At 48.8% G+C, this 70,116-nt stretch overlaps 5 protein-coding genes, 1 non-coding gene and 1 pseudogene across 9 annotated transcripts; 5 read left to right on the plus strand and 2 right to left on the minus strand.

Annotated features, from left to right (window-relative positions):
* Positions 1–19,800: 19,800 nt before the first annotated feature.
* On the plus strand, positions 19,801–24,049 carry LOC112880730 (cysteine desulfurase, mitochondrial-like). Of its 2 annotated transcripts, XM_025945479.1 has the most exons (3): positions 19,801–21,378; positions 21,924–21,958; positions 23,637–24,049. In XM_025945479.1, the coding sequence occupies exon 1, from the start codon at positions 19,954–19,956 to the stop codon at positions 21,313–21,315; it is 1,362 nt and encodes a 453-aa protein (XP_025801264.1). In that variant the 5' UTR covers positions 19,801–19,953; the 3' UTR covers positions 21,316–21,378; positions 21,924–21,958; positions 23,637–24,049. The 2 variants fall into 2 exon arrangements, with proteins under 2 accessions (XP_025801264.1, XP_025801262.1); XM_025945477.1 differs by lacking the exon at positions 21,924–21,958.
* A 1,885-nt stretch (positions 24,050–25,934) lies between these two features.
* On the plus strand, positions 25,935–26,662 carry LOC112881026 (probable kinase CHARK). Its single transcript, XM_025945739.1, has 2 exons — positions 25,935–26,161; positions 26,263–26,662. Exons 1-2 carry the CDS (start codon positions 25,935–25,937, stop codon positions 26,660–26,662), a joined length of 627 nt encoding a protein of 208 aa, XP_025801524.1.
* A 367-nt stretch (positions 26,663–27,029) lies between these two features.
* Positions 27,030–30,162, plus strand: LOC112882470 (L-type lectin-domain containing receptor kinase IX.1-like). The gene is made up of 2 exons (XM_025947539.1): positions 27,030–28,473; positions 29,157–30,162. Exons 1-2 carry the CDS (start codon positions 27,089–27,091, stop codon positions 29,917–29,919), a joined length of 2,148 nt encoding a protein of 715 aa, XP_025803324.1. The 5' UTR covers positions 27,030–27,088; the 3' UTR covers positions 29,920–30,162.
* A 5,287-nt stretch (positions 30,163–35,449) lies between these two features.
* Positions 35,450–35,521, plus strand: TRNAD-GUC. Its single transcript has one exon. It is a non-coding gene; the product is annotated as a tRNA-Asp (tRNA).
* A 643-nt stretch (positions 35,522–36,164) lies between these two features.
* LOC112881027 lies at positions 36,165–39,205 on the plus strand (annotated as a pseudogene).
* An 81-nt stretch (positions 39,206–39,286) lies between these two features.
* Positions 39,287–42,564, minus strand: LOC112881446 (L-type lectin-domain containing receptor kinase IX.1-like). 3 transcript variants are annotated; one of them, XM_025946130.1, is made up of 3 exons: positions 42,183–42,564; positions 40,259–41,612; positions 39,287–40,123 (listed from the first exon to the last, which is right to left on the minus strand). In XM_025946130.1, the coding sequence occupies exons 1-3, from the start codon at positions 42,289–42,291 to the stop codon at positions 39,442–39,444; spliced, it is 2,145 nt and encodes a 714-aa protein (XP_025801915.1). In that variant the 5' UTR covers positions 42,292–42,564; the 3' UTR covers positions 39,287–39,441. The 3 variants fall into 3 exon arrangements, with proteins under 3 accessions (XP_025801915.1, XP_025801916.1, XP_025801914.1); XM_025946131.1 differs by having other exon boundaries at positions 40,259–41,626; positions 42,183–42,562; XM_025946129.1 differs by lacking the exon at positions 42,183–42,564 and having other exon boundaries at positions 40,259–42,135.
* Positions 42,565–61,660: 19,096 nt separating this feature from the next.
* LOC112881447 (L-type lectin-domain containing receptor kinase S.4-like) lies at positions 61,661–63,956 on the minus strand. The gene is made up of 2 exons (XM_025946132.1): positions 62,507–63,956; positions 61,661–62,410 (listed from the first exon to the last, which is right to left on the minus strand). Exons 1-2 carry the CDS (start codon positions 63,850–63,852, stop codon positions 61,720–61,722), a joined length of 2,037 nt encoding a protein of 678 aa, XP_025801917.1. The 5' UTR covers positions 63,853–63,956; the 3' UTR covers positions 61,661–61,719.
* Between the last annotated feature and the right edge of the window lie 6,160 nt (positions 63,957–70,116).

Here is a 70,116-nt window from a genome sequence, read left to right on the forward strand (position 1 = left end):
TGGTTTATGAAAATTTATGGAATTAAGTTAGAGTGTTACTTTTGAGTAGTGTAATATGTTCACAAAATTGCAGCACCAGATCTACGGTAGAACTTCTGGTATAAATAGATCTTAATATCACAATGTTGTTTTTATTTATTCTATAGCATAATGGCTATAAGGATAAAAATCATGATAAAATCACAATAGCTTAGATTCAGATCAACCTTTTTCCAGTAAAATTTCTATCCTTAGGTTTGCAGTAGATCAAACTAGAAAAATAGTGCATGATCTAAATATTATTTAATTAAGTTAATTATTCTGATTACTATGCTGCATAAAATGTTCTAAAAGCTTTATGGTAAGCTTATTTCAATTAAACCTATTTATACTAATTTTTATAGTATTAGTAATCACTCCTAACTTAAAGTTTTATTATTTGACCAAGAATTAAGTTAGAGTGTTACTTTTTGTTGCTTTTCAGCTGAAACTATACCCAGAACCATTACAAGCCTTCATAGTCTAGCTACATGGCTAAGTATACCATGAAACGGGTAAGCCTTGCTGAGTATTATAATACTCAGCCTTGCAATGTGACTTTTGTTTTAGGTAATCCCCCTGAGGACTCTGCTCTGCCTGTACCCTGGCCCTATGCTTTTTCTGATGGTTAGACCGTGGAGTGGGATCCGTCCCCGGTCAACACAGTTCACTCCGAGTGATGTTGAGCTTGGGCTTAGCTCAAATCCGTTCCGCGACGTCTGGTAGAATCGTGTTCTATTTTCCGCTGCTGCTACTCTAACTTTGAACAGATCTGTATAAATTTGTACTAGCTAGGTCTTGCTACCATAGAAGTTTGAATACTAATATAATATTATGTCTGTGATGTAAAATTGTCGGTGTTTGTATCTCTGGACTCGTCTTCGTGCGAGGTAACTTGTTTTGATCCTGAATTAGGTGGTCTTATCAGGACTTTACCCAACAGACCACGGGGTTACACCGTTTGAAGTGTCGTTGAGTCCTTACGGCCTTCCGAGAAAGGATCAGCGTACTTGAGTCGGTGTAATTCAGGTTGGTTCTGCCACAGCTGGTATCAGAGCTAATATATGTACACCGGAGATATGAATTGCCTATAAAATTGGACCAACAACGTATTTTATAAAACTACGTTAGTATCGTTAAGGATTGTGCTTAGTACGTAAAGCCCTAGGGTGATGTTTAATAAGGGAGTTAGAGGTGGCTACAGTATATAACTCTAACTTCCAGCATTACTTTTTCGTTAAGACTTAAATTTATGCACAATCAATTTTACATTTTGCAACGACACATTCGATGATGAGGTAAGAAGGTACGGATCCTCAGCTAACTGGGGAGTTAGCCTTCCCATCGGTGATGCGAACCGAACGTTGTTTCTCAAGCAGTGGCCTACTTGAGATGCTGCCAATATATCAACTTAGGTTGATTATATTGGGAGTATATGGTTAGGCGCAGGGTATGGCGATCGCTGTTCATACCCTCGCATTTTGCGGTACCCCCGTGAATACGTTGTTTCGATAACGTATGTTAACGTTGTCTGTACGGCGGTAACTGTACAGATACTGTTTAAACAGTGAACAGTAATATTTGGGAATGCTTTCATGACATGCTGGCATGAAAGGTTCATTGGATATATATTTTGGTTCTCTGCAGGTACGCTAACCACGAATCGATAGGGTTGAATGGGTAGGATTTATCGACTAGATACTATAGGAAGAGACGTATCTATATTATGCCACCGTAATTAACCACGTAAGGTCTAGATTACTGGGCAGTTATTTTTGGTTGTGAGGACGTTAGTGCATGCATGCATCCTTGAATTGTTTGTAAATTAGAATTTGTGCTTATATTGTTATGGGGATACCTAGAGTATGGTTATCTATAAGTGCAGCTTAGAAAATGGTCACACAAATAGCCATAGGGTTTAGTATCTCGGTATCTTTGTTTCATCCACCAAATCTATCGTAACTATCTGATCTCCATTCCTTGCTGTGACCAGAATCAAATATCTTGTTCCATTTACTTTGTGAGTTCTTAGTTGGATGTATATCTTGGTGCATTCCAACATTTTCTTGAGTTTAACCCACATTTTCCCGCAGTCTTCCTAAAACCCTAAGGAAATTATATCCAATCTAACATTTGAATCTTTTTGATTCAGATGGCAGATGTTCAGAGGATCTATTGGGATATTGAGGGATATGCTCACACCGCTTGCTTACATTGGGAAGGGTTTCCGAAAATCTTGTGGGACACGCTTCGTATATTTCACTACCGGTACCCACCCCAGTATAAGGGTCGTGAGTTTACTGAGGTCGGAGTCCCTCGATGCCATGCTATTGTCACTGTTCCCCAACATCCTATCCTTGAGTGGCAATCTATTGAGATTGAGGTTGCCGGATATCGTCTCGTGGACACTTTTGAAGCAGCAGCCCTCAAGGCTATCACTACTTTTTGTGAACAGCATTCGATGGAGGTAGCGGCTTATCCCATTGGACTGTTTCCGGCAGTTTTTGCATATGATGCTAAGTGGATCTACAGAACAAACCATCTTGGACATTTAGTTGGAAATCTCGCTGAAGAGACCCTCAGGGCAGTGATCAGGTATATGAACGCTTAGTACCGTTTCCAGTCACTTAAGCAAAGATGTATGGATGATATGGTGAATCTGGCCCAGGATTTTCATAGGGATCTTACCCTGAAAGATGACCAGATTCATTCACTTGGTCAAGGAATTGCCGGGAGGGATACTACCATTGGACATTTTGAGGTGCAGATCTTGGAAGATGATGCTCAAATTCTCCAGCGCAACACCGTAATTGACTTCTTGCAGGAGCAAGTCCATGACTTAAATCAAGAATTAGGTGATGCCCTTGGACATATTGAGATGCTTGAAGAACAGCAAATGCCTCCTCTTGTGCTGAATGAACTAGAAGACGAAGAGGAAAATTCAGAAGAAGAACCTGAGGAAATTGAAGGTGTGTCTGAGATAGATTCGGAACATGGAGATCTAGAACCTAAACCTCAGCCTGATCAATCTTCTTCCAGCAGCCAGTCTTCTGTGGGCAACCTCGATGATTTCTAATCCATCCTTGTCATCGATATCTTAGATGTATTTAGTGTAGTATGGTGTGACATAGGGAGTGAGTAATCTAGTTGGACCTAAGGGCCACTTGTTGCATTATATGTGGTAGGAGTAGGTATGGGTGAATGGTAATTGATAAATTACCAAGATGTAATATACAGACCACCAGTTATGATCTATAACTCGAGTTCTTGTTCAGTTATCTATCGAACGGTCAATCTGTTGCACTATCTTTATATGTTTTCTTCTGTGTGGTATATTCTGAAAATGGAAGCAAGGATAACCTGGTGTAATGGACATCTTCCATGTTTTTCAGATGGTTGGTGCTACGCGTGGAACTCCTGAAGGGTTCAGGCCAGACCAGGCTAGCGGTTCCCAACCACCGCCACCGTCACCCCCAAACCTAGCAGAGGTTATAGCACGACAGACTGAGCTTCTCAATCTGCTCGTGCGGGCACAACAGAACGAGTATCGCCAGCAATCACGAGGAGGTCGTGATGACCTCAACCCCAAGTGGCAAGCTATCAGGATTTTCTCAGTACTCAGCCCCCATTTTTTAGTAAAGCTGAAGAACATCTTGATGCCGATGCCTCGCTCCATACTATTGAATCGAAGTTTGCCCTTCTTACTATATCTTGTGTGGACTCAAGTAAAGCTCACTTTGCCGCCCAGCAACTTCGTAGTGCCGCCCGCATTTAGTGGGATAATTTTTGCGCCATGCAGCCCGCTGGACATGTTATCTCCTGGGAGGAATTTCGGACTGCCTTCAGGGCACGTTATATTCCTGAAGGACTGATGGAGCGGAAGTTAAATGAATTCCTGGCACTCACCCAAAGCACTCACACGGTACTACAGTATGCATAGACTTTCAATCATCTGTGCCAATATGCAGGCTATCACGCTGACAATGATGCCAAGAAACAGCATCGTTTCCGTTGTGGCCTCAGTACCAAGCTCAAAGAATGCCTGAACCTTGTTAAAGCTAATACTTTCAGTGAGCCGGATAATATGGCCCTAATCCAGGAGGATTGTATCATGGCACATCATGCTGAAAAGAAACGGAAGACCCCCACTGGACCCTCGAGTGTTCAGTCACCGAGGTATCGAGTTGTTCCGAATACGCAATTCAGAGTGCCGCAACGGAATGCCCCACCTAGCAGATTGGTTTTCCGCCAACCTTAGCAACAAGGAGTGTATCGACCTCCAGTGCCTCCGCAACAGCCGCAACACTTTGGCCCAAGGCCAAATAATCAACAGTTTCAGCAGAACAACAGCACTAATCGCTATTTCAACTATGGGAGTGCGGATCACTTCATCAAAGATTGTCCTCGGCCCAGGAAGCCTCTTCAAGGACAGAGTTCTAATCAGAACAATCAGGGCAAGGGCAAGAAACGAGTAATGCAAGTCCGGCAAGGGCGAGTCAACTTTACCACCCTTGCAGAACTTCCATAAGGAGCCCCCATAATGACGGGTACATTTTCTATCGACTATAAACCCGTTATTATCTTATTTGATTCCGGTGCAACTCATAGCTTCATTAGTGACAAGTGTGGTGCCCGAGTGGGACTTGATTCATGTCAAGCCAAGGGGTCATACATGATCTCAACCCCTGGGGGAAAGATTGGTTCCAATCAACTAATTAGATATGTGCCAATACAGTTGGGTAGTAAGGTAATAAAAACTGATTTGGTTTTACTCCCTTTAGAGGGTATGGATATCATACTTGGGATGGATTGGATGACAAAACATAAGGTGTTGTTAGATATCTCTTCTCGAGTTATTGAGATTGACTCACCATATAACAAAGCCATTACCCTCTATCTACCCCAACAAGAGTACTTCCACTCTTGTGTGTATGCAAGTACAGACATCAAATTAGAAGACATTCCTATAGTCTGTGAATATCCTGATGTCTTTCCAGACGATCTACCCGAAATGCCACTAGACCGGGATATCGAGTTCATTATTGAGCTCCAACCTGGCACAGCTCCTATTTCCAAGAGGAAATATCGAATGCCGCCTAATGAATTGACCGAGCTAAAAATCCAACTTCAAGATCTTCTTGACAAGGGTTTCATACGCCCAAATGCTTCACCTTGGGGATGCCCCGCCCTCTTTGTAAAGAAAAAGGACAATACCTTAAGGCTATGTGTTGATTATCGTCCACTTAATGCGGTCACTATCAAAAATAAGTACCCTCTTCCCTGCATTGACATCTTGTTTGACCAATTAGCTAGAGCCAAAGTCTTCTCTAAGATTAACTTACGCTCTGGTTACCATCAGATCAAAACCAAGCCTAGTGATATTCCAAGAACGGCTTTCTCGACCAGATATGGACTTTATGAATGTCTAGTTATGTCTTTTGGACTTACGAATGCACTGGCATATTTCATGTATCTTATGAATTCAGTTTTTATGCTAGAACTTGATAAATTCATCGTAGTTTTTATCGAGGATATTTTGATATACTCTAAGACTGAAGAAGATCATGCTAATCATTTACGTTTTGTTCTTCAACGACTACGTAATCACCGCCTTTACGCCAAATTCTCTAAATGCGAGTTCTGGCTTGATAGTGTGAAATTTCTGGGACATACTATCTCCAGTAAAGGCATATCGGTTGATCCAACCAAAGTTCAGTAAGTTATGGATTGGAAGCCTCCAACTTCAGTTCATCAAATCCGTAGTTTCCTTGGGTTGGTAGGATATTATCGACGATTCATTCCAGACTTCTCCAAGATAGCCAAGCCTATGACTAAGCTACTCAAGAAAGAGATTAAATTCCATTGGGATAATAAGTGCGAAGAAGCATTTCATACATTGAGAAAGCTTCTAACCACTGCTCCCGTATTAGCTCAGCCAGATAGTACCAAGCTTTTTGATGTCTATTGCGATGCTTCCGGAACTGGAGTTGGTTGTGTGCTTATGCAAAACAACCGTGTTATTGCTTATGCTTCCCGAGCACTCCAGAATCACGAACAAAATTATCCAACTCATGATCTGGAGTTAGCAGCTGTTATTCACGCACTCAAGATCTGGAGACATCATCTTATGGGCGCCAAGTGTAATATTTACACTGACCATAAGAGCCTCAAATATATCTTCACTCAAGCCGACCTAAATATGAGGCAAAGGTGTTGGTTAGAACTGATCAAGGACTACGATCTTGAAGTACACTACCATCCCGGCAAGGCCAATGTGGTTGCGGATGCACTAAGCCGCAAGGCATATTGTCATTGCTTATCCATAGGAATCTTCAGTGAAACTCTCTGCTATCAGATGAGAAAACTCAATTTGGAGATTATTCCTCAACGTAGCCTGAATTTCATATCTATTGAATCTCCTCTTAAGATAAAATCATCATGTCGCAAATGCATGATGAAGGTATCAATATTATCAAACAGAAACTATCTCAGGGAGAGGCAAAATATAGGTGCTTCCATACTGATCATCAAGGAGTTCTATGGTTCAACAATCGTATTGTTGTACCTAAGAATCATCAGCTTTGTAAACAAATCCTTAATGAAGCACATCTGTCCAAGTTTTCTATTCATCCTGGTAGTACTAAAATGTATCAAGACCTTAGGCGAAACTTTTGGTGGACCAGGATGAAAAGAGAAATTGCTAAATACGTATCTGAATGTGATACCTGTTAGAGAGTCAAAGCCAGTCATCTGAAGGTATCAGGTACACTCCAACCACTGTCTATTCCATCTTGGAAATGGGAAGACATCAGTATGGATTTCATTGTTGGTCTTCCCCAAACATCTCAGAAGCATGATTCCATTTGGGTAATCATTGATAGACTCACCAAAACTGCTCATTTTCTTCCGGTGCATACAACTTATACTGCCAAGAAGTATGCCGAAGTTTATCTTGAGCAAATTATTCAACTGCATGGTGTTCCTAAGACGATCATTTCTGATCGAGGGGCACAGTTTATTGCACGCTTCTGGGAGCAATTGCAATCTTCTCTCGGAACCAAGCTAGTTCGAAGCTCTGCATACCATCCGCAAACTGATGGACAAACTGAACGAGTTAATCAGATCCTTGAAGACATGCTCCGAGCTTGTATCATTCACTATGGTACGAACTGGGATAAATGTCTAGCCTTGGCCGAGTTTTCTTATAACAACAGTTATCAGTCTAGTCTTCAAATGGCTCCATTTGAAGCGTTATACAGTCGAAGATGTTGAACTCCTTTGAGTTGGTCTGAGACCGGCGAACGGAAAATCATCGGACCAGACTTAGTCACCGAAGCTGAAAATAAAGTCAAGCTTATCCAAGCCAACCTTAAGGTAGCCCAATCTAGATAGAAAAGTTATGCAGACCAAAGGAGAAAACCATTATAATTCCAAGTAGGAGATTATGTCTATCTTCGAGTATCTCCTACTAAGGGTGTTCAACGTTTCGGCATAAAAGGAAAATTAGCACCTCGATATATTGGACCTTTCGAAATCACTGAAACCTGTGGCCCAGTAGCTTACAGACTTCGTCTTCCAACTCAGATAGCCGCCTTTCATGATGTTTTCCATATATCACAACTTAAGAAGTGCATCAAAGTGCCTACTGAGGTTCTTGAATCCCAAGCCATCGAGATCGAGCCTGATCTATCCTATGTCGAACAACCCCTTCAAATTCTAGATACCAAGGAGAGAGCCACTAGAAGAAAGAAGCTTAAGATATATAAGATCTTATGGGACCACCATACCATTGATGGAGCCACCTGGGAGACTAAAAATTATCTTCGGAAAAATTTCCCCAATTTTCTTAAAACTCCTTAGGTATCCATCTTCCAAGTAATATCATTCCTGGAATCTCGGGATGAGATTCTTTTTAGGGGGAAGGTTGTGACACCCTAGGTGTCAAAATTGTAACATACTAGGAGAGAATGTGTAATGTATGTATTGAATTGTGTGAAATTGAGTGAATGTGTGGAAATAAGGACCTATATGTAATCTTTCAAAACTAAGAGTCCTTTTATGCAAAATATTTGAATTACAAATGTAATCTTCAAGTATTACTAAGGGTTAAAGTGTAAGAGTGTTAGTCATCATTACATTACATAAAATTTGCAATTCAGTCCAAAAGTATCTGGAATTTACCTTAATAAGGACAAAAACTTTAAAAGGTTTGAATTAAGTCCCAGCTTTAAAAATAAAGCTCTATCCATTGAGTTTTTGAATTTGATCCCTTAATGAAAGTTGTAGGGTTTCAAATGTTCTAAAACTTCTATTTTGACCATTTTCTCATTTAAGCTTTAGAATAGTGGGAAATTCTATATTACAATAAGGTCCCTGGAGTTTTTGAAGTTCGCAACTCAGCCCCCGCCCCCCCCCCCTTCTTCCTCCTCTGCTCCCCCTCTGCCGCACGGCAGCACCGCCGCTGGCTGCCGTCCCGCGCCGCCCGAGGCCCCTGCCTCTCCTGGCCTCCACGCATTGCCCCCGAGCTCGCCCACCGCCTCACCTCCTTCCTGCTGGCCTTCCCCGAGCGCGCCACGCCGCTGCCCGAGCCGCCAGCAGCTACTTGCGGTCGCAGGCCGCCGCCGCCCACCACCGCTGCAGCCCTGCCGACGCCACCTCCTGCTCTGGTAGCTCCCACGCGTCGCTTCCAAGCCGGCCGCCGGCCTAGTTCTTCTCCTCTGGCCTTCTCCCGCGCGCTCCACGTTGCCCCCTCTGCCCGAGCTCTGCTCGGCCGCCGCCACGCACGCCGTCGGTCGCCAGCAGCTGCTATTGCTCGTCGTGCCTCTTCTTAGTCCCACAACATGACCAGGAGCCCTATTCGACTACTTCTATCCGCTCGCACGGCCGCAATTCGCTTTCTCGACTTCTTCTCCACTTGACCACCACCGCGCTCGCCGTCTGCCGTCGACCACCGTGCCGTGGACAGCTCGCTCCACCCCTTCTCAAGCCACACCATCACCTACAGCAGCTTCGCCGTGATCCTGTGAAGCTCGCCAGCCCCTCCATCGCCGCCCTTGAGCACCGCATCCACCTCGCCGACGAGCCTCCCCTTCGCCGCCGTTCCGGGCCGCCATGGGGACCTGCTCTTTCTGCCGTCCTAGTTCCCGCCAAGTAGCTCGGAAGAACCTCCTTGACCCCCTGGAGCTTCTCCCCAACCTCTGGACCACCACCGGTGAACCCCCTCGCCAGAACACCGCCGCCATAGTCAAGCCCCATCGCTGCCGCCTCGGGTCGTCGTCGTTCCACCCCCTCCGGTCGACCCCGACCATCACATCACCCCCAGCAAGGACCGCCCTAGTCCCCTGATCCTCCCTGGCCAGTTCCCCCTCGCCGCCGGCGACCACCGTCACCGGAATTTGGCTGGCAAGTCTCGGCTCTTTTCCCCGATGAGCCAAGGACTCAATTGCTTTGATTTAAATCTTTCTGAGGGTCTGACTGCAAAATTTCAGTCCCTCCCCTCAATTCGATCTTTAGAAATTTGTAAGAATTTGTAGGAAATTTAGAAAAATGTCAAACCAGTTTTGTTTGAATCCATGAAGTAAACTCTAAAACTTTTTTGTTATAACATTGAGCTGAATAAGTGAATATTTTGAATTAGAATAAATACTAGGAAGTGGGTGTGCTAATTAGATCTCTTGATCCCTAGCTATGCTGTTGCTGAAAATTGAAACATAGGATGTGTGTCTCATGTATAGCTTTACATAAAATTTGTAGACTAAGAACTGTTTCCTAGCTATGGTGTTCAAGTGTCTTGTTTTATATTGATGAAAGATTTAGGATTTATTCAGGGATAAATCTATTAGTGTTTATAGCTGAAAATTTTACCCTAACCTTCTTTCAGCATGTGTAATCCATGATAAAATTTTGAACATCAATAGCATAAAGTAGCTTAAGTTATGAATTTAAGCTTGGGTTCAAAGATAATCCATGAATAATAGTTCTCATTCTTGAAAATTTATGGAATTAAGTTAAAGTGTTACTTTTGAGTAGTGTAATATGTTCACAAAATTGTAGCACCAGATCTATGGTAGAACTTCTGGTATAAATAGATCTTAATATCACAATGCTGTTTTTGTTTATTTTATAGCATAATGGCTATAAGGATAAAAATCGTGATAAAATCACAATAGCTTAGATTCAGATAAACCTTTTTCTAGTAAAATTTCTATCCTTAGATTTGCAGTAGATCAAACTAGAAAAATAGTGCATGATCTAAATATTATTTAATTAAGTTAATTATTCTGATTACTATGCTGCATAAAATGTTCTTAAAGCTTTATGGTAAGCTTATTTCAATTAAACCTATTTATACTAATTTTTATAGTATTAGTAATCACTCCTAACTTAAAGTTTTATTATTTGACCAAGAATTAAAATAATAATAAACCCTTCTTCTTAAAAAGACCATTAGTCAAATTAATGAAGTAAACTAGTAATGGTTAAGGGAAATTGTTAGATAAATTAGGATCTCTTCTAATGTTACTTAATGTAATTAGCTTAGTTGCTTAGAGTAACTCAATATGTCATTTAATGCAATTAGGTAATTGTGTTCATACTCGATAAATGATTGCCCAGTATAAGAATAGATGATATGTCTGCTAAATAGAATGTTTGTTTGTTAGATTGCAACTTTATTGTGAAGTAAATTTCTTAAATCAACAACTATTGTTTCAAATCACTGCATATTATGTAGATTCGACTACACTCGTCGACAGAACCTACGAATTGATTCTGGAACCCGAGCAGGGCATTTCGGAAGACCAAGTCAACGTCACCAAAGAATTAACTGAAGCCCCGAACCAACGTTCGGAAGTTATTGACATCCCTGACCCCAGCCCCACCCAAGAAGGCAAGCCCCGGACATAAACCGCTATTTTTACTACACTGCAAGTTATATATTCATGTATATCTACTTGTGCATTTAAGTTTCCAGGAATTATATTGAAACCTTAGTTGCATATTCATAGGAACCTATGTATTGAATACTAGAACCTGAATCCGACTAGCTGCTAAGCTAATAGGACCGGTAGAAGTCGAGTGATTCCCTATCACTCGTGAGCTTATAGGAATTGCAATGTTTACATTCCTGCAACCACTATAAGGATGACGGACGGGGTTGTGATTATGAATCATGATCTTGGCAAAAACCCCGTCTGTGTTGATGAAAATTTGTTAAGGTCGCAGTGTGTGATAGTGGTGGTTAAGCGTTTGAAAGTACTAGCCACATGCCGCGAAATGTGGTAAGCGGTAAGCCTAATAACCAATTAGCCCGAGGAGTGGACATACCCCCCACCACTCGTAATTTGGTTTTTCGTACACGCACTGACGTGCGGAAATACGTTCCGCGCAGCGGACAGGACTATGGTCATGTAGTCGCGCTACAGACGTACGTCCTGCACATTGGATGTGCGTATGGTCCTATAGTCGCTTGTGGTGGCACTGATCCACGAGTCGAAATAAAAGGCAAACTGTTGCTTCGGAACAATCATTGGGTGTTCCAAGCGTGTGAGTTAGGTTTACCCTTGCAAGGTTTTGAAATCCGATTCAGAATCGTCCGTTTCTCGCGGAGATTGAGACTGCTTGATCCCTTTGCCACATAGAGTAATAAAGCAACCTGATGTTGATCAAAGATGATATTTGTTTAGAAAATTTCCACATTGTTTGAGTAGCTATAGTTGCTTACTTAGAAAGGATAACCAACTAGAAACTGAAAGCTAAAAGTTGAAATTAAGGATCTACTTTTTGTTACTTTTCAGCTGAAACTATACCCAGAACCATTACAAGCCTTCATAGTCTAGCTACATGGCTAAGTATACCATGAAACGGGTAAGTATACCATGAAACGGGTAAGCCTTCATAGTCTAGCTACATAGTCTAGCAATGTGACTTTTGTTTCAGGTAATCCCCCTGAGGACTCTGCTCTACCTGTGCCCTGGCCCTATGCTTTTTCTGATGGTTCGACCGTGAGTGGGATCCGTCCCCGGCCAACACAGGTCCCTCCGAGTGATGTTGAGCTTGGGCTTAGCTCAAATCCGTTCCGCGACATCTGGTAGAATCGTGTTCTATTTTCCGCTACTGCTACTCTAACTTTGAACAGATCTGTATAAATTCGTACTAGTTAGGTCTTGCTACCATATAAGTTTGAATACTAATGTAATATTATGTCTATGATGTAAAATTATCGGTGTTTGTATCTCTGGACTCGTCTTCATGCAACGTACCTTGTTTTGATCCTAAATTAGGTGGTTTTATCGGGACTTTACCCGACAGACCACGGGGTTACACCGTTTGAAGTGTCGTTGAGTCCTTACGGCCTTCCGAGAAAGGATCGGCGTACTTGAGCCGGTGTAATTCAGGTTGGTTCTGCCACATACTCTTCGTCGGAATCCGTGTAGATGTCAAAAACGGGGGCTTCCTGGCTAGCGGTGGCGCCCACGTCCTTGATCTTGAGGAGCAGATCCAAATCCTCCTCCAAGTCGGAAAGGGAATTGGATCGTGAGGTGTTGTCAGATTGGTTTGGATCCAATCCGAGTAGACCTGGTGCATCACGAGTGGAAGTTGAGTTGAAAAAGGACATCTTTTCGATCTGCTGCTGGGCCAGATTGGGAAGCAGCATGTCGTTGAAGTTGTCGATGAAGTCGTCTAGATCGCTGCTTGAAGTTGATGGAGAAGCCTCCAGCTCCTTGGAGTTGGCTAGGTGGCTGTTGAAGCCACCGAGACCGTCGGGCGATGCAAATCCAGGAGCCGAAGATGAAGATCGTGCCCTCGTCGAGCACAGCACTGGTGAAGTTGAACGATGCCATCAAGTTCTCCGGTAGATCTTCGATGAGCACCCCTACCTGGCGCGCCAGCTGTCAGTGTTTTACCGTCACGCCCACTGAGGGATACCCCCGAGGTGGTGAGTTTGTAGGTAGGGTGTCGCCGAGATCAGGAACTCGAAGGTGCAAAGGAACATAAGGTTTTAGATAAGTTCAGGCCGCCGAGAGCGTGATACCCTATGTTCTGTGTGGTTTGTATTGCCTTTGATGATGATTGTCCCCGAGGGGGTTCCTGTCCACTCTTATATAGTCTGGGGTGATAGGTTTATATGGAAGTCCTAGCCGGGTACAAGCCTAGGAGTCCTACCCGAGTACTTCTCGGGTAGTTTCCTACCGTGTCCGACTAGTTTCACTACTATACGAGTAATCTTACTGCATTACGAATAGTTACAACAGATGTAGGACGTGGGCTATGTCCCATCCCGTATCCTAGGAGAAGTGTGCCACATGTGCAGTCACGTGCACCCGGGTCTGACACGCCCCCCAACCGACAGAACACGACGCATAGGGATAGAACAGGACAGCCACTCCGCGACACAGGACGTGCGCGATGGCTACCCAAGGACTCCGACTGACAGAGTTGGCAGTCCTGACTGATAGAGCTGATGACCCCGACCAGTGGGGAAAGGAAACCGCCCCCCCCCCCCTCTCTATCTTTCCCTCTTTCTACCAGCCCCCTGTAAGGAGGGGCCCCCTTGGACTATAAAAGGGAGGGTCATCCGCTTAGGAAAGGGGCATCGCTCCAGAAGTAGACTCATCGTCTATTCTCACTCGAAAGCTTGTAACTCTCCAAACTCTCACAAGCACCTCTGCTCAAGCAATACATCCGACCGACCCCCAACTGGACGTAAGACACGATTGCTTGAACCAGTATAAATCTTGAGTCATTGTGTGTTAGGTCACCTCCGATCACAATGCGCAACACACTTCGAGTAGATTTAGCTGCCGGCCATTTTCAGAACTGACAGTTTGGTGCCGTTAGTGAGGAGGACGTCGTGCGTTCACCATCCCGAAGATCGGATGGCCTTCGTCTACGATACCTCTAGCTTTGCGAGCCTAGATGATATGATTCGCTTCAGCTCGTTGGAGTTTCCTAAGGCCCCGCGCGCTGGGCTGTGGGCACCTCCCATCTTCATGCCCTTTAGGCCTTCTGTTTTGGAATCTTGGACTTTGTTGCCGATCATCTCGGCACGCATCACCTCCGCGAGGAGACCACTCCACTGATGTCGCTCGAGGGAGACACTCCCTCGACTGAGCCGCTGGTTGACCTTGACACTGAAGCGCTCGCACGTCACATCAAGCTCATGCTCGGTGCCAACCCCTCAACGAGTGACGTGGACTTGCTCCTGTTCTCGCTATGCAACGTCTTCCACCAGCTCTCTAGAGGGACCCTGCTGCCCCCACCGTGTTCACCGCGCGGCCAGTTCCCGTTTGGCCTCACAACACCGCGAGCGTTTGCGCTAGGGAGCTCCGGATGACCATACCACTGCCCCCGCTCGCGACCGAGTTCATGGGCATGACGGCGTATGGTTCTGCCTCATTCCACGATCTCTTCTCCGACGACGACCTCCTGAGCGAAGGGTCCATCATCGGTGACCCGTCGCCCCTTGGCTGTCCCGCACTGTGGGAATGCGCCATGGCGGATGTGCGGGGCAACTGCTGGTCCCGGTGGAGTCCGAGGATACGTACACCCCGCCAGATCCGCGCACGTAGGCCCTGGCTAACGCCCAGGCGCACGGCGAGAACTTACGCCAGTGGCGGCAGCACCAGCCGCGACATGCGTCGGTGCACCCCCACGCAACTCCGAGCCGAATGCCCTAAGATACATGTGTATCTATTGACAATATATGAAAGGTAGAAGCTTAAGCTGCATGTCACCTTATATCAGCATCCACCACCACCATCCTTTCTCTCTGCCCTCTAATCGGTCACATGGCCTTTATTTCACAGCTTTATGTCATACCAAATAGTGCAACATCTAACATATTGCAAGAAAAAAAAATCGTGATACTTGGATACGCTCACGAGGGACAAAATCAACATGGAAATAAAGCTAGACGACGGCCAGGATAGACGTGTAAATTTTATGTTTTGGCACACCATGATTATAGAGGCAGAAGAAGCATATAGAAATATAATATTGGTAGGAACAATATTAACGAGAATAGACGTCATAAAGCCAACTGCGAGAAATTTTATGTGACATGACTCACACTGCAGCCATATCCACATTGTGCACGCACATGAAAATGCAATGAACATTCTAGAAAAGACAATATGTTCCTATGAACGAATAGGAAGGTTGGACACATTGTTGCACTATCGCAACATGATATGAACTTACCATGTTTATTTTGATCATGGGCTATGGGCGAAATAGTCTGTGGCTATCTAATTAACTATCTTCTATATATGCGACCCACAATATCTCACTTTCTTGTTGTGCCACCCAGTGTGGCCGCTTGCTCAGGGGACTGGTTCGCTCCTTGCGTCGTCCCTCCCTCTAAGCTCGGAATCGACTAAATGACGAATCCCACATAGGTAATCCTCGGCCACTAAAATCATATTGAAAAATTTAAAATGAGAGAGCTCTCATTTTAGCCTAACCTGAGAGCCCTCTCGATCCGGAAAGGACCCATGGCTTCGAAAAAATTACTAAAAATGAAGAAAAGAAGAATAAGAGGAACAGGGCCGTCTTCGAGAATGCGAGGCCCTGCTGCGAAACAAAAAATTAGGCCCTATCTTAAAAGAAAAAATCACTATAAATTGCACAATTTCAATACAAAGATATGTTCTTAATACGTACTAATGTTACCTTATCTTCCGCTGAACAATATCCATCTTCTGGTATTTCTAGAAATGAAATATTCAATTATATCTTCATATTTAATCTTCTCAATGACATCATTTTCTAGTACAATTGTTGCCAATCCATTGAGTCTTTCTTGTGTCATAGTACTACGCATGTATGACTTAAGCAACTTCAATTTTGAAAAGCTTCGTTCTGCAGATGCAACGGTCACTGGAATAGTCAACCAAATTCTGTATGCAATATAGGCATTAGGAAAACAACCCATCCGCTTCACAAACTTCATAATATCATGAGGGCCCATGTCCTTGTTAGAGATCAACTCTTGGAGAAACTTTAACTCAACAAGCAATTCACTGCCGTCAATATCAGAATTTTGACCACTCTTAAGTGCCGTCTCAAGTTGAGTGCAAGAAGACAGCAAACTCTGGTCATCTAAAGAGCACAATTTGTGTGAAATAAACAAAAAACCAAATATTTTCTCATACCCCTTGTATTGCTCAAACCTTGTAGTCAATGAAGTAATCGCTTGATCAACAACGGGTAAAAAGTAATTAATTCTAATGGAGTCCTCGACAGATTGTGAAGCAATAGATGGATCATCAGGTGTCTCATCAAATTGTCTTTTCCTTTTGATTTTACGCTAGGTACGAAATGCTGGCTCAATATCCATGTCACGTGCAATTCCTTTTGCAGACTCTAATGCATTTAGGAAATCGGTTTCTCTATAAGTAGTGAAGAAGGAAATTAACCCCTGCACCTTCTCAATTGCAGTATCAATAAGCATATCCTTCGATTGTAACTATTTGCTAACCAAATTGATGGTAGATAGTACTTCGTACCAAATAATTATTGACACCATAAATTCAAAGTCACCAAGCTCATTGTTCGCCAAGGAATGAGCCTCACTACTTATTGTTTCATCATTATCAATGTCGGATACTTCAAGTAGAGCTTCTCTTATTTCCTGCATTTGCAATCTTATAGCCTTAACACTATCAACTCGACTCTCCCAGCGAGTAGTTTAAAGTGGCTTTAGAATCAGACCTGTCAAATTATCCTTCAAAATTTTCCATCTCTTAGTAGACTTAGCAAAAATAGTATAGATACGTTGTATGATTCCGAAGAAATTTTTTGCTTTTCCACAACTCTTGGACATATCACAAAGTGTTAAATTAAGACTATGACAAGAACAGGCAGAATAAAAGGCCCTAGAATTGATATCCAATAGTTTCTTTTGTACTCCTTGATTTTTTCCTTTCATATTTGATCCATTATCATATCCTTGTCCTCTCACATTGTCTATATCAAGGTCAAGACTCTTCAATTCATTCTGCAAGACATCAAACAATCCTTGCCCTGTAGTATCATTTATATCCAGAATGATTCCTCTATACAATCCGAAGAAGTATCAACATATCTTATGATCAAAGACATTTGCTCTTGATGGCTGATATCAGGGGTACAATCAAGAATAACTGAGAAGTATTTTGATTCCTTTATTTTTTTTAATAATCTCATATCTGATTGCAGCAGCAAGTAAATTTATTAACTCATTTTGGATGCTAGGACCAAGGTAATGAACATGAGTTTCATCATTTGTGATCCGTTGAACATGCTCTTGGATGACCAGATCAAACTCAGCCAACATTTCCACCAGTCCTAAAAAGTTTCCATTGCTATCTTGGTACAACTTGCAATTATTGCCACGAAATGCTAAGTTGTGTTTTGCAAGAAATTTTACAATCATAATGATTCTGAACAAAACCTTCCTCCAGTGCTCCTTCTCTTTTTCAAGTTCTCTTTGAGCAACCTTATCTATTGTTTGATTCTTATCAAACCTAAGACGCAGGTCATACCAAGTGGCCATGTTTGTAATATGATCTGCACTAGTTTCATGATCTTTAAGTCTAATGTTAACATGAGACCAATCATTGAACCCCTCATTTGCTAGCTGACTTTTCAAATGACCCTTTCTTAATAATTTGCAACAGAAACAAAACACTTTGTCAAGCTCTTTTGAATATACTAGCCATTCTCTATCACATGTTTCTCCATTAGATAAAACTCTAGTGAATAATGCTGCAGAAAATCTTCTATTCAGTTTATCTCTAGGGCCTTTTTGAATTGACAAGTCCCTTTTGGGACCTTTTTGAACCAAAATATCAACCAATTTTCTATCAAGCCCATCCCAATATTTGGGATCAAAAATATCCAGCTGAAAATCATCCCTCTCCCTCAAATCAATATCAATTTCAGTACTATTGGATCCCTCAATGGTAGCAACAACACCATCAACATTGTTCGTATTTTCATCAATCTCTGAAGTGTGAGCCTCAACATTGCTAGCATTGTTAGTGTTATCTCTAATATTTTCATCTATTCCCATCTATAGAGTTTGATCCTCTGCACTACTCTGATTTTCTTTGATAACATATCTATCAAGAGCACCTTTTTGTGACTGCGCTAACGCCTTAAGCCTTTTTTTCTTCTTGCGTTTTTCATAACCAGAATCAAATTTTCTAATTCTTGAACTAGAGGACATGATGAGTTGATGACTATTTGATATTTGATATTTGATCAGCTCTACCGAATCAACAATCTACAAGTACGGCAATCTACAAGCAGGAACAACAAACTAAAAGATGTGGCTAACGCTAACGGAACGGCAAGCAGGGCAGAAAATGAGAAAACTAACCTGTTGTCGCGTGCGATCAGCCGATCAAGATCAGGCGTGCTTGCGTACTGTACTACTGTGGAGTTGCGTGATTGCAGCCTGCGTGATTGCGTCCGCCAGTCCGCCCTCTGCAATTCTGCTGTCGCGGCCTCCGTTCTTGCGGGCTTGCGGCAATGCGGCGTTGCGTTAGGTCTAGCGCAGGCGGCGGCGACGTTCTACTGGAGAGTAGAGAGAATTTGGATCGTGCGAGACGTGGGTCCTGGAAGGTCGATCGTCGGGCGCAAGGCATCGAAGACCCAACCCAAGGAAGTCACGTAGACACACGTAGACAGGTGGGCTGCTGATCGCTGATCCGTTTTGGACCTTAGGCAGGCCTGCAAATTTGTTATTAACCTTTTTATTAATAGTTAATGTACTAAAATTTGGAGGCCCCAACCAAAACGAGGCCCTGTGCCATCGCTCCAAATGCGCTGGTCCAGCGACGGGCCTGCAGAGGAAGTAACATCATCAATTGAAGAAAGTAAAAATCAGTTGGTGGCGGCGCTCCGATACCGGAGTTCGGGGTTTAGGGTTGGAGTTACCTGTGTCGACGTCCTTAGAAGGAGCTCCGGGATGGTTGTCGATCTGGTGGTGGTGGCAGGTGAAGGGCGGTGAGGCAGGGCGAGGTGGCCGTGGCCCCGACGACCAGGACAGCGGAGGACAACCGGTGGGAGGTGTTGGGGTAGGAATGTTCGCCGGAGATGAATAAGAAGACGAAGAAGAACGACATCGTGATTTCTATAGCTTTCGATGGAGGGGGAGGAGGAGAGAGAGGGAACAGGAGGGAAGGGATGGGAGGAGGGCGATCCTCACCGGCATTGGAGGTGACATCAGCGAGGGGGAGGCCAGCGGCAAGGGCAAGGGCGGGACGGGCCAGCTGAGGCATGATAGCTTGGAGGAGGGGAAGGGGAGGAGAAGGACGCCCTTGCCAGTGTCGAAGGCGACAACAACGAGGAGGAGGTTGGCAATGTGGTGGGATTTGGTTGGGTGGGGTGGGGTTGGAGGGGGGACAAGCGGAGGAAGATAAGAGCATAGAGAAAAATAAGCGGATAGAAAAATATAAGACATGTAAGAAGTTTAATATTATCGAAAGATCTATCTTCTTAGTTACCTTCAAATTATGTACACGGAGGAGCAGAGAACCAAGCATCGCTCCGTATCGGAAATAACCCCTCCTCGTTCCCGGAAAGTGAACTGGAGTACACTTGGAGGAGTGATGCACGTAGCAAAGAGCTGTAGTACTGCTGCACACCACCACCTTTCCTTCTCGACTGGGCCGAATTGCCGCTCTCTCAAACAACCGTACGTAGCCCCTAGGCTCGGCCCAAATGCGATTTGCCGTTGCGTGGCCCACTTCCCTTCCGTTATCCAATTCCATTTCCACCGCTGCGCCAGCGCCGCGTCGTGAGGTGCCTATCCTCCTCGCTCCTCCCGCCGCAAACCACACCTCCGCCTCCGTCTCCCCAGCAATTCCCAAATCGCCCCTCCGCCGAAACGGGAGCCCCGCGGCGGCGCCCCCGAACTCCAACCCTCCCCTGAACGCTCCCCACGCCATGGCCCTCTCCCGCCGCCTCCTCCCGCTCTTCCTCCGCCGCGGAGCCGGCGCCAGCGCGCACCTCTCCACGGCCGCCGCGGCCGCGCCGGCGGCGTCCGCCTCGGAGGAGGAGGACGAGCAGTCCGTCATCGTCAAGGGTGTCCGCATCTCGGGCCGCCCGCTCTACATGGACATGCAGGCCACGACCCCCGTGGACCCGCGCGTCCTCGACGCCATGCTCCCCTTCTACCTCTCCCGCTACGGGAACCCGCACTCCCGCACCCACCTCTACGGCTGGGAGTCCGACGCCGCCGTCGAGGCCGCGCGCGCCCGCGTCGCCGCTCTCGTCGGCGCCGACCCGCGCGAGATCTTCTTCACCTCCGGCGCCACCGAGTGCAACAACATCGCCGTCAAGGGCGTCATGCGCTTCTACCGCGACCGCCGTCGCCACGTCGTCACCACGCAGACCGAGCACAAGTGCGTCCTCGACTCCTGCCGCTACCTGCAGCAGGAAGGATTCGAGGTCACCTACCTCCCCGTGCGCGGCGACGGCCTCGTCGACCTCGCGCAGCTCGAGGACGCCATCCGCCCAGACACCGGGCTCGTCTCCGTCATGGCCGTCAACAACGAGATCGGCGTCGTGCAGCCGCTCGAGGAGATTGGGCGCATCTGCAAGGAGAAAGGCGTGCCGTTCCACACCGATGCTGCGCAGGCGCTGGGAAAGATCCCGATTGATGTGAACAGGATGGGGATTGGCCTCATGTCCCTCTCCGGGCACAAGATTTATGGCCCCAAGGGCGTCGGGGCGCTCTACCTTCGCCGCCGTCCGCGTATCAGGGTGGAACCGCAGATGAGTGGTGGTGGGCAGGAGCGTGGCATTCGCAGTGGCACAGTGCCTACGCCGCTAGTTGTTGGATTTGGTGCTGCCTGTGAGATTGCGGCTCAAGAGATGGATTATGACCATAGGCGAGTCAGTGCCCTGCAGCAGAGGCTGCTCGATGGCATCCGTGCGCAGGTCGATGAGGTTGTCATCAATGGAAGCATGGAGCACCGTTACCCAGGCAACCTCAACTTGTCATTTGCATATGTGGAGGGGGAGAGCTTGCTGATGGGGTTGAAGGAGGTGGCTGTTTCGAGTGGTAGTGCATGCACTAGTGCCAGCTTGGAGCCCTCATATGTGCTGCGGGCGCTCGGGGTGGAGGAGGACATGGCGCACACCTCTATTCGCTTTGGTATGGGCCGCTTTACCACCGAGGAAGAGGTTGACAGAGCAATTGAGCTCACTGTGCATCAGGTGAAGAAGCTCCGTGACATGAGCCCACTTTACGAGATGGCCAAGGCTGGTATTGACCTCAAGAGTATTGAGTGGTCGCAGCACTGAGGTGGCTTTCATGACAATCAGTCATTTGAAAGTGCCTTTGATGTACACGGATCGCTTAATTAGGTATATGGCTCTTAGCTGCTTACTCTTTAATATATCCTTTCTTTCAAAAGGGAAGATGTCGTGTGATAAAGTAATCTTACACATGTTCAGTATATCCTTGATAAAATTTTGACCGCGTGACAACATGTGCAGTATTTTCCTGGTGATTTATTCGAAGCATACATTTCCCCCTGTAACCTGTAATATCTTCTCTGGTGCTGAACTAACCTATTAAAATGATATTTTTTTTCTACTAATGCAATATTTAGAACAAGAGGAAGTGCATCTTAACATGTTTGCTCAATCTAAGATCAACATTTTTATTATTATTAAATGTGACTTTGCAAGTGTCTGTGCACATCAAGAAAATAGACAAGGCACTGTCTTGCTTTCAGGATATAACACTAAAGACAATAGACACGGCACTGTCAAGAGATCTGGCCTTTGTTTGCTTCTCACTGAAATTGCAGTGTTTAAGTAGTTCTAGTTGATATCTGATCTAATTGCTTACCACTGGGTTACTTAAACATTTCATATGTTACATTTTGTTATTGGTTTCATGACAGGTTAAGAGTGAGGAACTACATTACCCCGTTGCGATGTAATTGGTTGTCTCTGGTTAATCTGTTGTCATCTAAATAACACTGAATTGCATGCCTTTACCCGCATATACGGATCTACCATATTAGCTGAACCCAATGCCCTAATCCAGTTTATATTTCCAGTGACCTTTTTGAGCATATGGTAATATTTACAATATTCAATTAGTTATCTGATCTGAGCATATGTTAATGTAATATTTTCTCTGATGAAATTGCTACTAATGATCAATTTAGAGACCATCTAGAGAACTGAACCTAATTGAGTATTGTTCCATTAAGTGTCAACAAAAATTCAGAGCAAGATGAAATCGGATATGGTAGACCATGTTTGCTCAGTCTAAGATCTTTGCTACTGGCTGCCTTAGAATTCCTTTAGTGGGATTCAGATAGTGTTTTGTGCGAACTAGCTGGACTCTGCTAAACAAGAGGACAGGTTAAACATGCAGCCCAGGTATGGATTCATGGATTAAAATTGCAATGTCTAGCCATGTGGCCAGATCTGGCCTCTGTCTGCTTCTCTGAAGTTGTAGTGTTGAACATAGAGCCTACCAGATATTGGACCCAACTGTTAACCGGTGGGCTAAACTTAAAATTTCTTATGTTCCATATGGCCAGTTTTTTTTTCTCCTTTTGGAACTATCAAGGTTTAGGAACTGTATTAATCTATTGCAACAAAAAGTTACTTTGTAGTCGTTGATCAGTCTGTTGTTTTCCATCTGTGACTGGGTTGCAGGGCTTTACCCTGCATATACTGACATACCGTATTAGTTCATCTGTACATCCTGATCCAGCTGTAGTGTATACCTGTTCCTCTACTGTCCATCTTGGTGTATTGGTGAATTTCAGTATTGTCCTTTGATCTGTTCTTGATCATATTATTAGTACTACTTGTCGTTGTCATTTTTCTTATCCCTCATTTGCATACGATCCTTGGGGTATTTCTTTAGAAGCCATTATCCATACTTATGGTCTAGCACCCATTGTTGCATCTGTTGGTATTACGGGTCTGATCTCTGAATTAGTGATTTTGGAAACCAACACAAATGGTCTTCAGAACACAACTTTCTTAACCATGTTATGTTTATTTATTTTATTTAGTAAAGTTATAATAATATTGATGTACTTTTTTTTTGACAAATTTGACATCATTTTCACATGTCTAATCTAAACATTCAAAGATACTGGTAGTTGGTATCAATTGTTTTAAGTGTTGGCAGGACAAGTCATAAATTTGTTTTCGCAGGGATTATGTTTGTAGTTTCATTTGGGATATTTCTGCCACAAGCCCTCAATTTAGCTCACAACATTTATGTGATAGCGTCCCTTTGTGGCTATTTTTTGTGGGCCACGCTACGTAATCTTTTTGGGGTCTGTTCTTATTCTGTGTCTGGGTGCTTCTTGGTGACTATCGTTCTCTCAAGACCATATGAAGTCATTAGCTATATTTTCCTAGTTCCTACCATAATAATCTACAAAATTATGAGGAAAGGCAAGATACCTACTCGTAAAGCACCAATAAAATGACTGGGTTCCCAATTTATAAATCTTGATTTGGCGAATTCCTTAAGTCATTGTTGTGGATCATCTTGTATCATGGAGATTGATGTCTGTACATTTTTTTTAGTACCAGGACTAATCTCTATTCTAATTTGGTACCTCATTTTGGAACGCTTTCAGGCTTTGATGTCTGGTACCGTGAAGACATTCCAGTGGGTGGAATGATGTCGATACTCAGACTACCACATGATTCACATCATGTTATACAGGAACTTCCCATTGTTCGGCTCTTGGATGGGGCGCTGAGATGTATTCTGGAGGATTAGCTATGTTTTTTATGGTAGAGTATCTTGACACAAAATAAGGATACTTCAAATACTTGGTAATGTATCATCTGAAATAAAGTTTGAAGTAACGAGCAGTGGCAATGCTGTGAACATATCTTGGTGCTGATGTAAATTAATGTTATTTGCTCCATTCGGTAGGGTACCCTTAATTGGTTTTTGTCAGGTCTTATATATTTTATGTTTCTTCTTGCAAGTAGTTCGCAACATTGTACATCAGAAAAGAATTTCCACGCATTTTGTTACCAATCTCGGTGACCTTTGTTTCTCGGGGGAAGGTTTCACGTGCAGCCAACTATGTGTTGAAGCCCTCTACTTTTTATGTGAACTACCACCTAAGTGATTTGAGACCTCTGATCCTGAGTTACGAATGAATTACATGAAAGACTGGGCGTCGAGCCACCTTCCATGTTACTTCCTGGAGACCTTTTGGAGACGGAGCCATCCCGGCTGCGTAGCAAGCAGGCTGGGGTCGGTTGCTCTTTGTTTTTTTTTTAATAAACATTGCTCCTTCGATTCTTGGGCTCGAGTTCGCAACCCTTTTGTCAGAATTAAGTCCAAAGTTCTTTTTGATCGTCTAGAGCTAAATTTTTGTTGAGCAGCTGCTAAACTTTAGCACATACTTGTTTGGATCAATGGCTAAAGTTTAGTTAGGGCCTGTTTAGTTCATTTTGCAAAAACGCAAAATTTTACTGTTGTAAAGGAATTTTACTAATTTGAAGTACTAAATGAAGTCTATTTACAAAACTTTTTGCATGGATGGGTTGTAAATCGCGAGACGAATCTAATGAGCCTACTTAATCCATGTTTGCAACAGTGATGCTACAGTAACCATCCGTTAATTATTGCTTAATCATGGATTAATTAGCATCATTAGATTCATCTCGTGATTTACAACCCATCCATGCAAAAAGTTTTGCAAATAGACTTCATTTAGTACTTCAAATTGGTAAGATTCCTTTATAACAGTAAAATTTTGCGTTTTTCAAAATGAACTAAACAGGCCCTTAGATAAATGAGAGAAATTTTTTTCCAAGCTTATGTTCCCATTGGCCATTAGCTCTTTTCTACCGGTTAATGTTTAGACAACTTTTTAAGGATTGATAAAGTTTAGTTCATCCATTAGTTTTTTCCTGTTTTGATAGGTTAGTGTTAAAATTTAACGGTTCTATTTATTAGCATTTGGATCCAAACGGAATCTTAGCATATCATAAACTGCATTTCTTTCCTTCTAGTATGCACAAGAAGTAACCTTTGATCCATAGTGGTTAAGGTTATATTTGGATGCAAATACTAATAGTGCTAAACTTTAGTATTAATTTATCTAAATAAAACTGCTAATGGATGAGCTAAACTTTAGTCAAATTAAAAGATATATAAAATATTAAATGGAAGAAAGGAGTTAATGCCGACAAACCTCCCTTACGCGTTAGGGCTAAATTTTAGCTTAGTTAAACAGGATAAGTCCTTTACGCGCTCGAAGCTGGACCCCGACAGACACCAGACATTAGTTTGCGCTTTCTCGATTGCTCTTCCGTCGTGGGCCATCAGGTTTGGGCTGGTTTAGGCTGGTTCCAATGAAGTTTCCTCCGTCTACCCGCATGGCTGAGGCAGAGAGGTAGGGTGTTCGGATGCTGCGATTTATTTTTATTTTTAGTTCGTATCAAATTGGATGTTTGATATCAATTATAAGGATTTAATATGATCTAACTACAAAACTAATTGTATAAATGGAAACTAATTTACGAGATAAATCTATTAAGCCTAATTAATTCATCATTAGCACATATTTATTGTAGCACAATATTGTCAAATCATGAACTAATTAGACTTAATAGATTCATCTCGCGAATTAGCATCCATTTATGCAATACTTTTATAATTATTCTATATTTAATACTTCTAAGAGCAACTTTAAAAGATTCTCGTTGTTAGGAATAGAGATTTTGATGGAAAAATACCATTCAACAGCTTCTTAAATTGGTTATCCAAGTGTAGCCATCCTCCAATTCCGTATTTCTCGCTAGCTAAAAATAGATAATAAAAATAGTTTTTTAGAGTGTACACAAGATATAGAAAAGCTATTGGAGGAAAATCGATTTTTATGCAGAAGGCTCTTCAAGTAATAATTTAGATGGTGAAATTTAAAAAAACTCTTAAGTTCACGGAGTCGTCTGTGCAGGGGAGGAAGTTCGAGGCCGAGGTGAAGATCATCAGCCGGCCGAGGCACCGCAACCTCGTGCAGCTGATCGGCTGGTGTGACAGTTGCAAGGGGTTCCTGATCGTCTATGAGCTCGTGTCGGAGGGGAGCCTTGACAAGCACATTTACAACGGTGCGAGGTGGCTTGCCTGGCCTGAAAGGTATGGTGGACTAATTGAAATGGCGCGTGGTTCGTTCTACCATGTATTTATAGTTTTATACAAAGATTAACCTGAGTTAATTAATCGCCTTCCATCAACAGGTACAAGATCATCATCGGCCTGGGCTCCGCGCTGCGGTACCTCCACGCGGAGTGGGAGCAGTGTGTGGTGCACGGCGACATCAAGCCGAGCAACATCATGCTCGACTCCTCGCACCAAGCCATGCTGGGGGACTTCGGCCTGGCGAGGCTCTTCGACCACGGCGTCCGGCCAGCCACGACGCGGGTGGTGCTGGGCACCGCGGGTTACATCGACCCGGAGCTCGTCAACACGCGCCGCCCCAGCACGGAGTCGGACGTGTACAGCTTCGGCGTCGTCCTCCTGGAGCTCGTCACCGGCCGGCGCCCCGTGGAGGAGCCCAACGACAGCATTTGTCACGAGGGTATAGAAAATTCTCACAATAATAAAAAACTAAGATCATTAGATTTGATGATGATCTAACGGTCCAGATAAACTTAAGTATCCATATAAATAAATATTCAAGGTGCTTGCATATGTGTAGTTAGGATCATCATCGGTACGTCTAGGGAAGGCGCTAGGGTCCCTACACGGGGAACATATTGGCACCAACTATGTGGTCCATGGTCATTTATTTTAATACAATTTTATTAAATTAGTAGATATGCATTGAGACATTAGTCAAGTCAAGTCAAGTCTACTTTCCCCCACGACCACTTGCAACCAAAGGCTGCTACTGGCAGAATGGTGTACGGCCTACCGCGCCGAGTCTCATGGCCCGTGCTTCCTTGTCGGCCACTTGATCGACCCTGCTCATACACGACGATGCGCTGCGCTGCGCCTAGCTAGTGGTGTTCCCCTCTCCTTCGTTCTCATAGCAGCTCTCTACCCAAAACACAGAACAGAGTAATGGCCCTCCCTCACCTCTCGAGTCTCCTTCGCCCCTGCTACTCCTTGATCACCATCATCTTGTTCATCCATGCACCCCTTGCCGCCTCGGTTTCCTTCAACTTGGACTTCTCCACCAGCGACTACGCCTCGGAGCTCAATTACAGCAACGACTCCTACTGGGCTAAGCCTGTGATCGAGCTGACCAAGGATGCCGGCGGCAGCGTCGGCCGGGTGTGGTACGCGCGCCCGGTGCCGCTCTGGGACCGCGCCACGCGCGAGCTGGCCAGCTTCAACACCACATTCTCCTTCCAGATCAAGTCGGTCAACGAGACCCGCGCGCCGGGCGACGGGATGGCTTTCTTCCTAAGCTATTTCCCGTCGGTGACTCCCCCGGACAGCGCCGGGGGCACCCTGGGGCTCATAGGCGGCCGCTTCAACAACGCGACCGTCTCCGGCGACGAGCGGTTCGTGGCGGTCGAGTTCGACACTCACTCCAACAACAGAGACTGGGAGAGCGACAACCACGTCGGCATCGACGTCAACTCCATCGTCTCCAAGGCGTCCAAGGACACGTACCAGGCTGGTAGAGACCTGTCCTCCGGCCTCCCGATGGAAGCCAGGGTGACCTACCGCAGCGACACATTGCTGCTGTCGGTCGACCTCCAGATCGGCGACACCCCATACCACGTCAGCACCGACGTCGACCTGAGAGAGTCCTTGCCGGAGGCCGTCGCGGTAGGCTTCTCTGCGGCCACGGGCAGCTTTGTCGAGCTGCATCAGCTGCTGTCCTGGTCATTCAGCTCCGATCTGGAGGCATCGTCCCCGCCCCCAAGGACGGTGAATGCGTCTGCAGCACCCAGCCAATCCCCCGGCGGAGGCGGAGCAAAAGCCCCCAACAAAAACAAGCTCCGTGTCCGTGCGGAAACGCTCGCGCTTGCTACGGTGACAGGGCTTCTATGCCTTCTCTTGCTACTGATCCTTGCCCGTAAGCTCAATATGGTTTCGCTCTGGTGCGAGAAGCGAGCAAGGAAGAGGCTGGGCCACGGCCCCAGGAGGTACCAGTACAGCGAGCTGGCCAAGGCCACGAACAAATTTGATGAGCAGCGGAAGCTCGGCGTAGGGGGCTCCAGCGAAGTTTACCTTGGTGATGAATGCGGCCGCCGTTTCGCGGTGAAGAAGCTGATCTCCGCCGTCAGAATGACAGATGCGGAAGCCCAGAGGAGGAGGATAGAGTTCGAAGCGGAAGTGGACATCATAAGCAGGTTAAGGCACAAGAATCTTGTCCGTTTATTGGGGTGGTGCGACAGCAGCAACGGGCTCCTCCTTGTTTATGAGCTCATCTCTGGAGGTAGCCTCGACAAGCATCTCTACAGCACTGAGACGTCTCTTAGTTGGAATGACAGGTAACTTGCATTATATCTTTTAAATCAAAATAGAGTTGTTATTGAGACCAGCATATTTTGATGAGCATGAATCATTACGGATTTGGGTACTGTAGGAATAAATCCGTACCTATAAACCCAACGGATAGAACTTCTTGCCCATCAGATTTTAGGTTTCAGGTATCCATTGCCATCCCTAAGCATGATAGCTACTTGTCCATGCAACACTGTCTGAAACTTTCCTTTTTTTTTTAAATACAGTACAAATGCAGATGCTTATAAATATACACGCACACTCAACCCTATTAATACACGTACGCAAACCTATCCCTATGAGCACCTCTGAGAGGCTGAGCCAACTGATTCTCGAGATTAACGAAGTCACTGCAAGCGTCTCGTTATCGACGGACACGTCACCTACCATAAAAGAATAGCACCGATTAAATCATAGAATAAATGTAGGAAAATATCAGCACTTGTGCCTGCCGAATCAAAGACTCTAACAGTCTAACCTGGGTGGATAGGTTCCGCCACAAGAAACCTCACCCGTTGAGCTTCGCTCACCTCACCTCTGTTTCCCTCTTCTGTTCGTCCTGTCACTGCATGTTGTGCTATTTTGAACTTGTTTTTGTATCAAGCTAGCTATGTTGGTTATGCAGTAACCGATCACTGACTCCGTTCTATTGTACCTTAATGATGAATAGGTTCAGGATCATCATCGGTCTTGGGAAGGCACTAGTGTACCTACACGGAGAACATAGTGGCACCAAATATGTGGTGCACGGTGACATCAAGCCAAGCAACATAATGGTCGACGAGGGGCTCAACGCCAAGCTTGGAGACTTCGGGCTCGCCCGCCGCCTCGACCACGGTGCCGCGGCGCAAACAACAGAAACTGTCATGGGAACGAAAGGATATATCGAACCGGAGTTTATGGAGACCGGCAAGAGGTGCGTCGAGTCCGATGTCTACAGCTTTGGCATTGTCCTGCTGGAGATGGTCACCGGCTTTGGACCATGGAGGCGGCCACTGCCATCCTGGGTGTGGGAGCTGTATGCAGGCCAGAACACGAGAGTTCTTGAGGCCGCCAGCGCAACGCTGAGGTCCGAGTCCAACGACAGGCAGATGGAGCGCGTGCTCGTCGTCGGCCTCTGGTGCACGCAGCCGGCTCGGAGCGAGCGGCCGTCCATGGCGCACGCCATGTGGGTACTGGAGCACGCGGAGGCGCCGTTACCAGTTCTTCGTCCTAGCCACGGCCACCTGACATTGCTGGGAGGACTACTCGGCGAGTCTCCGGAACATAGGCGAGTGACGGCGCCACTTCTCGGCGAGTTGTCCCGAGTTCAATCGCAGATGTACTCCAATACTGCGCCGGCGGCCATCGCCACCGGCGAACAGGGCCTCGTACGGCAATGCTGTGACCGCAGTCACAGCATCGAGCAGGGTTCATACATTGTCGGCGGGTAACTGTACCAGCTACGCCACATGTTCCACCGGAACTCTGGCGACTACATCTCTCGGGAGTTGCTGATGTTCGGCTCAGTCTGCTTCTTCTTACCTTCCAGCTTGATTTGAGGACGGGATTACATCTCCTTGATTTCCGGACGAATCAGAACCAGTGGTGGTGGCAACGACGATGTCTTCGTGCACTACATGCATCTTTGTACTTGGATAATGGATATGCACCTCTGATTTGAAACTGGGCTAGCTTATTTCTCTCCAATGTCGTCCCAACCCTAATTAATATTGATCGAGTGTGCATGAACTCTGCACACGGAATGTTTATTGCCTTGCTGTCCACAGTCACCCGTTAACTTCCCCTTTTTTGGTCAACTTCAATTCGTCATCGATCCGCTACAGTAGAGCCAGAGGAAAGTGAGGGCGCAAAAGGGAAGTGAGCACAAATCAAGCAGTAGAGCCAGAGGAAAGTGAGGGCGGCGAAGGTGGATGAGCTCGCGGCAGCCATTGTTGGAGCTTAGTTATTGGAAACTAAGGACGACTAGAAGGTGGTCAAGTGGAATACCATCACGACATTGGGATGGCTAGCAGCTCTGCCTCTGCCTTTTATTGGCTATAAACTGGACGAATTCAACGTCTCCCACTGTGTTCGTTATTAGGAAATAAAGTCTTGAGGCTTAAGGCATCGCTGGCCCGACATGGAGTATTTTTTTTTTGTGGCTAGAGGTAGTAAATTAAAATTTGTTAGTACGGGCATTACTGTTGGAAGCAAACAGGAAACTTCATATATAGCAAACCGAGCGTGACCGAATTAGTTGTGTTCCCTATAGTTGAACATGTCCATTTGCCCATTTGGAAAAGTTTAATATGACTCAGGACGACACAGTGTGTCTCAAGATTTTTTTAATATGGGATTAAACCGGCCTCTATATCCATCTTGTGGATATATACAGTCAAATATAATAAATATAATAAGAGTTCTTAGACTCTAAACCTCAAATGAGAAACTTCACACAAATAATAAAGAAAGCTATAAAATAAAGAAAGAAAACTAAAAGACTAAACTTCAATCTTCTTCTTCGTTCCCACTTCAACCTTACAATATCTTCACGCAGCACCAATCTATCACATCTCTTGTCTGCTTAGAAACTTGATGTTCGAATTATTTGTTGCTTATCAAATCTTTTCATGCAAATCTCCATCTAGTATGTGGGTGCGAGGAGATGTCGACATCGCCTCCAAGAAGGGAGTGGCACCACAAGGTGTCACCAATGTCAACACCAGCAAAAAGCCGGATAAGAATCCCTCAAATGTTTTCCCGTAGTATCCAATGACAATATGGATATGTAGATAGCACATCAACAAAGCCTCCAAGGAGAAAAGCGGCGTAAGAAGTGCCGCCATTGCCTACCGGCGTAAGGCCGGACTAAGATTTCTCCCTACAAATCCCGAAGTGCCCCGGAGCTAACTCCGAACACCTGCACCCACTAAGAGTGCTAGCTGGCCGTCCACCTCCGAGGGCTGAGCCTTCCCCAGCAATAGTGCTACTGCCGTCACCATCCCACCATCGCGTCGGCTCCTCGGGTGAGGCTGGAACCGGCCTCACTGGCCTGGACCCAGCGCCAACCCCGCCGTGCATTAATTAATTATTATATGATCCTAAGATATCATATTCATAGTCCAAATTTTGTTTTAGAGCAATCTTTCTATGTGCCACTATTTTCTTCATATATTTTAATTATGCCACTCAAACAATATTCTACATCGATCATGTAGAAAATTATGCAAAATTAAAATTAAAGTATATAGCAAATGGTTTTTTCAAAAACACAAGTTGATGCAACCTAGCCACTGGCTATGATAAATTATTTCTAAGAATTTATTTGCCATGAGACCGTACTTTTAGGCAACAAATTACTTGCTCATCACTAAAAGATCTACATCTTATGATGATTACCTTTGATGTGTATATCCAAAATTCACACAAATGGACAAATTTTCATATGACTATCACGTCATTTATTCCTACAGGAATAAAAATATATTTAAAGCAGTTACACTGCCCTTTGTCCTATAGTTTAATTTTATTATCAAGATCATCTTGATTTTAAAATTTTGCATCTTTATAGCATAATATATTATTTAATTTACAATGGTAAATTAATCCTATACATGATTCTTCATGTACGAAAATAACTCATCTAGTCAATAAAGATTTCACTAAACTTAGATGGTAGAAACTACCTGACTTGGGCAATGGATGATAATGCTATCAGCAGAAGGTTTCATTAGTGCAATTAATAAACCTAATTCAAAAGTTCATCTCTCAGAAGCACCAAATATACGACCTTACATTTTCTAAGGCATCATCTTCATTCAGATCTAAAGAATGAATATAAGATGGAACAAGATCCTAAAAACCATTAGGTTGCACTCAAAGAGCGCTACAGTCAACAACAAGCTATAATTTTACCAGAAGCAAGATGCGAGTGGTCAATACTCCATCTTATAGACTCCAAATCTATTGCAGCATACAATTCTGCAGTACACAAGATTTGTTCCAATCTTCATTTCTCCAATCAACTTTTGGATGATGCAGAAAAGATTGAAAGACTTTATCTACATTTCTCCCTGAAGATAGGTTATTGCAACATCAATATAGTTGCCATAAGAACACCAAATATTTTGATTTAATATATGATTTACTCTAGGTAGAAAAACATGATGAGTTATCAACAAAGAACCATCAAATATGCCCTGTGCCACCTCTGCCTGAAAAGTTCACTTCAATACTTAGAATAATAAAAGAGGTTTAGGGGTAAGAAATTTAACAAGAATTTAAAGAAAAATAGATAAAACAAGCAAAATTATAAGGCAAAAAAGGGTCTTAACAGAGGGAAAGGTACTCTTAAAGATAACTCTCATGTTTGTTAAAGGTGTGGTTATTACAACCACATCAAAAAGTGCTACATTCCCAAACATTTGGTTGACTTGTACTAAAAATCTGTTAGCAAACAAGTTCAAGAGGACAAGTTTGAAGCCCACTTCATTACTCGATCTGTTGACGCTAGTTGCTCCAAAGATGTGCCCATGGAACATGATAATAAGAAGTCCCACCTCAGTTGGCTAACTTACTCAATAATGACGACATGCTCATGGAATACGAATCCAATAACATACTTAGAGATATAAATTAGTCTCCATGGTCCCCCAAAGACTTAGTTCTGTAAGCCATATTTATATAACATTATATTGTGTTTGTTATCAAAAGTATTGTAAGATCTATGATACTTAACAGATAAAATAAAATAAAGTATGTATATATATATAATGTATGAGTAGTTGTACCACTAAAGTATGTATATATATAATCTATGTAATATTAAATTTAGATTATCCTAGGGAACAATCCAAATGGAGGAATAAATTTATTTAGTAAATAGTTGTACCACTAATACAATACTTAGAAAAATTAAATATTTTCAAACTCTTACTAAGAGTAAAGGAAACGTCACAACTATTATAGGTCGTGATGCTGTGGTTGTTGGTTCAAATCGAGCCACATTAATTGTCCCTATGAAATCCACTTGTTTGTGCCTGCCGGCCTTTTTTCGCTTATAATTCAGAAACAGCTCCGTCCATCTAGAGGGCAAAATCTTCCCACCACATATTAACAGCAATGTAACAGTCATCTAACGGCAGTGGCACGTAAAGGATAAAAAGTTATAACGGATGGCAGATAAGGGATCCTATAATCTTCGATGGCATTGAAAGGATGGGTACAATTTCTAGTGACATGGAAGGAATTTTCTGTGAGAAAATTATTGGTACTCGGGACTTTCTCCTATACGGCCATGCGCGTGCAGCAAATGATACTCGGGAGTTTCTCCTATAATTCTACGCGGACCTGCTCTAACTCGATCGGTGCTGGATAGACGACGAGTTGACTACTGACACCTTCTCTGGCGGGGATGCAGATGGAAATCTCGTCAACGGTGTGATGCTGTGATCTGTTGGCCACGAACACAACGGACGCGCGCGGATCCTACGCGTCCTTGGTTCCCTGATCCGGCGGCGATGATTGACGATGAGTTGAGTAATTAATCATGCGAGTAGCAAGGGAGTCGCTGGGAGCAGGATCCTGTTTGTTTTGCATCTGATCTGCTTCTTACACTGGGAAAACAACTTGCGCAAGCTAAGGCCTCGTTTGTTCTCGACAATGCATAGCTGTGTCCCCTAGTTAAACCCTTAAAGAAATTCGGTTCTAAGATACTATTTTTCGTCTGGCAGGCATGATTTATTGCCAGTTTCAACGGAATGCTTCACGTGGGGAGCTTCTCACATCAGATTAATTATAACAATCCAGCAAGAATCTGTTTCCTCCATTTATAGATTGTTGGTAGCCTTTGGATTGTTAAACCTAAAGCAAAAGGCTGCTCATTTCGTTGAGCTTGTGAATGCAACAGTTACAATCCAATAATCTCGAGCTAAGGTATGAATACTGAACACAGTTCGTTAGTCCTTACTGTTCAAACAAAAGTTAGTTAGTCCTTGTAAATTGTGAAAAGCATCTTTGAAGATTGTAACAATCACGAGATGTAAGTGAGAAGATTGTTGAATTATTGTAACAATCTATCACGAGCATTGTTATAAATCAAGGTACGAAGCTGTATTTTTTCGAAACACAGTACATATATACATGCACACACAGTCACCAATATACGAGCATACTTATACACACCAGCTTATTGATATTGTTGAAGTCACCATAACCAATTATTAGCTGTTGACATTGCATTGCATGAGTCTAATACTCGAATCCGGTGAAGAAGTTCCACAACGAGAAACCCAGCTAATAACTTACGGAGAAGCTATTGTTTTCTTAGCGTTGCATAAGGGTCCCCATTGACTTTACACTTTAGTACGCAATATATACCAACTAGGCCTGACAAAATCATGTACGCTCAGCAAGTGGTCTGACAAGCTGCAAAAGGGAAAAAAAAGTACACTAATCCGCTGAACACGCTACCATTTGAACTTTTTTTTTTACTTCGTACAGGTAATTTGTTTCATCAAGAAAAGCTATTGTCATGTTCTAGGAAAGGTGGTAGTGCGTGGGCCTACTTTCGTACCAGCGTGCCCAAAGGTAACAGGACACAAGCCTTTGGCCCCGATCACTCTATTAATGTATAAGATTTGTGCACAAAACTTGTAGAGTTTACTAATGCATGCGTATTCAAAAGTAGTACTAACTTATGATTGAAATTTTGTATCACAATAATATGTAAGGCGTATTTTAATATGATCGTATCAAATTAAACAGTACCGTAGAGTATCACAATAATTTCTACCGTAGAGTTTCAGTACCGTTCCATCCCGCTGAGAAACACACAACAAGGCCGAAAAGCAATGCTGCATTTCATTCTGCCTATTTCCAGTCTACTACTTATCTAATGGAAAAATGGATTTAAACCAAAAAAGAATAGACAGGGACGGCGTGCTTGTATACCTCATATGATAATTGATGTAAGGCATCCAAGTCGTTGTAGTATAGTGGTGAGTATTCCCGCCTGTCACGCGGGTGACCCGGGTTCGATCCCCGGCAACGGCGTTGTGTTTCTTTTTCCCAGCTGGCAGCCTGGTGGGGCTCTTTTTTTGGGCTCCGCCTATCGATTGGGCCGTTTCGAGCCATGGGGCCAATTAAGACCTGCGTTTGGAAACTCCCGCCGACGGGGTTTGTGAGATTCTTTTTTGCTACGTATCAATTTATTTTTCGACCGCAGAATATATGGAAAATTACAATTTTTTACTTTTATTCTATGCAGGTGCAATATGGCTCCTTAAATACTTTCTTTATTGCATGCACTTCATGTATTAATTATTATGAAAAACAATTATCTGCGCAACTACTGTTACTCGCAACTACTATCCGCTTGGTGTTAAATTTACATGATCGCATGATTCACGTGGATGTAAACAGATCGGCTTCCAGGGACGGGTGCGAATATGCATCCCTTCATCGGAACCATCACCTGGAGGACGGCTTCAGGCGATGGCTCGCGTTTTTGTAGCGCGAGCATGTATAGCCGCGGCGTTCAGGGACCCCTCCCAACTCGACCTCCGAACAGGGTCTGTGTCTCTGATGGGCTGCTATTGTCTTCCATTCCTCCAGCTTAATCAGCTCCGGCTCACCGGCGCAGGTACGTGGAGGTGGACGAGCGCAGTGGCGACCGCCTCTTCTGCTACTTGCAGTCATGCTCTGACTCAGCGGCGTCCCCGGATGCACTTCCTTCACCGGCCTCGTCTATCAGATCGGTGAGCTCACGGTCGCCTCCTACTGGTACTCCATTCTGTTGATGATTGCTTCAGAGTCCAGAGATCCTTCCTCTATCTCATAGTCAAGAATGGAGTAGGATTCTGGTAGCCATTGAAATTCCAGAGGTCACAGCTTTTCATGCCAAGCTTAACATCTATTGGGGTCTTTCAGAAAGCCCAGCACAACTGCTGTATAGTGTATAGCTGGAGGATATACCATTGTTCAACCGAGAGGCAGTGTCACTATTTACCTCCACATGACATTGAAGATACCAATATGTGTGCATTATTGTCAAGTTTGATACCACCTCCTCGCATAGACAAGTTAGTGATGCCTCATTGCAATGTAGAATTTTCATTTCTGTCACCTAAGAACCGTGTGAAACCTCATCAAGTCTACTTAAACTAAAACTAGATTTGTATTTACCAATTTATTCGTGTATTACCGAAATGATATAAAACTAGGTGATTTGAATTATTTGCGAAGACCGAAAAGTCCATGATATCAAAATCGAAAAAGAACCATGCTTGCACATCCCTAAAATTGATTTTCAGGTCCTCTGAAATTTGATAATCAAGGCTACAAGCATGGCCTGGCTAAGTTGGTGTACAGATCAGAGTCCTGGACCAAAGGTTAAAAGATTTGAACCCACCATCTACCTTTATACCTCACTCTCCCCCCTTCCTTACCAGAATATGCAATTTCTCAGTGTTTTAACACGTCTTTCACCAAATAATTGCACAATAATCCAGGTGAGCAATATCATTTTTCTCGATTAACCTGTTGGAGCTGGATTTTCATACTCCATTGCAGAACGAGGATACAATTCAAGTGACACCAAAGCTGTCAACCAAATTATTATCTTTCTCAGGAAGGTTACATCCCCTGCTTCGCTAGTATCAAAACTAAGTCTGCTAAACACAATCTGGATATGCTTGTCGCAATAAGGCCTTCACCAAGCAAACATGCTAAATTACATTTTTTTTGTTTTGTGGCATTTCTCGCTAATTTCTCAGTGGTTTGGTGTGCACCCGGAGTTCTTGTCAAATCCTCTTTACATTGGTGGTGATTCATACTCTGGTATATATAGTTGTGCCAACCGTTACCTCTGAAACTGCCAATGGTGAACTTCCCTCAACTAGTCGACTATCACCTTCTGTTCCTTTTCATTGTTTTCGTCCATTAGTGCACAAATTTGATTTTGCTGAGTGGCACCTTTGTTCCAGGTAACGATGTAGGAAGTGAACCTGCTCTGAATCTAAAGGTTTGACAATTACACTATAAGCTGCACAATCATATATAAAGATTATTTTGGGTTCCTAGATGCTGTCCTGTTTTCGGAGCATAGATCTCCCCAATTAATCTTGCACATCATTTTCAGGGATACCTCGTGGGCAATCCATACACAAATTTAAACATTGACAAGCCATCAATAATTCCGTTTGCTCACAGGATGGGTCTCATATCTGACCAAATCTATGAGGTAGGTATGGAGTAAAAATGAATAGCTGCCTCCAGCACTTTTATATTCTAACATAGAGTTTACATATTACGTTCGAAATCTCTATACATGTCTGCTGCATTGCTGAGTCACATTTTTCATAAAAGTCAATCCGAATGAATGATATGTGCGTCTTGTTATTTCCAGGCGTACAAGAAGAGCTGCAGTGTGGGGGATAGCAGCCACCGTAGCCTGCAGTGCACAAGCAGCCTTGACGGCATACATGAGGTGGCATATGAGCACTATCGGATTATTATCGTGCATTTTCAAAAGAAAAAAAGAACTGTCGAATGACACTGCTACTACTAAGCAATTGGCAGTTTATTCTCTTTGTAAAGTGTGTCAAGGACATATTTCCGTTCCACATTCTGGAGCCCAAATGCGCTTATGCAAGCCCCCATCCATTCAACTTACTCAAGCTGAAGCTGGATTCAGACATTCGATTGAGAGATGCAGCTTCTCCAGGATTATACTGCCAAAGGGTTTTACTTGTCTGAGATTTCTACACACTGCAGAGTTAGTGCCCAAATGAACTTTTGATTTCTTCAGTACTACCCACCATTGTTTGTGTGACAAGATAATCTAATAAATATGAAAATATGAACCGCACTGTTCTTGGCAGACAGGGCTATATACACTATCCAGACTATGGGCAAACAATGCCGCGGTAAGAGAGGCTCTTGGTATCCACAAGGTATGGAAGCCCGAAACTGATGCAGCAGCCCTTTGTACTGAACTATCTGTTTCTGCTGGTTCTGGATTTACAGTGGCCATGCTAATGCTGGAAGACATTAATTCGTACAATGCTACGGTCGCCTGTGGCCTGGCATGATTCAAGTTGTTCTGACCACAGCTTGTGCTTGAATAATCTGAAAGGAATAGCCCCATCTAATTCATTGTACTTTGCAATCGTAAGGTGGTTGTTAATCTAGCAAGTACTATTGCGTTCTACAATGCAGGGAACAGTTCCCACATGGTTAAGATGCAACAAGGCTACACAGTATTCTAAAGATATTACGAATTCAGTAAGGTACCATTTGGACGTGAACACCAAAGGCTACAGCGGTCTAGTATATAGTGGTGATCATGACATGACTGTACCTTATACCGTCACACCGTCCTAGATTAGGTCCATTAATTTCTCAGTTGTAGAAGATTGGAGACCATGGTATGTCGACGGGCAAGTTGCTGGGTAGGTCCCGTATGTCAATCAATCTATCTACAACATCTGCACATCGAATTCTATTTTCTTCTACATTTAGATCACTCTAAAAGCCAATTTCTTAGTCATGTTCTGATGATCTCGGTTGTGCAACAATCGGTCTGACCAGATCTGTATACATGTTATGTGCAGATATACGTCATACTCTAATAACCTCTCATTCGCAACGGTGAAGGTAGGAGCTTTGGGCGTCCTTCATTTTGTCCCAATTCCTAACTCATTCTTGGTTCAGTATTTGTTGTCGTATGCTATGTAATTATGTAGTCGAGATAACTAGTGAAGCCATATTGACATTACCTCATGAGTAGTCCTGTAGGCCATTGATGTAACATAGAGATTTAGTGGCTAAGGGAATAAAGCATTAACTCCGTTTGTTCCAAGCGGTCATAGCTTAAAGTCATCCACAAATTACGTACACAAAACCATGATCAAATAATACATCAGCATCCACCAGGCACCACGATAACCATGGAATAATGGGGGTAAATCTGATCAATTGGCAGACGATTCGGAAGATCGAGTCGTGCCTGTGGTAGCCGAAGAGCGGCCACCGCTGGAGAAGGAGCTGCTGAAGGCTCCGCGCTCGCCCACAGCAAAGCTCGGAGCTGCCGCCATCATGTACATCTGCAGTGGAAGGTCTGGCAGCTTGTCCTCCGACTGCAGGATGTACAAGGCGTCCGCAACCGATGGCCGGTGCTCCGGCTCACGGAGCGTGCACCAGAGCCCCACGACCAGTGCGCGCTCCATCTGCCGCTCCGCGGCCTTGTCACCCATCCTCAGCCGCGCGTCCGCCGCATCAAGGATCTTGCCCTCGCTGTACAGGCTCCAAGCCCACTTCATGAGCATGAACGACGGGTCCCACCTGTCCACGGGCGGCCGCCCGGAGACGATCTCGAGCAGGACGATGCCGAAGCTGTAGACGTCCGACTGGGTGCACCGCCTGCTGGTGTTGACGAACTCCGGATCTATGTACCCCATGGTGCCTTTGACCACCGTGGTCTTGGGGCCCGCCCCGTGGTCACCGAGGCGGGCGAGCCCGAAGTCTCCAAGCTTACAGTTGTAGGATGAGTCGAGCATTATGTTGCTTGGCTTGATGTCACCATGCACTACGCATTGCTCCCAGTCTCGGTGTAGGTAGCGCAGTGCTGATCCTAATCCCACAATGATGTTGTACCTATCAAATTGAGAACACAAAGTTAGCATGTCACCATAAAAATCATGATACAATTGTCGTATTAGTAATGAAAGCAAACTACAGCCGCAAGTGAGAAATGTTGAAATTTAAATCAGACTTTGTTAACAGCCATACCTCTGGGCCCAAGTTAACACACTCTCGGTGTTGTAGATGTGTCTATCAAGGCTGCCTTCTGGCATGAGCTCGTAGACAAGCAAGAGACCCTTGAGGCTGTCGCACCAACCTAACAGCTGCACGAGATTGCGATGCCTCAGCCGGCCTATGATCTTCACCTCTGCCTCGAATTCCTTCCTACTCTGCGATGACTCCGACGAGAACTTCTTGATGGCCACCATCCGGCCGTCGTCATCGACGTCGCTTGGAAGGCACCCCTTGTACACCCTACCAAAACCTCCTCGCCCGAGCATATTCTCCTCTGCGAAGTCGCCTGTGGCCGCAGCAAGCTCACGGTAGTGGTAGCGTCTTGGTCCAGCCACCCCTCTCTCAAAGTCAGCCTCGCCGTGTTGCTCGTCTGACTCGCTGCTATCATTGGTGGCTTTGTTTGCTTTGACGTTTTTTCTGCACTTGTGCCACAGGAGCAGACCCACAATTCCACAGACCGAGACAGCGAGTGCAGGAACCAGCACCGTGAGTACCAATTTTGGCGACGGCACTGACGTAATTTCTGGAGCTGCAAATGGTTGAGGTGAAGGTGCAGGTGGCATATCTATCGGAGTGACCTTCTTTTCAAGTGTGGAATTGAACGACCATGCTTGTACCCGGTGAAGCTCAGCCGACGAGCCAGTCGTCGCGGAGAAGCCGACGGCCACCTGCTCCGGCAAGAATAACTTCAGGTCAGCGGTATGGTTGACGTGGTATAGGTAACCTTCGATATCTAGATCGACGGTTAGCAGCTTCGTCTTGTTATCGTATTTGACCGTGGCGGTCATCCAGAGATCCGACGTGAGGTTCTTGTGTCCGGGCGAATCATAGGGATCCGTGTAAATGGACGCCACTGACATGATGGAGTTGATGTCGATGCCGACGTGCTGGGAGCTATTATCCCATTGCGGATTAAGGAACGTATCGAACTCGACGGCAACAACCCGACTGTCACCCGTGGCGTTGAAGTGGTTGGTGTCGTTGAAGAGGCCGAGGTTCCCACCCCCACCGCCGCTGTTGCCCAGGACGCTGCTGTCCGAGTAGCTCGCGAGGAAGAAGGCCATCCCGTCGCCAGCATTAAAAGTCCCATCCGGATTCTTCTGATATTGAGTATCCTGAAAGATCAAAAAGGAGAAGACGGTGTTGAAGCTTGCCAGCTCACCGGTGGCGGCGTCCCAGAGCAGCACCGGCTTCCCGTACCACACCCGACCAAGGCTGCTGTTGCTTGGGAGAGTACGGTCATTTTTTGTTAGATCGATCATGGAGCCAGCGAACTTTGCGTCCCCCACGCACTTGAGACCGTTGGCGCAGGGGTCCTTGCTGGTATCTGAAAAGTTGAAGCTGAAGGAAGTTGAGGAGGCACATGGTGCGTGGATGCAGAGCATGAAAAAGCAGCAGAGGCAGAGGAAAGCGAGGAGGCCGGAGGTTGCGGCAGCCATTGTTGGGGCTACTAGCAAAGAGCGCTTAACAAGGAAGAAGGGCAACCGATCAATTATATTGGCATGGCGACGCAAGTGTAGCTAGCTACGGGCCAGCTGTTGTCGCTTGACCGTTGACCCTGACTCAAAGTCTCCGGTGTTGTATCTTCCGTGGATCCATGTATTGCGGCTTGGTGGCTCCAGTGCGGCGATTAATTGATTGTGACCTTTCCTTTTGCCGAAAGGGGAATCGTATAAAATAGAGCACCTATAAACTCCTAAAGATCATCAAGTTCCCTAAGAAAACTATCAATTACAAAGAGCCCCAATCGAGATCTGTTCAGCGCTCCATTGGTCACTTTGCTACTTACGGCGGGTCCAGAATTTAGGTGTGGGTGGGTATTCAAAATTTTTAAAGGTGAGTTTTTTTTTTTACTTCTATCATCTGACAAAACATGGACAAGTTCCTTAGTCCTCACCTTGGTTGCTCAGTATCACTGGCTCGATTGGCGAATGCTTGCTGTCTTGCTGCTCGGATGCCGGTGCCGCAGCCAGCCGAGCCCGCTGCCTGCGCTTGCGCCGGCGCATGGCGGAGCCGCGCGCCTGCTGCAGTGCCGCCGCGGAGCCCCTGCGCGGTGCGCGGGCCGCGGGAGCCGGCCGGCCCGGGCGCTTAGCGGCTAGCGCTCGTCCGCTGCCGGGCCGCCGCTCGCTCGTCGGCCGTCGCTGCCTCCCCGGGGTGCGGGGCGCCGCCGCCTAGGGTTCCTGCCTGAATCGGGAGGAGGACGAGTGGGGGATCGGCGCGGGTCCGGGGAGCCGAGAACGCTGGGCTTGGTCCGTGCGTGGGCCGTCTGGTGGGGACCAGGAGGCGGGCTGAAGGATAGCATAGATTGGGAGCCTGTTCCTCTCTCTCAAAAAAAGAAAAAAACAAAGAAAACTAGAAATTGCAAAAGCTTCCGCTTGCATTCCCTGCAGTTTCCACACTCCCCGTCTAGCAAGGGATTGACTGGCGGCCGATGAAGTCTCTGCCCATGTACATGTAAAAGTGCTTCTTCCTCGACGTGCAAAGCTGGAATTAGGCGCAACGCAATCAACACGCAGGGACGACCGGCGACTTCACCGGTCATGAGCCCTGCAGCTACTGTAGATAGCAACCTGCCCTGCCCCCATCCAACTCGCCCAGCAACAATGCATTATGGGCAAGCTCCAATTCAGGAGCAACAAATTACAAATATATACGATTCGCTGCCCACTGATGTGACATGACAGTTAACGAACTATTAGTTCTTTGTCTTTTCCTCAGGAATTATATTGGCCAGCTTCAGGAGGAACAGTGCACTCAATTATTGTTAGTTAAGAAAATCAAGAGAGTTGTTATAGTCATGGCTATAGTACACTGTCGGAGGAATTCTCCAGCCGGGTGGCGGAAAGCACCCGCCTAATCCTTGTTAAGGATGGGTTTGGAGAGGACTTAGGAGCGCTCGATCGGTGGACAGATGAACGCAGGAAAGACACGAAGATTTAGAGTGGTTCGGGCCGCCGGAGCGTAATACCCTACGTCCACTTTGGTGCTGTATTGACTGTGAGAGCCCCTGGACTAGAGCTTGTGTATCTGTCCTTGACCTTGGATGTTCCCCTTGTTCTAACGAGTGCACTCTCCCTTTTATAGTCCAAGGGGAGTGCTTACACTGAGCGGGACCCCGACATGTGGGTCCGGCCTACAGGAGCCTGTTCCGCGAGAGTCATAGAGATCTTCAACTCCAGCTCCTCTCTGTAGTCCTCTCAATCAAGAAGTTGATGTGCGTATCTACAGCCAGGATACGGCCGTGTACAGCCTTGTCTTGTACAGTGTCCGGCGTCAGCGTTACCCAACAGTGAAGCCCTGCTGTCACTGTTGGGATGGGACCTTCGGTCAGAGGGCGAGACGGGGCCGTCCTGTGGCGCGCGCACTGTTACAGCGCACGCCTTAGCTCGCCTATTACAGGCCATCATCACGCACGCAGCGCCGTGACGGGACTGCACACAGTCCGCGTACTGTGCGCGGTGATACGACGCGCCGCCTTCAGAACGGGCGGGCTTACCGTGGTGTCAGCTTACCTGCCCCGTGTGTCAGTGGCAGGCCGCACCTTTTGACTTTGGCGCGCCCGACTCAGCTACTGCATTAAAATGCTGGTAGGTGGAGAGGCGACCCGCAAGGGGCCTCAAGCCGCAGGCACGCGGCGGGGCTAGCCCCGCTCCTCCCGTTGGGCAACACATGGCGGCACCGGACCCCTTCTAGAGAAAAGGGGGGCCCGGGGCCCCCGAGACCGGTCGGAGCGGGCTGGCCTGTGATGGTCCGGCCATCACACGTGGCGGCCCCGGACCTCCCAGGGGAGACCGGGTCCGCGGGACTACTTGAGAGCTCTCCCGCCCACCTGGGTGTGCAGAGACCCCGGGCCTCATGGAGCTCGGGGGAGGGTCCGGAGACCGCGGTCCCAGCCGTCAGGCCCGGAGGCCGCATGCCACGTGGCCCCAAGGCGAGGGGGAGCATGGATTATGGGAATCTGAAGGCCCGGACACCCTAGCGGGAGGTACCCCTACCCGTACGTACCGACAGAGGCCCCCGGGCCCACCTCGGGAGAGGAATGAACCCGCAGGTGGGGCCAAATCCCAGCATCGCGCCGGGTGGACAGCTCGTTCCCGCCAGGTGAGGGCATGGATGTCCTTTTGCCCATAGAGGGATCCCCGTGGGGCCCGTCCTCCGCGCGCACCGTGCGCGTCAGACGGTTCAGATTCTTGTCTTATTCGGGCCCGCCGTGCGGCTCGGGCGGTTCGGATTCCGCCCCTCCCACGACCCTGCAGCACCCACGCCAATGACTGGTGGGCCCGAGCCCACTGGTCATGGTGTGTGAGGGAAGGGGAGGGCGGCGCTGGTGACCGCTCGTCTTCTCCTCGGTCGCCGCAGGACGCCAAGGTGGGAGCAGCCTTTTGCATAAAAGGTATGCGCCGAAGGGAACGGCCACCTTTTCGCTCTTGCCAACAACAGACGCCGTAGCGCCCCTTCGTCTTCGCATCCCTTCTCGCGATCGGCTTCCTTGCGCTCAGCCCCCTTTCCTTTCGCAATCCCCCCCCAGTAATCTCCATGGCTTCACTTCCTTTTCCACGCCGCTTCCAGACCCAGGATCAGCTGGACGCGGTGCGGCGCCTTCTGGGGTGGACCGCGCCGGCGAACGCCGGGAGGGTCAGGGCCGGCGAGATTCCCCTCCGCGACCTTGCCGCTGGGGAGTTTGTCCTTTTTAATTCGTACATTATGTGCGGGTTGGTTCCTCCGATCTCCTCCTTCTTCCTCCTGCTCCTGGAGGAGTTCGGCCTCCAACTTCATCATCTCACCCCCCACTCCGTCCTCCTCGCGGCGGTCTTTGCCCACTTCATGGAGATGTTCGTGGGGGTGCGCCCCTGCACCACCATCTTCAAACATTTCTACTCCCTAGTCGGGACCGGGAAAAAGCGCGGCGAGATCGGCGCTTACTACTTCCAGCTCCAGCACGGGATGGCGGGCTCCTACATCGCCGCCTTCTCCAGCTCCAAGTGGGAGGACTGGCGTGAGGGCTGGGTCATAGTGGCTGACGAGCCTCACGACCGCCTGGAGCTGCCAACGGAGGGCCCCCAGAGCGACCGGAGCACCTGGAAGGCCAGGCCGACAATACCAGCGGAACTCGACCCGGTATTGTACCGGATCAAGAAGCTGGCGAGGAGCGGCCTGACTTCCATGATGGTGCTGGGCGACTTCCTGAAGCGGCGCATCGCCCCCCTGCAGCAGCGGTCCCGGATGGCCTATGTGTACACGGGGCTAAACGACTGCTGCAGGATCGCGCGCGGGCCCGGCGGCGACTTCACCAGGGCAGAGCTGGAGGCGGCGGTCCGGGCGATGACCGGCGAGGCGTTCATCCCGGAGTCCCTGGTCCTCCCGAGCGGGGTCAAGGCCCTGTGCGAGGAGCAGGCATTGCGTTCATCAGTCCTGGCGTCGATGCCGACCCTGGATGAGGGTGGCCTGGCGGTCCGGCAGCTGGGAGGAGACCCCAACCGCGGGCTCCGGATCCCAGGCGCCTCTCCGGACCGCCAGCAACGCCCCAGCGAAGGTGCCGGGGAGCCGGGACCCAGAGGTCCGGCCCCCGGCGGAAAGGGAAAGGAGAAAGCGCCGGCGCCAGAGCACCGGCAGAAAGACAGTGCGGGTACTGCCCCGGCCCAAAGGAGCGACGAGGCTCAGGGGGCGGCACCCGAGCGGCGCAGTCAAGCCGAAGGGAGCAAGTCCCGGAGGCTCCAGCGCGGCGACGGTTCCTTGGTCGGGGAACCGGCGCCGAAACGCCAGAGGACGGCGGGGGCAGAGGAGCAGAGCAGAGCTCCACCACCCGCGCCACAACGTCAGCAGCCGGAGAGGAGTCCGGAGGAGACACGTCAGCCTCCTCCGAGACAGCAGCCTCCTCCGCCACCGCCACCAGAACGGCGTCCGGCGACGCCACCACCACCGCCCGAGGCCAATCCACTGCCCCCATCACCGCCACCAGAAACTCCGATGGCCAGGGACACCCACCAAGGGTCCGGGGGTCCTCAGCTGGGAGGAAGGTCCCCCCCGCAGCCCGGGGCAGATGGGAGTGGTACGACTTACCGTAAGTGGTTTTGTCAAGGTTTTTCATTTTCTCTCCTGGCCTCTGGTCCTCAACCATTCAGGTGATACGACAGGCCGCAGCCTTCGGATGCTCCCACTGGGTGGTCCGGCCCCCAGCCAGCGCCGGGAGGCCCGACGCCGACCCCAGCAGGCCCTCCACCAGAGACAGCTCCAGGAAGCTCCGGACTTGTGGCCCCGGAGCCAGAAGTCGCCTCACCGCCACAACCTGAGGCCGCCCCCCGGGAGGAGGACACCAGGTCCACCGCAACGACCGAGGCGCCGGCGACAGCGTCGGGTGTCGAAGTCGGGCCTTCTCCTGCTGAGCCAGCAGCAGAGGGGGCTGCTGCCACGGTGGAGGCTGCAGCGCCAGAGGCAGTGGAGACGGTGGAGGCCGCGGCACCGGAGGTGGCCGCACCGGAGGCGACAGAGGCGACGGCACCGGAGGCAACAGAGGCGGCGGCACCGGAGGTGGCCGAAGTTGCCAGCAGCGCCGCCGCACCGGCAGAGGAGGAGGAACCGGAGTTAGTGCTGGGCAGGCGCCTCCTCCCGAGCACAGCGGAGGTCCCTCTTCCCCGGCTCATAGCCAGATGCCAGCAAGCTCAACAAGAGCTAGAGGCTGGCATGCGCCAGGAGTGGGAGAAGCTGGAGGCGGAGCGCCAGCGGCTCTTCGACTGGGAGGTCCGCCTGGGGGCCGCATCAACTCTGTCTCCGCCCGCTACGCCGAGGAGCGCGCCAAGCTCGTGGCGGGGCGCGAGCGCCTGCGGGAGGAGCTGGAGCAGGCGCGAGACCGGGAGGAAGCAGCGCGCCAGCGGGAGTTGGCGGCCACACGGCGGGAAGCAGAGGCTCTCCAGGGGCTGATTGCCGTGGAGAGGCAGAAAGAGGCTGCGGCGGAGATGGAGCGGGCCGCCCGGGAGCTGATAGCCGCGGCGAGGGAGGCGTTTGCCACGGCCGAGGCGCATCAGGTCGCCCTCGCGGATCGGGCGGCGGCGGCAGCGAAGAAAGAAGAAGAGCTGGCCGCCCGAGAAGCAGAGGAGGTGGTCCGGCTGCAGGAGCTCCAGAAGCGGGAAGAGGCCGTGGGGGAGGAGCTGGCAGCCGGGAACCGGAGGCTCCAGGAGCGCGAGGCAGCGCTCCAGGAGAGGGAGACCAAGGTGGAGGAGCTCTTGGCAGAGCGGGGCGCCAGCGCGGACCGGTTAACAAGATGGGTCGGCGTGGTGAACCCTCTGCTGGAAGCACTCGGAGCCAACCCCGTCTGGGTACCGGAGGCTCCTTCACCACTCGGCGCCGCACTCCAGCTGTTGGACTCCGCCGCCAGACGGCTACAAGACGTGGAGGCCGGCATACAGGACCTCCTGGAGACAGAGGGACGAGCAGTTGCTCGGGGGGTGGCGGAGTACATCCTCACCAGCTTCCGGAGCCATGATCCTGCCGTCCAGCTGACTCCCGTCCTGGTCGGACCCCTCCGGGCGACAGCGGCCGCCGCACGAGAAGGGGTCCAGGAGGCGGTGGACATGGTCGCGGCCCGCCTCCGGCGACGTCCCGAACCTACAGAGAGTGGAAGTGCCTCCGGACCACCAGAGCAGTAGTGCTAGTATCTTTTTGTTATTTCTTTTGTAATATAACTTTTGTTATTGTAAGATAACCTTATGATATTGCGCAAAAACTTAGCTGTTTTCCTGTTGTCGGTTTGTAAGGTGTTCTTGTGCATACCGAGGTCCCGTGTGGCCCCCTGGGAGGTAGTCGCGATAGGACGGGACTAGCTGCCATATAACCGAGGTCCTGCACATGACTTAGATCAACGCTTAGTAGACGTCCCCACGAGGTCCCGGTCCGGCTAGCAAAAGCCTACTGCATTGCATAACGAGTCAGAGCACCGGCTCCATTGTTCGGGAATCTAAGGGGTCCCGGCCCCCGGGTCCATTGTTCAAGGTACAACGGTACCCGTCCTAGGGGGGCAGGGCGTGTAGGCTTAGGGTACGGAACCAGGCTAAGCGGCTACACAGCCCTGGACCCCAGCAAAGAATGAGCATGCCTCCCTGAAGCCAGCTCCCGGGTGCCCGGTTCCTTTTCTTCCGCGAGACAGGGGTCCCGGGCAGAGACATAGTGTAGCAACCTAAGTAGGACTTTCGACACGACACAGACGCGAAAAACCGCGCGGGGGGTTAGCGTAACAAGAAGCGAAAAAACCTTAGAATCGCATAGAGTTCAAGGACGCGTTTGAGAACAAATTTCCCCTTAAATGAATTGGTACAGAAGAGTTGTGCGATGTACGCCAGGGGCTGGGTTTACGAGGGCGGACCTCTACCACCCTGGTCCGCACGGCAATGCTACCAATTACAAAGGAAAAATTTCCTCTCAACCAGGTCCTAGGGATAGAACTTACGGAGGTGCTCAATGTTCCATGGATTGGGTAGCTGCATTCCATCCTCCGCAGCAAGGCGAACAGATCCGGGTCGGCACACCTTGGTCACCTTGAAGGGTCCCTCCCAGCTGGGGGAGAGCTTGTGCATACCCTCCCGGTTCAAGATTCGCCTTAGGACTAGGTCCCCGACCCGGAGCTCTCTACCTCGCACGAACCGTTGGTGGTAGCGCCGGAGCGCTTGGTTGTACCGTGCGTTGCGGACTGCTGCTCGCCATCTACGCTCGTCTAGGAGGTCCACGTCTTGGCGACGCTCCTGTTCCTGCATTTCTTCATCAAAAGACCGGACTCGCAGAGAGCCCATGGTGATCTCCGGGGGAAGGCACGCTTCGGCCCCGTAGACCAGGAAGAAAGGGGTTTCCCCTGTTGCGCGGCTGGGTGTGGTCCGATTCCCCCATAACACACTCGGAAGCTCTTCAATCCACCTTGCGCCATGCTTCTCAAGGTCACAGTAGGTTCGGATCTTGAGCCCTCTGAGGATTTCGGCATTGGCCCGTTCAACTTGTCCATTGCTCCTGGGATGTGCCACTGAGGCGAAACAGAGCTGGATGCCCATATCCTCACAGTATTCCTGGAAGTACTGGCTCGTGAACTGGGTTCCATTGTCGGTGATGACACGATTCGGGACCCCGAACCGGCACACAATTGACCTGAGGAAAGCAGTTGCTGACGCCTTGGTAATGTTGACCACTGGGGTTGCCTCTGGCCACTTGGTGAACTTGTCAATGGTGACATAGAGGTACCGGTACCCGCCGACGGCCCTAGGGAAAGGTCCCAAGATATCCAACCCCCATACCGCAAAGGGCCAAGAGGGAGGAATCATCTGCAGTGCCTGAGCTGGAGTTTGTATCTGCTTTGCGTGGAACTGGCACGCTTTACAGGTCCTTACCAACTCAGCTGCATCCTGGAGTGCTGTAGGCCAGTAAAAACCATGCCGAAAGGCTTTACCAACCAGCGTGCGGGATGAAGAGTGACTTCCGCACTCGCCTCCATGGATCTCCGCAAGCAAGTCGCGGCCCTCTTCCTGGGTGATGCACCGCATGAGGACACCGCTGGCGCCACGGCGATAAAGATCCCCTTCTACCACCGTGTATCGCTTAGCCATCCGGACGATGCGCTCAGCAGATGCTTGATCTTCAGGAAGGTAGTTATCCTTCAGGTAGTCCCGGACCTTAGAGATCCATGCATCGGGACCTTCCTGAGAAACTGGGCATGGCTCCCTGAGGTCTTCGGGACCCTCAAGGGTGCACACGGCCCATGGTGGGTACCACGGATGGAGCACCGCCGGGATCGCTAGCTTCGAGGTGCTAGTCCGATCCCCCTCGCCCAGATCGGCAGGCTGGGCGGAAGGCTTCAGCAGACGCCTCTGGAAGACGCCCTCAGGCACAGGCGCCTGAGTCGATGCGCTTGCGGAGAGGGCATCAGCTGCTGAATTGCCTTCGCGTGGAACGTGTTGCAGTTCTAGCACATCGAAGTCCTTCTCCAGCCTCTTCACATGGATGAGGTAGGCTGCGAGCTGGGGGTTGTTGCAGCAACACTCCCCCCGGACTTGCCTGATGATGAGTTGGGAGTCCCCTTTGACCAGGAGCTCCCGGACCCCCAGGGACAGAGCCGCCGTGAGCCCAAAGATTAAGGCTTCATACTCCGCCATGTTGTTGGTGGCCTCAAAATCGAGGTGCACCATGTACTTCAATTGCTCGCCTCGTGGGTCGATGAGGACCACACCAGCCCCGGCCCTCTTGCTGCGGGCGGACCCGTCAAAGAAGAGGGTCCAGTGTGGTCCGGTGAACACCGAGGCGCTGGCCTCCGGACGTGGGGGGTCCGTCCCACGGTCCGGACCCCCAGAGGCGCCTGGTGATGGTGTCCATTCCGCCACGAAGTCAGCTAGGACCTGACTCTTGACGGCGTGGCGCGGCTGGAAGTCAAGTTGGAATCCTGCAAGCTCAGCTGCCCACTTGGCGATATTGCCTGTGGTGTTGGAGTTGTGGAGGATGGCCCTCAAAGGGTAGGAGGTTACCACCACAATCTTGTGGCCTGAAAATAATGACGGAGTTTCCTGGACGCAACGAGTATGGCATAAAGAAGCTTATGCGTCTCGGGATACCTGGCCTTTGCCTCGTGAAGGACTTCGCTGACGTAGTAGACCGGCTTTTGGATGGTCCTGACTCTGCCAGGTGGATTAGACCCCCTCGGCTTCAGCTGGGTTCCCGCCGGCCCCCAGGCTGTTTAGCGCTTGTCCGGGTGGGGACCCGGCCGGACCCTCCGAAGCAGGGCCGGTTTCCGGAGCGGTGGAGGCCAGACCTCCTTCTCCTGCAGGGGGGTCCGTGGGGGCCCCCTGCGGAAGAGGCTCGGACCTCTCGGTGACCAGCACCATGCTGATCACTTCGGTCGTAGCTGCAAGATAAAGAAACAGTGTCTCACCTGGGTCCGGTGCGACCAGGACCGGCAAGGAGGTAAGGTACTGCTTCATCTCTTGGAAGGCACACTCTGCCTCTTCGGTCCATGTGAATGGGCCGGACCCCCTCATCAACTTGAAGAAGGGAAGTGCCCTTTCCGCCAGCCTCGAAATGAAGCGGCTGAGAGCTGCCAGGGACCCGTCAACCTTTGTACGTCCTTGAGGCGCGCAGGGGGTCTCATTGCCTCGATTGCCCGGACCTTATCCGGGTTGGCCTCGATCCCCCGGTGGGAGACCAGGAATCCAAGGAGCTTCCCCGCCGATACGCCGAAGACGCACTTCTCGGGATTAAGCTTGGTGGAGGTCGCCCGTAACTTGTCAAAGACTCGAGCTAAATTTCTAATAGAGAACACGACTCTCTAGTCTTGACGACGATGTCATCGACATACACCTCTACAATATCTCTAACCAAGTCTCCTAGAGTGATATTCATTGCACGAGCAAAGGTGGGTAGAGCATTGAGCAATCCATAAGGCATCACTATATAACAATAAAGACCATCCACTGTTACAAAAGCTGTATGCTTCCTATCATCTCTAGCCATTTTGATTTGATGAAAACCAGAATAGGCATCTATGAAGGACAGCAAATCACACCCGGAGGTGGAATCTACAATCTGATCTATACGCGGGAGTGGATAAGGGTCTTTTGGACATGCCTTATTAAGATTGGTGTAGTCGATGCACATCCGAAGCTTCCCGTTGGGCTTTGGGACCACCACCGGGTTGGCCAACCATACAGGATGGTAGACCTCCTCGATGAAGCCAGCCTGCCAGCAGCTTGCGGACCTCTTCACGGATGAAGTTCTGCCGCTCAATGGACTGCTTGCGTGGCTTCTGCCGGACCGGCCTGGCGTCGGGGTGGATCTTCAGATGATGCTCAATCACCTCCCTGGGGATCCCGGGCATTTGTGATGGCTCCCAGGCGAACACATCAACATTTGCCCGGAGGAAGGCGATGAGCGCGCTTTCCTATTTCTCTCCCAGGTTGCCACCAATACGGGTGGTCTGGGAGGCCTCCGCTCCGACCTGGATGGTCTTCACGGGAACGTTGTCCGTGTCGGACGGACAGACCCTCGGCGCCTTGGCCGGAACCTTGGCACGCGAGGTTGAGGGGTCGGACCCCTGGGCGCCTGCTACAGGGACGAGTCCTGTGGCCAGCGCATGGAGCTTTTCGACCGCCACAACGGCAGCGGCCCGATCGCTCTGGACGGTGAGGACGCCTGACGGAGAAGGCATCTTCAGGACCAGGTACCCATAGTGGGCAACGGCCATGAACCGGTACAGAGCCGGTCTGCCGATGATGGCGTTGAAGGGGAGGTTAACTTCCGCAACCTCGAACTGCATGTTCTCGGTGCGGAAGTTGTCCTCTGTCCCGAATGTAACCGGTAGGGTGATGGTCCCTACCGGGTATACGGATCCGGGCCCACTCCTGAGAATGGGCGCGATGGAGCCAACTTGGACTCCGGGATCTGCAGGTGCTTGAACGCTGCATAGCTGATGACGCTGAGGCCGGCGCCTCCGTCGATCAGCACATGGTGAAGGCGGACATTGGCGATGGTGGGTGCTGCTGTAACGAGCGGCAGCACACCCGCGCCCGCCATGTTCTCTGGGCAATCGGATGGCCCAAAGGAGACGGTGGTGCCCTTCCACCGCTGGTGGGGCGCTGCCCTCGGCACCCCTGGTTTCACCGAGAGAACCTCCCGGCGCAGGGCCTTGACGTCCCGTCGGGAGACGAGCTCCGAACTACCACCGTACATAACGTACAGCTTTTTGCGGCGCTCGTCCCCGCCGGACTCGGAATCGGACTGCTGGAAAAGTCCCTTGAGGTCTTTGTTGGGGGCTTGATACCCCAACTCCCTCTCCGTCGCAGCCGCATTGGTCTCGGAGGCTTTCTCCTTACCGGATCGGCGCGGCGGGGAGGAGCCTTCCTTGGAGGCTTGATCTCGCCTCTTGCTGAGGCGCTCCGCGAGCTTCTGGATTTCGCGGCACTCGGTGGCGCTGTGACGAGCCCCCGGATGAACAGGGCACGACCCGGGGTCGGTGCGCTGCTGTCGCGGGCGCTTGCCACGGGAGTTCTGGCCCCCGGTCGTCGCAGCTGCAACGGCCGGACCCCCAATCCGTGACTTGTCGAAGCCACGGACCTTCTTGTTCTTCTTCTTGCCGCTGCCGGGAGCAGCGACGCTGGGTCCACTCGTCTAAGCGGGACCTGCCTGGGTTGCAGAGTGCCATGCACGGCCTTCTACAGCCCGGGCACATTTGTCCGCCAGAGCGAACAAGGTAGTGACGGCTTCCACCTGGTGGGTCGCCAGCTTCTCTAGCATCTTCTCGTCTCGGACCCCCTGTCGGAAGGCCGTGATAATAGACGCATCGGAGATACGTGGGATAGTTCCGCGTACCTTGGTGAAGCGGGAGATGAAGGCCCGGAGGGTTTCCCCGGGTTGCTGCCTCACGGCGTGGAGGTGGGCCTCCACGCCATGCTGCTGGTACGCGCTGGCGAAGTTCGCAGTGAACTGCGTGCAGAGCTCACCCCAGGACTGGATGGTTCCTGGGGTAAGATTCATGAGCCAAGTCCGGGCTGGCCCGGTCAAGGCTACATGAAAGTAACTTGCCATGACGGCTTCGTTACCCCCAGCCGCCGTAATGGCGGTGATGTAGACCTGCAGGAACTCTGACGGGTTGGAGGACCCGTCATATTTTTCCGGCAGGTGAGGCCGAAACTTGGATGGCCAGGCGACTGCGCGGAGGTGATCTGCAAGTGCTGCGCAGCCCACACCCGACACCGGCGCCTGGGGGAGTCCCTGCGACCTGGCCGCAGCCGCATCGAGCTCGGGCGCAAGGTTCCGACCCTCAATATTGAGTCGTCGGTTGCGCGCCCGCTCGATGGAGACCCTGGCGTCCTCTCCCGCATGCCTGCGGTTGAGCTCCGCCCGGAGGTCCTCGGTCCGTGCACTCCTCACGGATGGTGAGTGCACAGAACCGGATGCACCGCCCTGGCGACGGCGCTGCCTGGAAACAGACCCTCCCGCAGAGCCTGGGGAAGCCTGTGCCAGGTTGAGGAGACGGTCGACGTCGTCACGCCACTGTCTGTGCGCGTCTGGCGACGCTGCCTCGCCCGGGGGGTTGCGGAGCAACTCCCTGGCTGCCATGAGGGGCCCGCTCGGTGGGAGCACCGATTGGGCCGCAGAGGCCCGCTCCGCTGCACAGGGCGGAGCAGCACGCGGGGCCACTCTGGAGGCGGGATGGCGCGAGGCATGTGGCGCTGTTGACGCCACTTCTTCACCGACCAGGAGGTCATGGTGGCCATTTTCCTGCGCCATTGAGGTGGCGAAGGTCGACCGAGCGCAAACCAAACCTAATGCCCCTACCTGGCGCGCCAAATGTCGGAGGAATTCTCCAGCCGGGTGGCGGAAAGCACCCGCCTAATCCTTGTTAAGGATGGGTTTGGAGGGGACTTAGGAGCGCTCGATCGGTGGACAGATGAACGCAGGAAAGACACGAAGATTTAGAGTGGTTCGGGCCGCCGGAGCGTAATACCCTACGTCCACTTTGGTGCTGTATTGACTGTGAGAGCCCCTGGACTAGAGCTTGTGTATCTGTCCTTGACCTTGGATGTTCCCCTTGTTCTAACGAGTGCACTCTCCCTTTTATAGTCCAAGGGGAGTGCTTACACTAAGCGGGACCCCGACATGTGGGTCCGGCCTACAGGAGCCTGTTCCGCGAGAGTCATAGAGATCTTCAACTCTAGCTCCTCTCTGTAGTCCTCTCAATCGAGAAGTTGATGTGCGTATCTACAGCCAGGATACGGCCGTGTACAGCCTTGTCTTGTACAGTGTCCGGCGTCAGCGTTACCCAACAGTGAAGCCGTGCTGTCACTGTTGGGATGGGACCTTCGGTCAGAGGGCGAGACGGGGCCGTCCTGTGGCGCGCGCACTGTTACAGCGCACGCCTTGGCTCGCCTATTACAGGCCATCATCACGCACGCAGCGCCGTGACGGGACTGCACACAGTCCGCGTACTGTGCGCGGTGATACGACGCGCCGCCTTCAGAACGGGCGGGCTTACCGTGGTGTCAGCTTACCTGCCCCGTGTGTCAGTGGCAGGCCGCACCTTTTGACTTTGGCGCGCCCGACTCAGCTACTGCATTAAATGCTGGTAGGTGGAGAGGCGACCCGCAAGGGGCCTCGAGCCGCAGGCACGCGGCGGGGCTAGCCCCGCTCCTCCCGTTGGGCAACACATGGCGGCACCGGACCCCTTCTGGAGAAAAGGGGGGGCCCGGGGCCCCCGAGACCGGTCGGAGCGGGCTGGCCTGTGATGGTCCGGCCATCACACGTGGCGGCCCCGGACCTCCCAGGGGAGACCGGGTCCGCGGGACTACTTGAGAGCTCTCCCGCCCACCTGGGTGTGCAGAGACCCCGGGCCTCATGGAGCTCGGGGGAGGGTCCGGAGACCGCGGTCCCAGCCGTCAGGCCCGGAGGCCGCATGCCACGTGGCCCCAAGGCGAGGGGGAGCATGGATTATGGGAATCCGAAGGCCCGGACACCCTAACGGGAGGTACCCCTACCCGTACGTACCGACATACACCTACTCTTTCCATGAAACATGTTGATCATCCTAGCATTATTTAACCGAACAACATGTTCATTCCTTGTGGAGAGAATTGCATGCTCGTACATATAGGCTGGATAGGTACAATTGTCTTCGAGATCCCAAAACACATGCTTGATTAGTGTGTCAAGTGACTTTTCAGAGACGTACTCAAGGGCATTAGGATTTAGGAAGCTGCGTATAATCACCGGTGTATGCTTTAACAAGAACTCCGAATGCCAATAGTCACATTTCGCTGTCATGGTTACTTCTGGAACCATCTCTTCCGTACCTTGCACCATATATACGAGCACTCCAGAGTCACACCAATGATTTGAATCACACTAGACTGGCTTATACTTTGCTGCCAGAAGAGGAGTGCCACCTTATAAAATAGCAAGCCGACAATGGGTATCTTCACGAAGCATGAGTGGAGGTTTGGTAATATGTTTGATACTTTAATCATGCATGTCTTGGCGTTTACATGATGAAAGCTCTCAATGTGCGTAACGTATCTCATAATTGGAAGGTTTAATAATGCATGGCCCTGATCATCATTAATTAGCTGATGCAGCTGCTGGGATATAGTCTTATTACTTTTTGTAAAAAGAATATATCTTGTGAGACCGTAGAGTCATGCGTCCTTCTGTCTAATCAGTAATCACCATCCATTGTAGCTGTAGATTTGGAGGAGAAAGGAGCAAACACGGAAATCACATTTTGCAGCTTCCGTACGTCCATGGCTTAGCGCTGTGATGCCAACCTGCACGGATGCGTAGTGGCCGTGCTGGCTACCTACAGAGTGGCTATTTGTAGAAAAAGTCTATTTTAATTTACTACCCTCACTAATTTACTTTTTATGCTTAACCCGTTGAACAAATTAAATTTAGATTCTATTTACTCTCTCAGATTATTTCCATTGGTCCAATCTATCCTCTAATAAGATTTTTCTTTTTTATTTCTCCAAATACGGATTGAGTTTTAAGCGCAAACTTTGTGCCCGACGATCTGCAACATTACATGCATGCTAACACAGAACCACAAGTCCCCAGCCTTCAGAAACTCTCAACGTTGCAGTTCCAAGAACCCACAGCCTCGCCCCGTGCAGCTCGCCTCTTCCGAAGAACCGCGACGCCCACAACTGAACTGTGAGTAGGTGGTGGCCCGGTTTGATCTGGCGGGGTCGGTTGGGGTTGTCGGCAGCTCGCGGGGAGTAGTGAACAGGCGCTGGCGACGACGGCGTTGGTAGTGGCGGTGACGACAGCGTCTACGAACCTGAAGCAGGCGCCGGCGGCGTCGTCAGTTGCTGGGGACTAGGAGCAGGCGCCGGTGCCGAAGTTGCAGGCGCCGGCGGCGACGACGATGTATCCTGCAGGTGACGCTGATCCCTCAGGCTCCGCTGGCGAAGTAGCAAGAGCCTATGGCAACAGCTGCTGGGACCTGGAGCAGGCAACGGCGACGAAGTAGCAGGCGCCGGTGGCGATGGTTTCGGGCAATCAAGCCGACCCAGACATATCGAATGGAAACTGCCGACGACAGTGGCCTTTGCTATGTGAGGATCGGAGCGAACAAACTAAAGAAGCATTACAGGCATAATAACGAGCATCATTGTGCGTGACAAACTGACACCTACAAGTAAGTACTCCGTTGTCAGTGCAGTGCCATAGTAAGAGTACGTACAAGAGACTGAATTTGTGGTCCTGACGAAAATGTATCTCCCTATATATATTAGGGGCACACTTGTTCATAACGTACGGTTTGAACCCAAATAAACTAGCAAAACCGGCAGCATGAATTATGTGCTGCGCATGAGCAGTAATCCTTCGTGCTACTGTGTTAAATCACAGTTCAAAATGACGAATCTTTTCAAAAAAGTTTAAAACGAGCAGGGATGGTTTGGGACTTCGGGTGTGTTTTGACCCAAGCCGCGGTCGAAGTTGAACAGTGTCCAGCGCTCACCACGCATTGACTGGGGGGCTAGGCTAAGCAATGGTGCAGGGACTCGCGGCGCTAGGACATGCTAGTAGCAAGCAAGATTGTTTGCCGTGTATGGCACTAACAAGAATTGGGTTGTGTGCGATCGTATAAGCCGGATGTTTTTCCAATACCTAAAAGATATAGGACTGCATACGTCGGTGCATGCTAATAGAATGAGTTTCGTCAGTCTAGTGTTTGTGAAATGGAATGTTTTTTATGTCTTCACTAACCAATCTCAAACCTAGATGGCATCTACGTACCACCAATGGTTGATCAAGGTCAAGACCCCCGCCGCCGTGGACAAGTGTTGCCCCTGGCCCACCCCCTTGAGTCGACGCGGCAGTGCTCCTGCTGTTAGCAGCGTACAGCGCATGGGGGGCACATCGTAGAAGGAATCGACCTTATAGCTTGACACTGCGGGCCACACATGGAGGTGGAGGGGCAGAGCGCAGTCGACCCTTCGTCGGTGGTCCAATAATTCGATCGTCTCCACGCTCCCGCCTTGACTTGCTCTTGAGTCTTGATGCTTGGCTTGACTCGGTTAACACTCTCTTTAATTATTTACTTCCCGCTTTATACACCTGCTCTTCAAATGCACAAAACGAATCACCATGGTCATGCATGGTTTCCTTTGGTCCGTCGGCATCAAGTCATCTTGTTCGTTCCTCACCATCCTTCTTGGTCCATCGTTATAAACCTTGCTTGTCCTTTCATGCCCACACTACTAGACAAACTAAGTATGAGTACCGGGTATAAGGCACATTTAAGTACCGGTTGGGCTGACCGTACCGTCTGGCCGGTACTGATGGAAGGCCGTCTAGTACCGGTACTAGACGTGCAACTCAGACAAAATGAAAATGAAACGTCTGGAGGTCCGCACACACACATAGTCATAAGTCACAAGCCATGTAAAATTTTTCACGCGTAAATGCGTGTGCGCGGCCGTGAGGATTCTAACCCACGACCTCTGGTCTCGCATGTAGCTTCTTTACCATCCCACTATGCATCACACATAAATAAAAATAAGATGCTTTCCTTTAGAAGTAACCCGTGGAGCAGCATTTTAGTACCGGACCAACACACCACCGGTACTAAAATAGCTCCAGAGGCTTTCAAATTTGGACCTGGTACTAAAATAGCTCCATGGCAGCTTTAATATCGGATCAAATTGTGTCCGATACTAACGTACACGATGAAATGTCGTTTTTCTTGTAGTGCCATCTTCAGCTCACCGTCGGTTGCTATGCTGCATTCATCATCTGCACATCTAAGCCCAAAGCTAGATACATTTTTACTGACATCACAACACATTAATAATTAACTTCATCGCCTTCCGTTAAATAGCCATAACATAGTTAAGTCTCTATGACTATATATATGCAAACCGATGACTTTGTCAATGACCCATCATCGTCAAGAATAAGACGGCACTTGTCCACTTGATCTCACACACCTTCTTCCAATGACACACAGACACAACCATATATGTTTGGCTTCGGCGAGGCCGACGATGAGGCCGTGGCTAACCAAGGAGCCACGCATGCACGAACTACACACTACAGTAGAGCCTCTATGTTTGTGCGATAAAAATTTTTTTGGACATATGTGTTGGATGGTTGGCTGATCTTTGGCGCCGCTCGACCCACCGTTGACCTGACTTATTTGCCAATCAACATTTATAGCAGTAATAGGTGTTGAGACTCCGTCGACCCCGCCAAGTAGCGTTACGGGGCCCAGATGTGGAACCTGGGATGCAGTGCGACTTTAATTTGTTAGTACAGTCAGTCACTGATCCAGCTGGATGCATGCACGCACAGAACGAAGAAACAAATAATGAATCGGAAGTACCATGCAGAGACGAGTTCAGCAAGCTATGGTCGAGAGTCGAGATAGATCGATAGCAACAGCCGCATGCTGACACGTGGATACCTAGACCATTCTCAGTGCAAGTAATGACATGCTATATAGGCAAAAGTGATAACATCACATGCGATTTATGGGAAAAAGAAAAATAGAGTTTCAAGCATGGATATGAAACTTCATGTACACAGTTACCAAGAGTATTGAAACTGAATGAAACTTTATGAGAGGATTTGAGTTTTATCTACACACATTTATCAATCCTATTGGTCAATTAGATGAAATATTTAAATAATATACTAGCATATGAAACTGTGAAGAGAAACTTTTTATGGAGAGATCTAGTTTCATTCACCAACTCAATGGTCGATATTAACTTGGGATTTTGCTACCTCTGCATAGGAGCGATTGCGCTTTCTGGAGGAAACTGTGACCCATTTAAACTGTGGCTGATTCTCCGCAGAAATAGCTGTTTTTGCTTGAGAAAGACCAGAATCATTTGAGAGGAAGTAGCAGCATTTGAAATAGTCGCAAGCAAAATGCTTAAAATTGTAGACCATGAAACCCACAGCCTTTGATGAAACCCAGAATTCGTAAATGCGATCAGACACTTCAGGGAGACAAAAATCCAGAGCCTCAGCACCAAGAACCGATTGCAAAGCAGAACCAGCAGAATCCAGGGTAAGGCGAAAGAGACATCGTCCAAAGGCCACCCAAAGACGAAAACTTGGCCTGTTACCCGGCGAGAGGGAAGCAACTGGGGCACGAAGGAGAGATCTGACCTTGTTGGCGAAGGCAATGCCAGGGGAGCGATCGAGAGTCGAGGGATCCACGTGGAGAAAGCAAGATCACCAGGAGAGATCATGGTGGGCAGAGGGAGTCGCCACCAGAGTCGCCTTGGCAGTCGCCCATCTCGTACGCTGCAGCGAAAAAGAATGGAATTCCAGATTAGGATTATCAGGCAAGTCGCTGTACGCGATCTCGCACAGCAACGAACTCGTCGTCCTTCACATTGATTCGAGCGACCAAGGTGAGCCCAGAATCCAATCTATGAGATGCATAGCTCACTCCATCAGTGGTATGCTAACTGACAGATAGCAATAAACAAACAAGATCTCATACATCACCCTCTGAAGGATCTTTATATCATTTTAATTTTAGTACTATTGAATGGTTATTTCCATTCTAGCCATTACTCTATGCTAACTTCATTCCAGAATCCAGATACATACCAAGATAAATTGAGGGGTAGGACTTAGAGCTCCAGATCAGGCAAGTGCAAAATGCAAATATTAGTAATGGGCATGAGGCCATATGTTAACTCAACAGTATATAGTAAAACTTGGATATCCGTGTGTTTTATGGGATGTCTGATACAAATACTCACATCGTATATAGGATAAGTGATATAATATCCAAATAGTTGCTTCAGGTACCATATACTCGGAGAGCTGTGCTTTGGAGGCCATATTTGATTCAGGCCCAAGAAAGTTTCCAGCCCAACATAATGAGTAATATAGAGTTTTTATCTTTTTTAAACTATTTATAAATTTGACTTACAGATTAAATTAAAATTTTACTTTCATGGAATAATCCAAAAGATTAAAAATAAATATTAACACCATTAAGTATTAGAATAAATTCAAATAGAACATTAAATGTAAATTAAAAAATAATTTTAATAAAATATTCTAAAAAATAAAAATTAATAAAGTTTCAAATGCTAAATAATAACCATTCAGATATTCTAATTCATTTGTTGGTCCCATCCTTAACTTAGACTATATGCATCTGTGTCTATATCTAACGCCTATGATTGGATATGGTTTGGGACCATCGATATATGCACTGTTATCTGTTTTGTTTTCATGCCTATTGTTTTACATTTATGAAGAGATACTAGGAATTAGCAAATTGAGCTTAGGAATACGTATGCGCACTCATAAAGATAAAGTACGTCTGAGTATGTGAGTGTTATGTTTTTTTTAAAAAAATACCAAGTATCAGAATTATAATCAAGGTACAAAAGCTGGTATCTCTAGTTGGTCCCTCCTGGTATTTTTTGGAGACAACTCAAGTATCATTCTAGAAGACAACTAGAATCCGTGGAAGTGTGGTATGCAGTGTGAGCGGATGAATTCTCAGAAACAGAGTCCTCTGCTGAGAAATCACCGTAAGCTATTTCTTCCAGGGAACGAACCGCTTCAGGACTACTATGCATGACTGGATCAAGGACGGGTAGCTCGGCGTCTTCACGTTGAAGGAGATCCATGGCCTGCGCGATCGACGGTCGCTGGCTCTGGTCGTGATGCGCGCACCAAAGGCCCGCGACGAGCACTCGCCTCATCTGCTGGTCGTCGAACTCGCCATCCAGCCGCCGATCTGCCGCTGCAAGAATGGAATCCCTGGTGTACATGTCACGGACCCAATTCAGCAGCACCGGAGCTCCGTTCGGTCGTGTGGTCGGCCGCCTGCCGCAGGCGATCTCCAGAAGGACAACACCGAAGCTGAAGATGTCAGACTCCGCAGACGGCCGCTGGGTGCTGACGAACCCTGGATCCATATATCCAGGTGTCCCTGCCACGACTTGCGTTGTACGCGAGTCAGCTTCGTGGTCGACGAGCCTCGCCAAGCCGAAGTCCCCGAGCTTGGGGTTGCAGGACTGGTCGAGCAAGATGTTCGCGGGCTTGATGTCCCCGTGCAGGATGCACTGCTCGCACTCCGTGTGGAGGTACAGTATGGCCGAGCCCACACCGAGAGCAATCTTGTACCTGTGAGCACACACAATCAAGATGAATGGTGATGGAAATGCGAACTACTAGATGTTACATTGTTACCGATCAATTCGATCAGTGTGTAGGTAGTACCTGTCCGGCCAAGTTAGCAGCCTCTCTGGACCGTGGAGATGCTTGTCGAGGCTGGCGTTGGGCAGGAACTCATAGACAAGCATGAGGGCTTCCGGACCATCGCACCATCCGAGCAGCTGGACAATGCTCCGGTGCCTCAGCCTCGTCATGACCTTCACCTCGGCCTGGAACTCCCTCGTCCCCTGCGCTTGCGTGGACGACCCCTGCGACATCACCTTGATGGCCACGCGGCGGTCCTGGTCAGCCAGGAAGCCTCGGTACACGGGCCCGAACCCTCCTCTACCAATCCTTTCCTCCTCCGCGAACCTACCCGTCGCGGCGGCTAGCTCACGGTGGCTGTAGCGTCTAGGCCCCGACGAGGGGCAGAGTTCACTCTGCTGGATGATGGGCTCCTCATCTTCCAACTTCTTACGCACGCACCAGAGCACGAGCCCTGCAACCGTGCAAAGCAATCCAAACAGAGCCAAACCAACCGCAATTCTGGTCGTGGCCGCCGTTCCGACCACGCGCTCCTCTCGGAGCTGTACCTGTCGGCGTCGGCGACGAGGCAGGTCTCGCTTCGATCTTACAGAGCTGTCATGATCCTGCAGCAATTTTCTGTGTCCACGAAGGATCACACCGTGTGGTCTTTCGTGCCTTCGAGTCCTATTGCTACGGATAGGAATAGGAAATGCTTCTCTCCTGGAACTGTCATTTTGATGCCCAGTTCTGACGTATGGGTCGGTATCGATAATTGCGGAGTGAAAATGTATGGGCGCTTGGCAGCCACATCTGTGGTGCGAAATGTGTGGCGTGACGTGGTGGCGTAGCAAACAGTCCCATAGTTTTTCCAGATGGTCGTCGTTAACGTTAAGTGGTTCTTGAATGTTGGGGAGCGTCAGGCTACTTCCATACCTAAAGAAACCACCGTCAAGGGATTTGTTTGTACCAAATGAGTAAGAGGGAACTAACTCTCCGACTCGGGGTACGCCGCCGTAGATCCCCTGCTCCAGCGGCAGCGGCAGCGGTGCCCAGGGAATCATGCGATTCCCGTCCGTGGAGCTCGCCGGATGGCACGCCGATTGGGAGCCTTTGCCAGGAAGCGAGACGAGTAGCAGCAGAAGCAGCGGTGAAGCAGTGGTGTTGACCTTGACGACGACGCCGGAGCCACTGAAACTGAAACTGCCGACGGAGCTAGTGAACTTTGCGTCCCCAAAGCACTTGAGACCGTTGGCGCAGGGGTCCTTGCTGGTATCTGAAAAGTTGAAGCTGAAGGAAGTTGAGGAGGCACATGGTGCGTGGATGCAGAGCATGAAGAAGCAGTAGAGGCAGAGGAAAGCGAGGAGGCCGGAGGTTGCGGCAGCCATTGTTGGAGCTACTAGCAAAGAGTGCTTAACAAGGAAGAAGGGCAACTGATCAATTATATTGGCATGGCGACGCAAGTGTAGCTAGCTACGGGCCAGCTGTTGTCGCTTGACCGTTGACCCTGACTCAAAGTCTCCGGTGTTGTATCTTCCGTGGATCCATGTATTGCGGGTTGGTGGCTCCAGTGCGGCGATTAATTGATTGTAACCTTTCCTTTTGCCGAAAGGGGAATCATATAAAATAGAGCACCTATAACTCCTAAAGATCATCAAGTTCCCCAAGAAAACTATCAATTACAAAGAGCCCCAATCGAGATCTGTTCAGCGCTCCATTGGTCACTTTGCTACTTACGGCGGGTCCAGAATTTAGGTGTGGGTATTCAAAATTTTTAAAGGTGAGTTTTTTTTACTTCTATCATCTGATAAAACATGGACAAGTTTTTTAGTCCTCGCCTTGGTTGCTCAGTATCACTGGCTCTGTTGGAGGATCTCTCCAGCCGGGTGGCGGAGTGCACCCGTCTAATTCTAGTTTAGGATAAGTTTGGGGAAAGTCAAGAATTGCTTGATCAAGAGGCATAAGAACACGGAAAATACACAATGGTTTAGAGTGGTTCAGGCCGCCGGAGCGTAAAACCCTACGTCCACTGTGTGTTGTATTGCTTGTGAGTCTGTGGAGCTTGAGAAAGCTTGCGAGAGCCTGAGTGTCTCTGGGCCTTGTGTGTGTCTGTAAGGCTTGTGTTCTAACGTGCGCGCTCTCCCTTTTATAGGCTCAAGGGGAGTGCGTACACTGAGCGGGGTTCCGATAGGTGGACCCGGCGACATATTAAATAACGTACACATTGGAGCCTTAAATGCTACATATTCGAAAATCTTCCTCTTCGGCCCCCGTGCGTATCCTCTACCAGGGTATGGTTATGTGCCGTCTCACTAGCACAGTATCTGCTGTCAATAGCATGCGCTGTGAGAGACGTGCTGTCACTGTAGGGTCAATTCCCGCTGACAGGCGAAGGGGCTATGTTGACCTGTCGTGCTGTAGCCGCTGTGTACTGTAGCAGCGCCCGCCGCGGCCCTCCTGCAGCAGGTCATAATTACCCTTCGCTCACGCGAGCGGTGCTGTGATGTGACTACACGTCCCTCACCCGCGCACGCAGTGCGGTGATGCGATGCGCCGCCTCGGTAACAGGCGGGCTTACCGTGGTGTCAGCATACCTGTCCAACGTGTCAGTGGGCAGCCCATGCCCTGTCTCGGGCACACGCACCCCAACTACCCGCATTTAATGCGGTCGTTGGGCTGGCTTCCCGCAGAAGGCTGGCTGCCACCGGACACGTGGCAGAGCTGGCTTAGCGGCCGCTTCCTCAGGGGCACGTGGCGGCACTGGACCTTCTCCCCGGTGGGAAGAGAGGTCCGGGCCCCCAGGCCGGCCCAGGCGCACAGTGTGACAGTTCGTGTACTTGTAATGCTAGGCAAATATTTTGTTAGTGTGAAATATATGTTTGTTTGTATAAAGCTTATGTGTGTTTATGTGAAGCTTTTGAAAATTTAAAGTGCAAGTAAAAAGGGGTATTTTGTAATTACAGAAAAACCTAGGGTTGTTTTTGCAAAAAGTATTTGGATTAGGGTAATTTCGAAATAAGTGAAAGATGGTTTTGGTAAACATGTTTTTCTTTATGTTATCCCTTGTAAAAATGTATGTTTATTTGAAAGTTTCATTTGAAATGTGGATGTTGAAGTGTGTAAAAAATTTTGGGTAAAGTGGTGAAAATAAGGGTGTTTATGTAATTTTATAAAAGTACAAGTCCTTTTATGCAAATGTTTGATTTACAAAAGTAACTTTCAATTTTACTCAGGACTAAAGTGTAAAAGTGCAAGTCATCATGACATGTCTATCCAATCACTATGACGAGTCTATCCCGTCATTATGACGTGTCATAAATGCTTGCATTTAGGTCCTGAATTTTATAAAGTTACGCTCTTTAGGACAAAAGTAATTCAAATCCGACTTTTGTTCAAAAATTCACATGTAAAAATATAAGTTTTGAGTTTTTGAACTTGGGCCCTAAAGCAATATTGTAGAGTTTGAAAAACTCTCCAACTTTCGTTTTGGGCATTTCTTCATTAGGGTTTTAGATTGATGAGAAATTTATATTTTACAGAAAAGTCCCTGCAGTTTTCTAAATTGCGCACAAGTCCTTGGGAAGTCTCTTTTCTCTTTCTCCTCTGTTTTCTTCTCACTGGCGCCTTTCTTTTTCCCCACCGCCGGCGTCTTTTCTCCGGCCCATCCTTATCCCCATCCTGTTCTTCCCTTTCTCTTTCCTCCACCGGCCGAGCAGGCCGCAAGCGCGCAGGAGCTGGGCGGTGGCGCAGCGCACGCGCGACGGCTCGGCGCGCGGGCGAGCGCAGGTGCGAGCGCGCGCGGGAGGCTGCGGGCGAGCTGGCGCGGGCGCTAGCGGGGGAGCTAGGCAGTGGGCGCCAGTGCGAGGAGCGGAGGCGCAGCGCGCGCGGGGCAGCTCGGCTCGGCTGCAGTGCGGCGCGCGGGCTGGCGCGGCGGCTGGCGAGCGGCGGCAGCTCGGCTCAGGCGGAGCCGCAGAGGCGGGCGCTAGCGCGATGCAGCGCGACCCAAGCCGAGCGGGCGGCGCGCGCAAGGCCGGAGCGCGGCTGCTCGGGGATGGCTTTGCGCGGGCGGCCCAGCGTGGATCCGCGAGGCACGGTGCTGGGGCAAGGCCGGCTCGCGGCGCGGCGGCTCAGGCGGAAGAGGAGCGGCGTGGCTCGGCGAGGACGAGCGCGCGGCACGGACAGGCCCAGGTGCGCGAGCGGGAGCTGGGCAGCGCAGCTCCAGGCGGCAGCTCGGGCACGACGCAGCGCTGGCGCAGGCAGGCTCGCGAGCAGAGGTGCGCTGGCTGCGGTTCGGTGCGGACGGCACGCGGCCCAGGCATGGCGCGAGCAGGCGCGCGTGCCGAGCAAGCTGCTGACGCGGCCGCGCGGATGGAGTAGCAGGGCGCAGGTGCGGAGCCGCCGGCGTGGCGCGACGCAGCACAGAAGAGCACGCGCGGCGCAGGCAACGGCGCTGGAGCGAGCAGCGCAGGCGGCGTTGGAATATGCAGTTGTGCGCCGCGGGGTGTGATCTGACACGGGCGATGCAGGCAGGACGTGACGCGGGCCAAGGTTACGCGCGGTTCGGGCTTGCGCAGGAGTGGCGCTGGCGGCTGCTGTTGAGGGACGGGAACCCGATCTTCAGGCCGGCGTCGACGCGGGCAAGCACGGGAAGGAGACGGTCGCCAGTCTGGGGCACCGCCACAAATGGAGCACGCCCGACGAAGGCTGACAGATTGAAAGGGAGGACGCGAGCTCGCTCGCTTGTGAGATGCACGAGGGACGGCGAGCTGGAAGGAGAGGCGGCAAAGCGAAGGCGGCGACCGGATGCGATGAGCTCGGAGGAGCCGCGGTGCAGCCAGGCACGACGAGCTCTCTCCATCCATGCGGAAGTCGAGGCAGGAGTAAAGTGACGCGGGTTCGGCGCGCAGCGCAAGACCGGCGGCGGTGGTAGGCCGGCCCTGATGGCGTCACAGCAGATAGCAGGTGGAAAGGTGGCGGAGTTACAGGACCCGGAGGTCTGAGCGGAATTGAACCGGCGCGTTCGCGAGTGCGAGTGGAAGTATTCTACCGGTGGCCGGCTCGGCTCGATTCCGCAGGCGAGTGCTTATGCAAGGCAACGGACCACGCGCGAGCAGGTTAAGGGCCAGTGGTGTGAGAGCAGTACAGGAACAGTGTGCAGGAGTTGCGACCGGGCGCGGCGATCCTGCAGGAGGCTACGCGGGTGTGCCGACCGTGTTTTTACTGCACACGCGTGTGAGCAGTGGAGGTTTAGCCTGTGAGCAGGAAACCCTGAGGTTCGCGAAGGAGTCGGCATAGCGAACCAATCTGGCTCTATCATCTCGTCCAGGGGTCCACGACACCCAGCAACTCCTATCTCTCGTCGATCGTCCGAGCAAGATCACGATACCTCAAGAAAGCTCGTGAACCCTCTCATCGAGCTCTTCTCATCGCCAATCCTGTTCACCGCAGGAATTCACTTTCCGCGTGTTCTCCTTCATAAGCAAGGCTACCCCAAAGTTTGCTCTGATTCACTGAATCTTCTTAATGCCGGCGATTCCTTTGCCGGAATATTGTCATTATCTTCCTGTTATCTGTTTTCCCGGACCAGGGACTTAATTGCTTTGATTTAGAAAGTTCTAGGGTGTTTTCTGTAAGACTTTCAAAACCTTCTTTATTTCAAATCAGTGAACTTCTACATTTCATAGATTTTCGTAAGAAGTTCATAAAAATACAAAATCAGTTTTGTTTGAATCTTTAGGTCAAAATCTATAAGTTTTGTGTTGTGCTCTTGAGTTGGAAGTCCTTGATTTGTGGTCTAGGTTAAATATTAGGGAATGAATGATTTACTTGTACCTTGTGTTGTGTACATGTGTTATAGCTGAAAAGTAATTATAGGATGTATGTTTTAAGTGGAGAAGTGTGACAGTTAGTTAATCCTATCACCCTAGTGCTCATATCCGTACCATCAAGACATTATCCTCATCTTGATTGCTGTTTCCTTAAGTTCCTTATCGTATAAAGATCCTTGTTAGTTCATGTGCTTTTGCTGCTTAGCTGATACATCTTTGCAGCTATGCTTCAGCGTCGACTATCAGCTCAGTCGCTGAGCATCCGTTTCCTTTGAGTCTATGATGTTTCATTGTAACGGCTGTCAGCCGATGCAATTCACATGCTTCTACCCTCGGCTGGTTAGCCGATACCGTTGCTATCCCTCTGATATCGGCTACTGCCAATACAACTCTTTTACTCTATTCTACATCGGCTGCACATAGTCGATGCATCGGAGATGCACACACGATCTTAGAGTTCTTGCTATCGGCCGATCTAGGCTGATTCTAGTTGTTTTCCATATCGTTATGGCCAATCAATTCTTAGTCTTCCCATCTTCAGCCACACACTTCTATCAGCCGATTTATCGGCTGAGAGATCGGCTATATATCTATCGGTCACATACCCTTAACCATATTCCAATCGGCTGTACGTCACTCAATTGTTGTGCTGACGTAATCGAGCCGATGCAACCACACCTAATTACCTAGGATAACACTTAAGCACATCTCATTTAAGACACAACTTCTTTAGGAATCACCCCTCTGCTAAAGTAATCGATGCTTTCATCGATCAATTAGGAAATCGATGCACCTATCAGTCGGCTACATAGGCCAAAGCACACAACCCTAGGTTAGCAAGATAGCACAGTAGGCACGCCTCTGTTAGACACGACCAAAGCACATCAATCGGCTAAACCCCTGTTGTTCCAATCGGCTCTGTTGTAATCTTCAGCAAGTAGCCGATCCTAATTAGTTGTCCACCTAAAGCTCTATCTAAGTTTAGTTTTAGATCTTGTGGTTGTTATAAGAGTAGTATGTTATATGAGTGCTGGGCTGGATTGTAACTATATTGTGAAGTAAAGCAGTTGTATGTGCACACTTTGAATGTAATGTTGCATTGCATGTAGATACGACTACTTCCGCAGACGATACCTACAAGATCTTCCAAGAGTCCATGGAGGATACTCCTGAAGACCAAATGAACGTCACCATGGGATTATCTGAAGCCCCGAACCAAAGTTCGGAAGATAATAGTACTAACATCCCTGACTTGAGTCCCACCAGTAAAGGCAAGCCCCGGACATAACCCTACTTTTTCTACACGGCAAATCATAATGTTTATATCTATCTATGCATTACGTCTAGGAATTGAAATGAAACCCTAGTTGCAAAAATCATAGGAATCCAATGTTTTCGGAACTAATATGTGCCTTGCCAAACATATATTGCATATCATTAAGAAATTTTGGGACTTGTTTTCGGAACTTCGAATGAGGGTATTTGATTGCTTTCTCTTTACTGTTGCACCTCTGGAATTAAATAAAACAGCAAGGCACAGTATATAACAAATATTAGTAAAAGAATACCAAAGTTAGATTATTCCACTTACAATAAGGTGTTCATCCCAGCATTCATCCAAGCAGTCCATAGTTTGTTTAGTCTCGTCCCATTCAAGCCTAGTGGCAAGATTCTTGAACTCCATAAAAATATATAATCCTTTTTCAAAGCATCTATCTTATTCTTCAATTATTTTTTGGTACGTTTATCACCAGATTTTTCTACAAACTTAAATATGAATACAAGATTCTTCCAACCGGTAGTAGTAAAAATTCCCAACGGCCT

The sequence above is a fragment of the Panicum hallii genome, chromosome 2, assembly GCF_002211085.1.
Source record: "Panicum hallii strain FIL2 chromosome 2, PHallii_v3.1, whole genome shotgun sequence".
Taxonomy (NCBI): domain Eukaryota; kingdom Viridiplantae; phylum Streptophyta; class Magnoliopsida; order Poales; family Poaceae; genus Panicum; species Panicum hallii.

Excerpts from the sequence above, each read along its gene's own strand:
- LOC112882470 (XM_025947539.1), top strand. The coding sequence starts at position 27,089 with ATGGCCCTCCCTCACCTCTCGAGTCTCCTTCGCCCCTGCTACTCCTTG. Across the intron at positions 28,474-29,156 it reads TCTCTTAGTTGGAATGACAG|GTTCAGGATCATCATCGGTC; the intron begins GTAACTTGCATT and ends AATGATGAATAG.
- LOC112881446 (XM_025946129.1), bottom strand. The coding sequence starts at position 41,724 with ATGGCTGCCGCAACCTCCGGCCTCCTCGCTTTCCTCTGCCTCTGCTGC. Across the intron at positions 40,124-40,258 it reads GTGTTAACTTGGGCCCAGAG|GTACAACATCATTGTGGGAT; the intron begins GTATGGCTGTTA and ends TCAATTTGATAG.
- LOC112880730 (XM_025945479.1), top strand. The coding sequence starts at position 19,954 with ATGGCCCTCTCCCGCCGCCTCCTCCCGCTCTTCCTCCGCCGCGGAGCC.
- LOC112881447 (XM_025946132.1), bottom strand. The coding sequence starts at position 63,852 with ATGGCTGCCGCAACCTCCGGCCTCCTCGCTTTCCTCTGCCTCTACTGC. Across the intron at positions 62,411-62,506 it reads CTGCTAACTTGGCCGGACAG|GTACAAGATTGCTCTCGGTG; the intron begins GTACTACCTACA and ends GTGTGCTCACAG.
- LOC112881026 (XM_025945739.1), top strand. The coding sequence starts at position 25,935 with ATGGTGAAATTTAAAAAAACTCTTAAGTTCACGGAGTCGTCTGTGCAG. Across the intron at positions 26,162-26,262 it reads TGGCTTGCCTGGCCTGAAAG|GTACAAGATCATCATCGGCC; the intron begins GTATGGTGGACT and ends TTCCATCAACAG.